This window comes from Malus domestica, chromosome 09 (genome assembly GCF_042453785.1).
Source record: "Malus domestica chromosome 09, GDT2T_hap1".
Classification (NCBI taxonomy): domain Eukaryota; kingdom Viridiplantae; phylum Streptophyta; class Magnoliopsida; order Rosales; family Rosaceae; genus Malus; species Malus domestica.
The window spans coordinates 3,057,202-3,127,521 of NC_091669.1; the positions used below are offsets into that span (position 1 = coordinate 3,057,202).

Consider the following 70,320-nt stretch of genomic DNA (forward strand, 5'->3'; position numbering starts at 1 on the left):
AATTTCTCCCCCTCGCTTTTGCAGTCAATCTCCCATTTTAAAGACTTAGGGTGACAAGAAGAGTGGGGTGAGAAAGTGGGTAGTTTTTCACCAACTCCCTTTTGCACGTTGGAGGAAATGGGCAACTCCTCACATGTTCCAGCATCATGGTTCTTTAATTTTTCTGATTTAATTCATTTTTTTATTTGTTTAAAAAAAATGAATGGTATAGATTTTCTTGGTTAATCTTCACCGTGGATTTTAATTGCCACCGTCATCTCCACTTTCCTTGAATTGAGGAACCATTTTTTTTTGGGTGTGATATCCACACACCCAATTTTACTTCTCACACACTCTTCTAATTTTCGACCGTCGGATCGGATGAATTGAAGAAGATCAACGGACATAAATTAACAAGGGGTGTGTGAGAAATAATTTGGGGTGTGTGGATAGCACACCCTTTTTTTTTTTACCCCAACAACAGCTGAAACCCCTTTTCCCTCCCAATCTCAGAAATTTCATGTGGAAGAGTTAAGTGATGCTTTTTGAAAATTTGAGATGTCTTTAAAGTTGTCCTCCGACTACTCTGAATTGCGTAGGGTAGATGCTACTCATGCTTTTGATGCGTTACTATAGGCATATGTAGATAGACTTACTTGACATATGTCGGCATCCGCATGCATGCTCGCTCAAAACTATTGACATCAGTAGACATGCTTTATCGAAAGTTGTTGACATCTGTCGACAAGCGTGTAATATGATTTGGTAAATGATCTCAGGGCACCAAAAATCAACGAAATTTGCATGTTATTCTATTAAAAAATGTTTGTCCGTTGCATTTTATTCTTACTAACCCTGCAATAATATTTTGTGAACCCGCCACCACAAACACAGTACATTACCACCATGTATGAGACTAACTCTCTCTCTCTCTCTCTCTCTCTCTCTCTCTCTCGTAAAGAAGTAATTAAACAACATGGTGACGATTAGTTTATGCAAATAATTTTCACATCTCAGACTTGGCAACGAAGGCACAAAAATCCCCCAATCATTGCGTTTGGTGTGACTAATTAAAATATGTGAATTTTAACGAAAAATTATATTTTACATTAAAAAGTAAATCTTTGTATTATTTACTTTATATTTTATTTTGTTATTTTCGTTAAAATTCAAAGTTTTCAAACATTTTTCATTAGTTTTCTTTTAAAATATATCTCGAATGGTTGTACAAATCGAATTCAAATCTCGAGTTTAAGGTAATTAATTATATTTTAATCATAACAAAGCTTGTTTAGTGCTGTCAAGCATCTTCTTAAAACAAGTGCACAATATCAGATCGGATATCATATTAAAAAGGGCACACTACTTAGCTGTTGCAGCTCTTACATTTATCAATTACACATGAACACGTATTTTAATAATTAGAATTATAAATACAAATTAAACTCATGGCCATTTATGATTACGTAAAAGCACGAGATACTGCTAAATTTGCAGCAGTCAGGTAGTAGTGTTCTTAAAAATGCCAAAGCAAATATATATAGTGGTGGTCTCTCCCCGGTTTGATCTCAAAACCTTTGTTTTTCTTCTTCTTTGGCTGTGTGCCACGTAATACCAAACATATAGTTTTGGCTGTGTGCCACGTAAAACCAAACGTATAGACCACGTGACCTGCGAGGTTTTCCATGTGGAAGTCATCCGCCAGATTTTTTTGCCACGTGACCAGTGCGCGCCATTATTCAAAGCCGTTTGCCATATTATTTGGTAGGTGTGGCCACATGACATCCATACGGACCATGTATGCCCTCACTTTTTTGTATAACAAATAAAGGGATACATGCGAAAAGGGGTGTGATATTCACACATCTCATTTTACTTCTCACACATATTTTTAATTTTCGGCCGTCAGATCGGATGAATTGAAGAAGATCAACAGACAGAAATTATCAAGGGGTGTGTGAGAAGTAAAATGGGATGTGTGGATAACACACCCCATGCGAAAATTGCTACGGAGATCATATTTTTTAATTAAATTATTAATGTCATTTTTACTCTAATATTACTATTATGGAAAAAAAAACATTAATGTGAATTTATTGAAGAATAATAAAATAAAGATACGATAAGTTATAGGGGATATAAAGCTATACCCTAACAAGAAGTAGAAAAATATTAGAAACAAAAATCGATTAAGACAACTCGTAGCATAAATGAAAATTCGGAAGTCCTAAAAGATTATGAGCAAAAACCGCAACTGCACACTATGGAAAAAAATTCCCACCAATGAACACCAACATATGGTCAACAATATAGTTTATAAACAATGTACCACATGATTTTCTTCACAATAAGTGTGTGAAACCAGATATGCAAGAAAGAGAGAATGGTACAACAATTTACCCCATCAACCAATAAACACCAAGTCAACTGAGAAAATTCATTATAAAGAAAATGCACTGCCCACGAAGAATTCCACTCAATCCAAAAAGAATGTTAACCCAAACGAAAAGTTTGATGAAGAGCTTGAAAATTCCTCACTCCAAAAACCCTCTTCATTTAAGGAGGCACAACATGTCATATCAATTAATGAGTTTATTCATAAAATTTTAGTTACATGTATCATTTATCATGTTCTGTGATACACCAATGTGATCTCTCTAACATTACTTGATACATAATAAAAATTGGAGCTTCATTCGCACCCCAAGCCAATACAATAAAAGTTAAAAGCATTTTGAGTCGTAGAAGGAACTGTATGATCCCATAAGTAAGTCCCTTCGACTGGATTTACGATGGTAATTGTGGCATCTGTCATAACGCTAGCTTCCCTATACACATGATTTCAAGAGATTGATGTCAAAACTGATTAGATCGGCCTTGGTCGCCTTGACCTTAGGGACGATCGACGAGCCGAGTACATCTCAAACAAGAACCGTATGGAACAAGAAAACGAAATGAAACTAGAAATGGGCAATTACTTGTATGACGTTAGAGTCTCAGATATTGTGATAGCGATGAATGAGGAGGCATGGAGTTACATATCGGATGCTGTGGTCATTGCTTACACCATAAACTGATATAACTGCCGCCCAACTACGTACGTCGCTGGTGGTGCTTATCAGTTATTCCTTCCGTCAACGGTCTCATTTCTTACAGGGTCCAACAGCGCCATGCCCATGCAGCTCTGCAAAGGCTTTATGTTTAGAATATTTTACATGCAAAATTAGGAATTGATTTTATATATATATGAAACATGATGCAGTGCATAATAATTAAATTATCTAAGAAGAGACTGATTTTCCCTTTAAAAAACAAGCATTTGGCTTGGTCGTGTTTAATGAATTCATGATTAGCAATGTCAAGCGAGCTTTGTTTCCCTTGATTGAGTGATTCCCAAGAGTTCTATCCCTCATCTTTTTGAGACCTCCGGATTTTTCTCTACATCCAAATAATATACATATATAACACTTGATGCGTGTTGCGCGTATACATTTCATTTTTCTTCATAGCTTAAGAATGCACAATAACATGCTTCAAAAGTTTTGTTTTCCTATACACAAGCAAACCAATATAAGATATGTAGTTTACTACTTTCCTTAATTTCTCTTTTTAATTAATTTCTCATTCCATACTTCATGCTTACGTTTAGTAAGAAATTGTAATGTGATATTGTGAGAATGTCAAGCATATGACAACCCTTGTATTTTTCTTCAAATATAAACTCGTTGTCTATTCATATTGTATTACATGCACTGAAATAAAGGCATGAATAAACAGGAAGTCGAAAATTCCTCCCACGTTAATCCCTTAATCGGCCTCTTGAGTGTGATCACTTAGTCAACCCTTGCTTAACAAGCAAAGCCTGAAATTAGTCAAGACCCCCTTCAATTATGGTTAGAATTTCGTCAATAATTAAAGGTGTGCTTAAAGGGATTAAACATGATGCATCCTTAATCAATACATCGATAATTTAAGGAAGAAATATAGACTTTTATCCAGGGAAAGTATCCATCCATATACATTCCAAATCCAAGCATGTATAGAGAAGATGCCAAAAGAAAAAAAATAGGGAAAATATAAAATGACAGAAGGAACGTACAATACAAAGGCAGAACAAAACACTAAAAAGTTAATTAAGGTTTTGTGGTCCTAATCGAGAACTTCTTGTTGTGTATCTTCATGCATATCTGTTAATTTTTGTAGGCCTCCTAGAAATTTTTTAATGCGCTAGAATACCGGCAAATATGCCATATGTTATTATATAAATGGAGGTAAGGTGTTTTTTTTTTTAAGTGTACCTCTACTTGTATGATGAGACATCTACACCCATATTTTGAGCACACTAAAAAATCTTCCTAGGCCTACAAGGTTTTGTTGTGGTCCTAATCAAGAACATCTTGTTGTGTACCTTCGCATTCTACGGTGTACCATTATTTGGTACATGGTAGGCATCCAAAAATGAAAAGAAAACTATAATTTTTGAAAAAGATAACAGTATGTACACATCGAAAAAATTTCAGTGTGTTGCCCACACCAATGATACACCAATTATAATAATACAATTGATTGAATTTTTTTTTAAATGTTTAACTAATTATATTATTACACATGGTGTATCGAATATTGCTTATTAAACTTAATTGTGTACTTAGAGTTTCCTTTTCAATCTTGTTATAATCAACAAAATATAATGCAAGAGGAGAGACTGTTTTGTTTAGATGTGATAGACTGATATACATAGCTTTTGGAGTAGGTAATAGATATTTATAATTATATAAATGATGACCAGAAAATATCATTTCGGATGTAATATTTTTGGGTGGTAATTGTTTTGCTTTTGGAAAAGATATAGCTTTTGGGGAGGTTTTAAGTTATTATTAGCATTTGCCTACACACTTCGTGTGTATGAACACATTTTTTAGAAAATGAGAAGGAGAGAGGGAAGAGAGAGAGAGAGAACGTGGGAGGAATGAGAAGTTTTTTTTTTAATTTTTTTTAATATGAGAGGTATTTTAACACCACCTGTAGGTGATGCTTCAATAAAAAACAGTAAATTTTGGACATATGAAATTACATTATTGCCCATCATTTTTTGTGTGATAGAAGACTAATTTGTCTTTTCACCATCTTTTGGTTGACAAAGAAGATTTCATTAATTAGTATAGATTTTCACTATAATATTTTAGGAAAAGGGATCTTCACCGAATCCCTTCCACCAAGTCCACCAAGGTCACAAATCCGGATCTTTGAAATTTGATCAAATGACTAAAGTTATTATAACTTTTAAAATGAACCCTTGTTTGTAGTCGTTAGATCAAATTTCAAATATTCAGATTCATGTCCTTGATGGATTTGGTGGAAGCTATTCGGAGAGAATCCCTTCCCATATTTATGGCCTTGATGGACTTGTCAAATACATTAGTAACTTCCACGTAGCTAATTCATGTGCTCAATTGAAATTACATCATCACCCTTGGATATAATAATAATAATTATTATTTTTAACTCATTTAATATAAAATGGACATAATACATTTATTTATTTATTTAATATTTTAGGTTGTAAGTTGTTTGAATTTAATAATGTTTCAAAATTATTTTTAAAAACTAGCTAAAATAATGTGCTCTACTTTTTACATTCAAGTTTGAAATCATTTCCTTGTAATTTTGATGAGTTTAGAGCAATTATCTTATTGCTTGTCAGAATAAAAAGTTCTAAGAATTCAGGTATAACTAGTTACATGCATATATTTAATATTGAGTATCTTTCATATATTTGTTAAAAAAAATTGTAATATTTGATAAGTAGATTATATATTTATTGCACAGTTTATATTAGATGAATGTTAATCTTATTCTCAATTCAAATCCTATAATTTTTGTCTTCCTTGAAAGGTAAAAGTACGTTAAAAAAAAAAGAATTATGTGGCGTATTAACACAGTGAATGGACTAGTGAATCCGTTACTATTAAATTTGACAATATGTAATAATCTTTATTATAATTTGACCCAAAAAAGTTGTCCGCACGTAGAAAGTTTTACTAAAATTTTGCCTAATATTGTAAATACAAAAAAATTTCCAAAATTTTAAATATTGACAAAATGCGCATGAAATTTTGAAGATGTTGTGGAAAGATATTGCTTTACCTTACTTTCGAATATCGGCAACCCCACTTTACGGATATTTCAATAGGATCGAAAATATTAAAAACCTTGCTTATACATGATTTATCAATATTTACAAGTTGTGTTCATTTAATTTATATCCATATTTACAAGTGTTTAAACTATAAAAGACATACGAACAAAATCGTATCTTTATTATGCACCTTTTTATTTATTGAAAGTGATAACTGTAAAGTACAGCTGACACGTTGTGTTAATACTTTGAAAAAAATTAATGAATCGGTTTCTATGTCAGTGATTTCGCGCACAATAATTACAAAATCCAGCACAACGGGTCTGTGTTTGGTGGCTTATACAAAGTCAGCTCTCTTAAGAAGAGGTGAAAAAAATAAAGTAGATTTGGCGTTCACCAAATCCAAAGGTAGTTTTCTCCCCTTCGACAATGCAAACCAGAAACCACAACCAGATTTCCAGTATCAAAATCTACGTTACATAGTGGAAAGAAACTTGAAAATTGTGTCTTTATTACAAAATTAGAGACGATAATATGTGTGTAGCGACTTATATAAAGTTTGATTTCTCATAAACATGTGTAAAAATACAGACAAATTATGGATTACCCAAATACAGAGGTAAGTATTCTCTCTCCACAATGTAGACCAGAAAACCACAACAATATAAAAAAGGGAACTTTAACGAAAAACACCTGGTACTGTTCACTTTAACGAAAAACCACATTTTTACACTAAAAAGTCAACCTTGGTACTATTCACTTTACCCTTTATTTTGTCCTTATCATTAAAACTCAAAGTTTTCAAGCCCTTTTCATTAGTTTTCCTTATAAAAAACTAGGTTGGATGGTAGAAAGAAAAGTTGAAAATTAAAAAAAATAAAAAGAAAAGAAAAAGAAAGAAGAAAAATCAAATAGAAATATTAGTGTAAAATTCATATGTAGTGGTGGAGATGTGAAAAATGGGGAAAGAAGGGGCAACATGGGAAGAACAAAGAAAGATAGAGAGGAGGGAAGTGGATAAAAATCCGCTGTTGGAATAGCCCACCGGAATGCCAAACCATGGCCCCTGGTTTTCCCTCCCTCTTTCCAAAACCAACTGTCTTTCTCTTTCAGCTAACCCTAAGTCCCTTTGTCCCCTTCTTTTATACCCATTCAACCCTCTGCCTCTTTCTCCAGGAGTTCTCCTCCTTCAACAGAGCTGCCAGATTTCACATCGATGTCCTCCTTTTACCATCCATCATTCTCCAGTACAAACTAACTTTTATCATCACTCCCCACTCTCTCTCTCTATCTCTCTCCTCCCTTGTTCCCCTGCTTTGTTTTTTTGTAGTTCTAATCCAGTTTCTTACGTTTTTCTTAATTGGGTATGTACCCAGATTGAAAGTGTGAATTTTTTTTGAGTTTTTTGAAATACCCAGATCGAAAATTTCATTTATTTCAAATGGGTTTTTGTGTTTTCATTAAAGGGGGAATTTTGGGTGTGAATGGGGATTGAGATGGTGGCGCCCAATCGCAAAGGCAATAAGGAGTTTCTGGAATTGGCGGAGGTGACGAATTCGAAAAGCAAGACCAGAAAGTGCCGGCGGCGTCAGCGGAAGATGTCGCCGGTTCAGAAGCTGTACGAGACTTGCAAGGAAGTCTTTTCGTCTGGTGGGGCCGGGGTTATACCCCCCGCTGATGATATCCAACGGCTATCCTCTGTTTTGGGTATATACTTTTTCTCTGCTTTTGGATGATTGCCTGGATTCAAATTTGTTCTTGCTCTAATTAATGCTTTGTTCACGTGGGGTGTCTCAGAATTTCATAATTTGATTGGATTAAAGCTCAATTTTGGTTCTTTTTTAATGAATTTTGAAAATTGGGATTGAGTTAATCATTCTGCTGTGTGGAATTTGCATGATCTTGTAGGTTGTCTGTTATCGGCCAGTGCCTTCTCTTTTTAAATTTTGAAATTGAATTTTGAAATTTTTTTAATCATATCTCTGTCCTTGCACCTGATACATTCAGTTTTGTGGCTGTATGCATGCAGATATATGTGTGTGTCTGTATATCTCCTCGGGGTTGGGGATACAATATACTGTATAAAAAAAATGTTTGTGACAGAGCATGTGTGTTTTCATGCCGGAGGAGGTCATCCATATTTGCATGGTTTCATTTCTTCACATCTGGATTCTGTTTTTGTTGCACAAATGGTATATTGTTTGCATTTAACCTTTGCAACTCAAGATTTTGATAGAAAAAACTTGTCTTCCGATGTTGTTTGCAATCGGTGTTCTTTCCTTTTCGAATTTATTCCCCAATGTGGCTTATAGGATTTGGTTGTTTTGATGCAGGTGCCATTAAGCCTGCTGATGTCGGCCTGACTCCTGATTTGCCGTACTTCAGGATGACAGTAGCTAGACGAACCCCGGCAATAACCTACCTGCACCTTTACGAGTGCGAAAAATATTCGGTAAGTTTCTTCCTGGTTCATTTTCGCTATCTACGAAGCGAAATCAGTCAGCGTGGCTTTTGTTCTTATAATGTGTTACCTATATGCAGATGGGGATATTTTGCTTGCCGCCTTCCGGTATCCTACCGCTTCATAATCACCCTGGAATGACTGTATTCAGTAAGCTTCTGTTTGGGACAATGCACATCAAATCCTATGATTGGGTGGCTGATGCCTCGGAGAGGACATTGGCACGTGCCCCGGAGAAGACGTTGGCAAGTGCCCCGGAGAGTGCCCCGGAGAAGACATTGGCAAGTGCCCCGGAGGAAACGTTGGCAAGTACGCCGGGGAAAACATTGGCAAGTGCGAATCCTTCATTAGGTAAATTCCTCCTTTGAAATTTGTATTATTCTTAACTTGTATGTAGAAAGTGCGGAATTGATTAGTTGATAATACGTTTTTTTATTGGTATTTGCTATAAAAGCTAGGTAACCTTAAAGATAGAGAGAGATACTAAAAGAGAAAAACTTGTGGAAGGATGCCTGATCAGGGCAGTTCTTACACTGGGTTTGGGTGGGACCAACGTGAGGTCGGATGAGACCAAAATACAGGACACGTGCTTTTGCGAGCTTCCCTACGGATGATGTGGTCCGGTGCCCCTACACAAGTTTTTCTCTATATTAAAGACACAATATGAGTTATTGCGTTGTATTGCATCTTCCTTGAGATAACCTGTGGGACCTGATGAGAAATCTACCGGCGTATTTGATCTTTTGAAGAGTATATTGCTTGTGGCATCTTGAACTTTTAGACTTTATGTCCATGATTATGACCTTTGACTGCTTAACATTTTGTTATAAAATGATGTCACGACTCACGAGGACCTTCAGTTGTGAAACTATTTTATTCGTACAAAAAATATGCAGTTGGATGTTCTCTCGTTCAAGCACCGCCTGGTGTTCGTCTGGCTAAAGTTAAGGCTGACGCTGATTTCACTGCTGCTTGCGACCCTTCCATCCTCTATCCAGCTGATGGAGGCAACATGCATTGCTTCACAGCAGTGACAGCATGCGCAGTGCTCGATGTGCTTGGCCCTCCATATTCTGATCCTGACGGTCGGCACTGCCAATACTACATTGATCACCCATTCCCTCGTTTCCCAGGTATCAGTGTGGTTAGATTTTCCTTTCCAACTCAAAAGTGAGAGCCCATCTCGTTAGAACTTTGAGAAATCTCGACGACGGTTCTGTTTTTGAATTTCAGATGGGGGAGTATCTGTGCCAGAAGATGAGAAGGACGGCTATGCTTGGCTTGAAGAGAGAGAGAAACCTGATGACTTAGCTGTAGTTGGAGCCATCTACAGAGGCCCCAGAATACAGGAGAATTGATGATCTCACCAATCTATATCTCCTTCGTCATTCCATTTCACTTGTCTGCATCTCCATTCCATTTTCCCCATTCATCCATCCGCAGCCGCCTCCGCACCACAGTTCCGTCGCTTCCATCGATGCCATCAGTGGCTGCTGCTCAATTCAGTACAGCAGCAGTAGTGCTTTTGTCTCGTTATGTTCTTTTTTTTTGGCTCTATGTTTTGTTGTTTTTTCTTTTTGGTGGAACATGAGGAGGCACTTGGTGCCTTATTTTTTCTTCTTTCTACAGTTAATGTACATACCCAAAAAAAGAAAAGCAACAAAATGAAGAGAAGGTCTCTTTGTTCTAAGCGCGCTTGAAATTAGAGGAAGAAAGTGCATTAGCACTCTTTTCATGATTGGCCTTTTAAATTTTACACTCTCTCCCCCAAATATTTACTTGGTTAGTTTATACTTTACGATGATGTTATTGTTCATTTTTCATTCAGAGATGATGCAATTTTCAGTTGCAGTCCAAATCTGAAGATCTGTAGTTTGTCTTGTTTTCATGAAAGGGGAATTGTGGTTTGGATTGTTTTGTTGTCACTTGTCAGAGGAAAAGAGTGCGTGCCATCCGCCCAGGCCATTGAGAGAGGATCTTCCCGGATCCTCCAATCATAGTATATCTTGCAGTTAATTTTTGTTAGGTACTATTTATATTCAATTTTAAATAAAAAAATTTATAATGATTTCTGACATGTACAATGAATAGATGTGATTGGAGGATCTTCATGATCCTGACAAGAAGGATCCCCATGATCCTCACAAAGAGGATCTGGCGTGGATCCTCCTGGCTAGCCATTAGCTTGTAGGGAGTCCTTCCGATGTAGGTAGGCTTATAGGGGGTGTAGTTGGAGAGATACCGACATGTATCCTAGACCCTAGACGCCACAGTAGCAGTATTTCAAAGTATTACTGTAGTGGTATTTCAAAGTGCTAATGTAGGTAGTTCATAGTAATAAGACACAACTATGTGTCTTAGGCTTCTCGGCGTGTTATTAGTTTGAGAAATTACCAGTGATAGTTAACTAGGTAAGCCTACAGAACAGCAGTCATGGATGTAGTCGATTTTCGATGACTTTGTGATAGTAGTTTGAGAGGCTGTCATAACGGCATATCTTGCATGTAAGTTTTCTTCGTGTACGTGTAGTATTTGGTGCACGTAAGTCTCTAATGTGTATTTAAAGTACTCGGTGTAGGTAAGTGATCTCGCTCCAATACTTGGGCTAGACAACGTGACGTGTGGATGGCATATGTGGTAAACGATAATTAAAGTCAAAAGTGAAGTTGTTGGTGTAGCGTGGGTCATACGTCATATATATATATGAATATGCATGATCTTAGGTTATATATCAACGGGAAAACGACATGATGATGTTGAGAGTGATTTGTCGGACCTGCCCTTAGAAGATTGGGATACGTCTATGCCTTTGGAGACAGCTTCAAGGAAAACAAGTACAAAGCAAGCAGCTGTGACGTGTTTCCATGGGGAAGCACCAGCACCAGCACCAGAGAGAGCTGCATCTGCATGCATGTGTAGAGAAATATGAAGAACGGATAAGATACAAAGGGTTTCTTGAAATCGAAAAGCTAGCGAACATGTTTTGCATATAAATTACCCTTTCTTCTGCTACTAATTACCAGGAGTAGTAAAGTAATTTAAACAGGTTAAATTACTAATTAGCTAGTAATTACAAAGCTGTTTCCAGAAAGATGATATTTCTAATTTTGTTGAGCTGTTGGAAAAGCCCGTACATATCATATTCTCTCTCTCTCTCTCTCTCTCTGCTAAACCTATAATAGGGTTTGTAAGTTTGCGCGTGTGTCACATAGACTCGTGACGATATCATTCAGAAGTAGGATATCTGCATGTCTGCAATGACTCGGAAGTTTCTTTGAGAATATTATTTTTATCAAGGTACAAGATTCCTGCACTTAACAGTATTTATCTGCTATATATATATATATATATTATGTAATTTATAGACATCGATTGCTTAAGCTTGGCAGTACTACAAGAAAAGTTAAGAAGAAACACTGTAATCAGCAAGTGGTACGACTGTAGAATATCCTGATCATCAGGCATTCTTCTTCAACTCACTGTATATTGCATTCAAACTCTATCTTGTCAACGTTTTACGTGTCTTGACTTTTTAGGCATGCTGCATGCATTTGGGTCCAATGGGTTCACACTTCGCAGATCAGTAACCAAGCTACTGTGTTTGAGAGTGAAACAAGAGTTACCAACTTGCCAAGGTGATAGCCCCACTTCTTGACCGGCTAAGCCCACAACTCTAGACCAGATACAAAATCTATTAACTCTGCTAATTTAGCTTACTTGCAAGAGGAAAAACTACAGAGTTCAAATATCTATAATAGCAATAGCATGTTTAGTAATTCGTAATCGAAAATAAAATAAGGAGTTTGTTTGGACTACAGGTTACTCCTGTGTTTACCGACTGTGTAGAAATAAATGATAAGTAGTACCATAAGAAGTGGAGGAAGACCTAGCTAGGAAGATTTTGAAAGATACTTTAAGAAAAAAAACATGAAGTATTTGGAGTTAACGAAAAACTTGACTTAAAACTGAGCGCAATGACGTGCTAGGATTCATATAGCTGAATCCACTTAATAAGATAAGACTTTATTGTTGTATTACTTTTCATAATCTATAGCATCATCAACGTTTCAATATAACACGTTCACCAATTCCAAACCAGATAATACGCAATGAAAGCTACTTTTTAATAAAATTAGTCATATATTAGCGATAAAGTTAAACGCCTCCAGTTGCTTAGGCAATGCATGTGGAATACAAAAATGCAGATTAATGTTAAATCAGAAGTTGATTGATTAATTCAAGATGGCTAGCTAATTGAGAGCATTAGTTGATTATAATAAGCTCTCCATGTAGTAAGACTTAAAAAATCTTATGTCTTGACAACCTAGTGCAATTAAATTAATGTGACCTCTCTCTCTCACTCCCTCTCTCAGTCTTCAGTCTTCAGTCCATGATTTACAGAGTCAATTTGTATGCAAGTACCAGTAAACTTCATGTTTCCCTTACGTGCAAGACTATCAGTCTATATATATATATATATATATATATATGAAGTAGCACCACTAACTTTTATATATTTTTAATACACATTTTTTGTAGGGCTCATTTAGTAATTTAGTTTAACGACCTAAACTATCTTTTAGAAAACTATTCATATAGATCATCCTTGAAAAAATTAGAGAAATCCAAAACTATTAGGACATTCATTTATACTGAAGAAAATGAACTAATACGGTTTTACAAATAACCCCTAAACCATTAATCGAATGGTAACATGGTTTCATATTTGGACGATTTTTTGTAAACATGATATTTGAGGAAAAAATCTAAAAAATAGACGGTTTGAATTGTTAAATACATTACGAAGTGAGTTTAGTATATATACATGTTGGCGCATGCGTTTTTACATCTTTCAAGGCCGTACGATTGAAACTTTTAACGAGGCGGAGCAAACTGACAAACTGACTTTTATGTTGTTTCAAGACCCAATTAATCCACGACAAACCTATAGACCTTGAAGAGTTGCCTCCATTATATTCCTTTCCCTTTCCTTATCAAAGTAAATTGTTTAAAGTTAATTAAGGGGGTTGAATGGCTCCTTACGTTATATAAGTTGGTGACTCCATCAACCCTATTCGAAATTTAAAAAAAAAGAAAAAAAAAGAAGAAGTTGGAGACATCATGCCTTGCATGCTACCACGACTTTTTTTTTTTTGAACAAATGATATTCTCTACACTAAAAAGAAAGAAGTGAGCTTAGCCTCACAATGAGCTAGTAATAAATTGTTTCAATTTCGTCTTTGGCGATAATCAAACCTAAGACCTCTCACTTACAAGCGAAGAGGAATACCACTAGACTGTAGTACTATGTGACGCTACCACGACTTGTTAGAAAGCTGTTCTTGTAAGGTCTTTATTTTGAGAACTTGTGAGAAGAAGGTTTCATGTCATATCGAATCCTTTTCTTTGCAAAATTTAGTCTTCTCATTGAATATCTAAAACCAGCAAATCTAATTGCATAACACCCTAATTTTATTAATAATATTCAAACCCAGTTAGTTACAAAGCACCAAAACAATTGAGATTGTGTGGTTTCAAAATATGGGATCCCCTTCTTCTTGAATGCTTGAAACATTTTCTCATATGAAATTTTCAGATGACGGTAAAAAAGTTGAAAGGGGTCCCTCTCCATTTTTCATACATTAAAGGGAAAAACAAAAAACTCGGGTGGAGAGAAGGGGAGTGAATGATCGAGAGGGAGAAAAGGAGAGAGGAAGGAGATGTGTGGATCCGAGGAGAGAGATGGTAGGGGAAGAAGACAGAAGGTTTTGCGTGAGAATTTTTATTTATTTTTAATTTAATCTCTTCGCAGAATTATTGTCCTTCAATGTAACATAGATTATTTAAGTTGATAATTTAATTTACCATAAAATTAATTTGAAGACTCACATAAAAATGATCTCACACGTCCTTATTTTGAGGACCTTATTAGGAGAGCAGTTCTACGACTTGTTATATCAAAACCAATCACAAATTTGTACTGCATTAAACTATAAGAGGAATGTTAGCAACTTCTTATTTGACGTTTTTCATTTTACCTTCTTGACTCTCATTCTCATAATAACCTAAACCGTTCATTTTTATGTCAATATTTAAAAATTTATCTTGGCAAATAATTTCTAAATTTGAAATGTTATCCAATAAATATATAAATCATGTTTCTGACTTAAACACTGAAATTTTGGACAACATTAATTGAATGGTTAAGTGATTTTTATTTAGTTGGTTTTTTTGTAGAGTTAATCTTTGACTACAAATTACACGTTCCAATCATCAAACAAAATTTCAAGATAAAAAGAAGAGTTGAGAAAATAAAACAAGAAGTTAGTAAGAAGGTTGTTAACATGCTAAAATAATGATTAGAAGGTAAATTTTAGGAGGTAAGAACCTTCCAATAATGAGGTTTTGCCTTTGGGTAGTTCAAATTTCAAATCATTGAGATTAACCTTGAGATGAAAAGCTCACACAAATGATTGATTTGTTCCATTCTGAATTTCTGAAATTGCTTGCCCTGCTGATTACCCAGATGACCTAAAAACTCCATCCTCAATTATAAGCAATTCTTAAATATTTAGAATCCTCTCATAGTCATATAAATTCAGCTGATCAATAGTGGTGATAGGATCTGATGGTTTTATATAAAATGATTTTAGGTAACCCCATACCGTTAGGGCGTGCAATAAATACAAAGCCTCAAAGTCACGCATGTGTACAAACACAATTAAAATTAAATTGTTCACACACACAAAATGTGTGCTCATTTGCTAGTATATATAAATGGAAACTGTTATTAATACTTTAAAAATCTCATTCTATACTCTTTACATGCACATTTTTCTTTCTAATTATAAAAAAAATGTAATGCTAAATGAGTTTTTTAAAATGCTAATAACAATTTTGATATAAATTATCTGTAGTACAACCGGTGCCCGCAAATTCAGCTCTTTCTAAGCACATTAATTTGTTCATCTACTGTGGAAAATGTTGAAACTTATTAAAATCTTATTGTTCATATATTTGTTAGTATAATCTAGACAAAGTAATATAAAAAAGGGGTTGCAGAGAGTTGACATTTTGTGTGTGCGTTGGGGCAAACAGATGATCACTGGAATTCAAATTTGCTTTCATACCAAGTCTGAAAGTTATGGCTTAACCCCATCTACTAAAATAAAAAGCAATTGAGAATGCTGAACTCCAATAGCAGATCATCATCTGCAGAAAAGAAAGTTGATCAATCTGTTGGATATCAGGAGGTTCACAGTCGGGATTTAAGAAAGGTAAGTAAATATTCAGTTATACCTTCTTCTTTTTGTCGCAAATTAATTTTGGTTTTGATTAATTTCTGTATGTTTTCTCATAAGATCAGTTGATCTAGCTAGCTAGGATTATGGTTGAGGTTGTTGAATATGATCATCATTTTCTATGAAAATTCTAGTTTTTAGAATAGAATCTTTTTTTTTTATCAGTTTTCTTAATTATGTATTTTTGTGTAGAGTTTCTGATCATATCATAAAATGTTCATATTGTTGTCACTAATTTCTGATTAAATTTTGGGAACTATGCTTTAGTCTTAGGGCTCATTTGGAAATACTTTTAAAATGATTGAAAACGCTTTTAGAGAATATGTTTTTGGATTCCAAAAGAACTTGCATTTTTATTAAGAATTTGTTCCAAAAACATTTTCATCAAAAGCGCTTTCAGTCATTTTAAAAGCATTTCCAAACGAGTCATTAATTTCTTCAAATATCAAGTTGTATATATCCATTTAATTTTGATTTTCAGTCAAGTGATTATTTCCATCGGTTTTATATATGACCAATATAGGAGAGTGAACTTGATAATGACAAGGCTGAATTGGGAGAGGTGATGGAAGAAAATGCTAGGTTAAAAATGACGTTAAATCATATGGAGAAGGATTACCATTCTCTCCAGCTGCGGTTTTTCGACATCCTCAAGCAACAGGCTTCCAAAAAAGCTGTAAATGTCTCGGGTCACCGAATAATTGAAGAACCGGAGGAGCTCTTGTCTCTTTGTCTTGGAAGAAGTCCAAGGGAGCCTAAAAGTGATCGTGAAACTACTGCCAGCAGCAACTTCCCAAAACTTGCACAAGTTGATGATGGTGAAGAGAACTTGAAGGCCAATCTTACTCCTGAATTAGGTTCTGATGAGACTAGTTTGGAAGAACCTAATAAGAATCATGCAGAAATTTCAAGGTAAATTACACGTTCCAATCATCCAACAAAATTTCAAGATAAAAAGAAGAGCTGAGATAGTAAAACAAGAAGGTTGTTAACATCCTAAAATAATGATTAGAAGGTAAATTTTAGGAGGTAATTAAAACCTTCCAATAATGAGTTTTTGCCTTTGGGTAGTTCAAATTTCAAATCATTGAGATTAACCTTGTGATGAAAAGCTCACACGCACGATTGATTTGTTCCATTCTGAATTTCTGAAATGGCTTGCCCTGCTGGTTACCCAGATGACCCAAAAACTCCATCCTCAATTATAAGCACTTCTTAAATATTTAGAATCCTCTCATAGTCATATAAATTCAGCTGATCAATAGTGGTGATAGGATCTGATGGTTTTATATAAAATGATTTTAGGTAACCATACCGCTAGGGTGTGCAATAAATACAAAGCCTCAAAGTCATGTGTGTGTACAAACACAATTTCGTTTTAGATAAGTTTAATTATTTGATTATTTAAGATCAACCATAACAATTGGTTTAGTTTTTAATACAACAGTCATCTTATAGTTTCAATTTTCAAAAGATGAATATATATATTTTTAGGGTTACAGTTTCAAAAGATCACACACATATAATATTCAGTTATCTGTCAATCTTCAATGGATGAGATTTGTATGCGTAGACCCAAACCAATTATTAGAAGTACTCCTGGTACTCAGATCCCGAGATAATTAATTAAATTTCGGCCAGAAGAGCTGAAACAGGTAGGTTTTAAGCTTAGTTTAGCATAATCATAATGCAATAGAAAATTTTAATTTCAACTCATATAAACTTTTTCTACACTCAATTTAAACCTTAAATCTGAATTGTTTTTCTTACCATATTGCATAATTACCATCAAGTACATGAAAAGATCAACGATTAAACTAAAATTTATCCATAAACCCACACTCAATAATTAAACCCTAGCTTCACACAATGTTTATCTTATATTCATTCTGGCTAAATCATAAGAGCTCTTATAGAGAAAACAAGTTTTTTTTTTTTATTGATGAATGATGGTTTTAAAGTTTTAAATCTTCCAATTAAGGTATGAATTGATTTATGCAATTTTTTTCGTTTGATTTCATTTTTTATTTATTTTAAAGTTGAGAAGATGGGATTAAAGAGATATTTAATTAAAAATAATATGGGTATAAAAAGTAAGTTGGGTGTAGAAAGAGGTTATAAGAATTTATAAGAATTCAAATAAAATTTCCCTATGCAATATTAGCAGCTACATGAAAATTAAACCATTTCTCTCCTCATAGGAAATTGGTCATATATAGGATGCTTGCAATTAATATATAAGTGTTTGTTAGATCAAAATTATGAATATATATATATATATATATATATATATATATATATATCTCAAAAACCAATGAAATAGATGTTGTAAGATTGCAAATCTTATAGAACATGCTATCAAAATTCTGAATAACTTTGTACAAGGCGTCTATTTTTTTGTTAAAGGAGAATTTTGTATGGATAGTGTATCAATATTATTACTTCAAAATGCTTTACTATGATACATTATATACCGACGATTTATCAACCTTCCGTTCAACGAAGAAAATGGACTGGTGGTAACATTGTCATCCACGACGACATATCAACCTTTAGTTTGATTTCTCTAACGTATATACAACCCAAATAGGTCAATTCAATGGAAATTTATAGATGAGTGAATTCTCAAGTCTCTCACCGTGTATGACAATTGATTGCAGACAACGAATATTTATTATATTAGGTTATAATATACAGTCTTTAAATATAGAGGCTACAGTCTGCACTGCAGCATCAATATATGCTAGAAGTCTAGAAGGTCACACGACTGACGATTCACACTCAAATACTTAAAGGGGTGTGATATCCACACACCCCTGTTTACTTCTCTCACACTCTTTTAATTTTCGCTGTCGGATCGGATGAATTAAAGAATATCAAATGATAGAAATTAACAAGAGGTGTGAGAGAAGTAAAAAGGGGTGTGTGGATAGCACACCCCCACTTAAAATTCGTATACCTTGACTCTTTGCCATGTAACGTCTCCCTTGTACGTTTCAAAGACGAACTGCACTACTCATGCCATGTGACGACTCACACTCAAATAAATGGAAACTGTTAATAGCACTTTAAAAATCTTATTCTATACTCTTTACATGTGCATTTTTCTTTCTAATTATAAAAAAATTGTAATGCCAAATGAGTTTTTTTAAATGCTAATAACAATCCTGATATAAATTATCTGTAGTACAATCAGTGCCTGCAAATTCAGCTCTCTCTAAGCACATTAATTTGTTCATCTACTGTGGAAAATGTTGAAACTTATTAAAATCTTATTGTTAATTTATTTGTTAGTTTAATCTAGAAAAAGTAAAATAAAAAAGGGGTTGCAGAGAGTTGACATTTTGTGTGTGCCTACGCAATGGGGCAAACAGATGATCACCGGATTTCAAATTTGCTTTTATACCAAGTCTGAAAGTTATGGCTTAACCCCATCTATTAGAATATAAAGCAATTGAAAATGCTGAACCCCATCTATTAAAATAAAAAGCAATTGAGAATGCTGAACTCCAATAGCAGATCATCATCTGCAGAAAAGAAAGTTGATCAATCTGTTGGATATCAAGAGGTTCACAGCCGGGATTTAAGAAAGGTAAGTAAATATACAGTTATATCTTCTTCTCTTTGTTGCAAATTAATTTTGGTTTTGATTAATTTCTGTATGTTTTCTCATAAGATCAGTTGATCTAGCTAGCTAGGATTATGGTTGAGGTTGTTGAATATGATCATCATTTTCTATGAAAATTCTAGTTTTCAGAATAGAATCTTTCTTTTATTTTCAGTTTTCTTAATTATGTATTTTTATTTAGAGTTTCTGATCATATCATAAAATGTTCATATTGTTGTCACTAATTTCTGATTAAATTTTGGGAACTATGCCTTAGTCTTAGGGCTCATTTGAAAATATTTTTAAAATGATTGAAAACACTTTTAGAGAACATGTTTTTGGGTTCCAAATAAAGAACTTGCATTTTTATTAAGAATTTGTTCCAAAAGCATTTTCATCAAAAGCGCTTTCAGTCATTTTAAAAATATTTCCAAACGAGCCATTAATTTCTTCAAATATCAAGTTGTATATATCCATTTAATTTTGATTTTCATTCAAGTGATTATTTCCTTCGGTTTTATATATGACCAATATAGGAGAGTGAACTTGATAATGCCAAAGCTGAATTGGGAGAGGTGATGGAAGAAAATGCTAGGTTAAAAATAACGTTAAATCATATGAAGAAGGATTACCATTCTCTCCAGCTGCGGTTTTTCGAAATCCTCAAGCAACAGGCTTCCAAAAAAGCTGTAAATGTCGCGGGTCATCGAATAATCGAAGAACCGGAGGAGCTCTTGTCTCTTTGTCTTGGAAGAAGTCCAAGGGAGCCTAAAAGTGATCGTGAAACTACTGCCAGTAGCAACTTCACAAAACTTGCACAAGTTGATGATGGTGAAGAGAACTTGATGGCCAATGTTACTCTTGGATTAGGTTCTGATGAGACTAGTTTGGAAGAACCTAATAAGAATCATGCAGAAGCTGGAGGTGGAGAAGCATCGTCGCCACCATCGAGTAAAACGCGGAAGACGATGAGGAATGAAGACGGTGAACCTCCACCGCAGGTCAATGCAAAACGAGCTAGGGTTTCTGTGAGAACTAGATGTGATGCCCCAACGGTATATAATTTCTTCAATTCTTCTTACTTAACTACATCCATTTTGTTACAATGATTTTGGCTTTTACGTTTAGACGTAGGGTAGGTTAGTTGATTAGAGTAGTGTACCCACCTCTTACACTCAATTCCGAATCACCCTCCCATATAATTGTTAGCATACAGACTGTTATCTAGTATGTAATTCTTTCAATATCAACAAACAATGAAGCTTGAACAAGAGAGATAAAAGATATCTGAAGAGAGAATACAAGAGCTCGAAGAAGAAGCAAGATGAGCAGATTTCAGATGTGTAATTCACACGCACACACTGTGCACTTACTACACTGTTAGGAAAAAAATATTCCTTTCATTACATCATTTAAAATCTGACCTTTCATTCATCTACCCTATGAGGTGATGACACATGTCTTAATCTCTTGCTTGCTCTAAGATTACATCTTAGCTACACACTTGGACTGTGATCCAAAGGCTAACATTTAAGCTTAACTCTTATTACATTTCAGCATATACACTTATACACTAACACTCCCTTCTAAGTGATTTGCTGAAATTACTCCCAAAGATGTCCTCAGAAATTCAAACCGATCCCTTGCCAAAGCTTTAGTGAATATATCTGCAACCTGTTCTTCAGTCTTGCAGTATATCAGATCAATCTCACCATCTTGAAGTGCATCTCGGATGAAATGGAACTTTCGATTAATGTGTCTGGTTTTGTGATGATGAACCGGATTCTTTGATATGGCTATTGCTGAAGTATTATCACACAATAACTGAGTTGGTTCTGCTTGTTCTTCCCCAAAATCAGAGAGTACAAATCTTAGCCAGATGGTTTGTGCAGTGGCTTCTGCTGCACTAATGTATTCTGCCTCAGCAGTTGAAAGAGCAACACTGCTTTGTTTGATTGAAGCCCAAGAAAACACACCTGAACCAAGATTAAATGCATAACCAGATGTACTCCGCATATCATCTTCACTTCCACTCCAATCACTATCACAGTAACCAACCAACACTGCTCCTTTTCCTTTCTTATAAACAATGCCATAGTCCACAGTACCTTGTATGTATCGCAAGACTCTCTTGGCTGTCCCCATATGCTTCTTGGTAGGATTGTGCATGAACCTAGCTAATAAGCTTGCTGCAAACATGATATCCGGCCTTGTTGCTGTCAAGTATAGCAAACTTCCCACCATTTGCCTGTACAGAGTTTCATCTGCCAGATCACTTCCATCCTCTTTTGAAAGCTTTTCATTCACAGCTAATGGTGTTGCAACAGGCTTGCAATCCCGAAGTCCGAACTTCTCAAGTAAAGTCTTTGCATACTTCTTTTGATGCAAAAAAATGTAATTGTCTGTCTGCAATACTCCAAGACCAAGAAAATGATGAAGTATTCCTAGATCAGTCATCTCATATTGTTTCATCATCTCACATTTGAACTTTGTCATCATCTCCTTTGAACTTCCTGTGTAGATAATATCATCTACGTAAAGTGACACAATGATAATACCACTGTGAGATGTCTTGATGTATAGTGTAGCTTCACTCGGGCTTCTGTGAAATCCAGCCTTTGTAAAATAAGAGTTTATTTCTTCATACCAAGCTCTTGGAGCTTGCTTCAAACCATATAAAGCTTTCCTAAGTCTGTACACTTTGTCTTCCTTGCCTTGTATGACATATCCAGATGGTTGATCTACATATACCTCTTCATTCAACACTCCATTTAGAAATGCGGACTTTACATCTAACTGAAATAGTATCCAACCTTTCTGTGCAGCAAGGGCCACCAAAGTTCTCACAGTGTCAAGCCTTGCCACTGGTGCAAAAGTCTCATTAAAATCGACTCCAGGCTTCTGGGAATAACCCTTTGCAACCAACCTTGCTTTGTTTTTCTGCACAGAACCATCCAGATTTAATTTTGTTTTATAAACCCATTTGACTCCAATGATTGGTTTATCAAAAGGTCTATCAACAAGATCCCATGTATTGTTCTTCTCAATCATAGAAATTTCATCTTCCATAGCTTTCTGCCAGGATTCATCCTTGACAGCTTCTTCAAAGCACTCTGGTTCTATAATACACAGATTACACTTCTCATATATTTCTGCAACACTTATGTACTTGAGAGGTGTGTGATCAACATCCTGTGAGTCAATCACTCCTCTTTGATCACAAATTTCAGGACCTGAGCTTGACACAACATGCTCTTCACTAATTTCACAGTGTGTGTCATCATCACAAACATTCTCTTCATGCCTTTGTTCTTCTTCTGACAGTTCAGTAAACTGAACACTCACACTGCTTTCCTTCTGTGCATTCCAATCCCAACATGCTTCTTCATCAAATATAACATCTCTGGAAACAATTACCTTCCCAGATTCAATATTATAAAGCCTATAACCTTTTTCACAACTCCCATACCCCAAGAAGATACATCTCTTGCTTGCCAAATCTAACTTTTGTCTCTGTTGACTTGGTACATGAGCATAACACAGTGAACCAAACACCTTTAGATGCTTAATTCCTGGTTTTCTCCCACTGTAAGCTTCAAAAGGTGTTGTCTTATTTAAAACTTTGGTTGGGCATCGATTCAGAATGTACACAGAGGTATTGACTGCCTCAGCCCAGAATTCAAGTGGAACCTTCTTCTCCAACATAAGACACTTAGCCATTTCCACGATGGTTATGTTCTTTCTTTCTGCCATACCATTTTGCTGTGGTGTGTATGGAGTGGTAAGTTGTCTTTCCAGGCCTACATCTTCAACAAATCTGTTAAATTCCATTGAGGTGTATTCACCTCCTCGATCACTCCTAAGCTTCTTCAGTTTATATCCACTCTGCAACTCTACAGTAGCTTTGAACCTTTTAAACACATTGAGAACTTCAGATTTATGCCTTAGAAAATAAATCCAACACATCCTGGTGCAGTCATCTATAAAAGTGAGAAAGTATCGATTTCCAGCTGTTGTAGTTGTCTGCATTGGTCCGCAAATGTCACTGTGTATAAGCTCAAGAGGAAGTGATGCTCTAGTAGTGGCTTCTCTTGGAAATGCTTCTCTGCATTGTTTGCCAAGAACACAGCCTTCACACACTCCTTTAATTACTTTGATCTCCGGTAACCCGACCACCAATTCTTGTTCCTGCATCAATTTCAAACTGCTCATGTTCAGATGACCCAATCTTCTGTGCCACATAGCAGTAGAAGGACATACACTTGCCCTGTAGGCAATATGTATTCCAGACTGTAACTTCATTGGAAAACTTCGATTTCCCTTCATTGGTACTCTGGCAATCAAGTTGGAATATGAGCTATCATCATAGATCTCTACTTTATGACCTCCAAACACCAAGTAATAACCGTGCTCCATCATTTGACCTACACTGAGCAAATTTTCTTTCAATCCAGGCACAAGCATAACCTCCTTGATATATCTATTGCCTATTTTAGTTTCAACCATAAGACTTCCTTTACCAGTTACATCAACAAGCTGTCCAGTACCCATTTCAACCTTTGCAGTCACATACTTGTCAATATCAACCAGTAGATCCTCCCTTCCAGTCATATGATTACTACACCCACTATCTACATACCATACATCTTCACATCCTTTTACACTAGTATTAGTTTGATTACTAGCATAAAACATGATTGGTGTAGAGTCTGCCTGAGTGGCATAATTAAGCTGTTGCACTGCCTTCTTGCTATTACAGTCCCTTGCTAGATGACCAAACTTATCACAGTTATAACATTTTGGTTTGCCTTTGAATCGACACTCACCAAAATGTAGCTTGCCACAATGCTTACAAGAATTTCTAGCCCCATCTGTGGGTTTGTTATCCCACTTCTTGCCTTTGTCCTTCCAATTCTTATGGTACTTGGCATTTTGATTTCCAGTAAACTTAACTGGTTTGGGATTCACACTAAGGCTAGCAAATGCTCTCTCAGTTTTATTTTCAGAATGCCTATCAATCCTTAACTCAAAACTCTTCAAAGAAGCCACCACCTCTTGTACCTCAATCACATCCAAATCTTTCGAATGCTCAATAACAGAACAAATAGAGTCATAAGCTGATGGCAAACTGATTAATAATTTCTGAACAACTCTCTCTCGAGATAATTCCTCTCCATAGCTCCGCATTTGATTTATCAGATCAAATAGTTTTGTAAGATAAACAGAAAGTGATTCATCATCTCGCATTCGGGTATATTCAAATTCCCTACGAAGACCTTGCAATTTAACACTTCTAACCTGTTTATCACCATGGTATTCTTGCTGCAGAATGTCCCATGCGCCTTTTGAAGTTTCTTCATGAGAGATTATGGGAAATATCTCATCTGAAACAGCGCCCTGAATCAGACCCAGAGCTTTAGCATCCTTCATGAGCACCTCAACAAGCGTCATCCTCCCAGCACCACTAGACTCTTCTTTGTCTTTCTTCTTCGCCTCAGATTCATCAATCTTCTTCAGATCTGATTCATCGAAACCCTTTTCAACCAGATTCCACAATCCGTAGGACTTGAAAATGGTCTTCATCTTAATACTCCAGAACTCATAATTTTCACCATTGAAAATTGGTGCTCTCACCTCACCACTACCTGATCCCGCCATGTTAGACTCAGATCGCAATCAACTCGATCGCAGCTTTGAGTTGCTGGGTAGCTCTCTTCACAGATCCAAACGCCCAGTATCAATTGATCGAACACAGCTCTGAGGCCATGTTAGCATACAGACTGTTATCTAGTATGTAATTCTTTCAATATCAACAAACAATGAAGCTTGAACAAGAGAGATAAAAGATATCTGAAGAGAGAATACAAGAGCTCGAAGAAGAAGCAAGATGAGCAGATTTTAGATGTGTAATTCACACGCACACACTGTGCACTTACTACACTGTTAGGAAAAAAATATTCCTTTCATTACATCATTTAAAATCTGACCTTTCATTCATCTACCCTATGAGGTGATGACACATGTCTTAATCTCTTGCTTGCTCTAAGATTACATCTTAGCTACACACTTGGACTGTGATCCAAAGGCTAACATTTAAGCTTAACTCTTATTACATTTCAGCATATACACTTATACACTAACAATAATATAGTATTGTAAGAAAAAAATAAATCTAATTAATAAATCTACTTGATTTCCTATATATAGATGAATGATGGATGCCAATGGAGAAAATATGGACAGAAGACTGCAAAAGGAAATCCATGCCCGCGAGCATACTATCGCTGCACAGTTGCACCAGCGTGCCCTGTGAGAAAGCAGGTGTGCATATATAGTTATCTTCGTTATGAAAGTAAAGCATTGCAAACATGAGTTGTCCAAACAGGTCCTTAGTTCATAGATTCGGTTTATTTTTTTTATTTTTTTATACAAGCGATATTGGGAGAAAGATTTGAACACATGGTCTTAGATGTAGAATGCTAAACGCTCTTAATCACTTGAGCTACATGCCCTTTATACGTAGCCTTTATGAGTGGTACCAAACTGTTTTTGAAATATTAACTAATATGTTACTCCTGTAAATGATGTCAGGTGCAAAGATGTTATGAGGATATGTCCATCTTAATCACCACCTATGAAGGAACTCACAACCACCCACTTCCATTCACAGCCACTTCCATGGCTTCCACCACCTCTGCCGCAGCTTCCATGCTGTTGTCCGGCTCTTCCACATCTCACCCGGGTTTCGGTTCCACAGCCACCCTAATCAATGGATCAGAATTTGGTGCCTTCGATAACTCAAGAACACAACTCTACATGCCCAAATCTTCACACCCTTTGCTCCCCACAATCACTCTCGACCTCACTGCCTCTACATCCTCTTCTAGTACGTTTCCTTCAAGTCTAAGCTTTTGCTCCCCGTCAGATTCCAACAGTTTGCCCATAAGTTGGGGCAATGGATACCTTAAATATGGCTTGCCACTGTCCGACAAAACTCAAGTTGGATCCTACAATCTTGGAAAAGCATCCCAAGAGTATTTCCATCAAACTTACGCAGAAAAGATCCATCAAGCTTCTTCCCAGGTGTCTTTGACAGAATCACTAACCAATGCAATCACGTCTGACCCGAATTTCAAGTCGGTAATTGCAGTAGCACTTTCATCTATGGTCGGAGGTGGTGGTGGCGCCACCCATAGGAACCAAGGCGAAGGCTGCGAAAGAATGGGAAAACAGTTGAAGTGGGATGAAGCTACTCATCAGTTTACTTCTCAAAAGTGACACTTGAAGCTTCCGCACGTTAAACTACCTCTGCTATCTCTGCTATCAGCGATAGAAAATTTATAAATTACGATATGAACCCCTCGGAATTCTCTTTTACAGCCGGAAAGTCGCAGATGTTGTGTTGCCAAACTATCAATCTTGACCATTGATCAAGTAAACTCTTGTTCAATGGCGTGGTTCAGATTGACAGTCTAGCAACACAATATGCCTCGCAAAGACATTATCCGCAGTTATTGCAATGAATATTTGACTGTAGCAAAACACAAGTTTGCATATAATATTCCTGTAGGCGTAGGATTACAGAGAGCAAACAACGGCTCACAATCTCTGGAATAAAAGGCATCTTATGTATATATCGCAAGATCAGAACTGAACTTCGAAAATTCAGAAATTTCCATTCCAAGAGGGTTCTTTTCCAATACAAGCTTTCAATTCCCACCAAATAACCACAAAGTGTTGTTATTTATCAGCACCTATAACATTAACGTATTACAATTCAGTTCTGCGTGAACCGTAACGACGACAAAGCTATCATTGACGACCGCACAAGTGGTTTTTCCCCACATTGAACCTTTCATAAATCATGAGACGAACCTGTTCCCTAGTTATTTCCTCACCCTGGAGATTAGCAAAACAATCTTTCATCTGACGACCATAAAACAAGGAGTGGATTAGCCGCTGAGCTGCTGAAGTGCCGCTGCTACAATATGCTAGTCCCGTAAAACACCAAAATCTTATAATGCTTGTGGAGCATGAAAGGAGAAACGGTAATTACCAATTTGGCGGTCACAGACGTACGCTATTATTTTGGATTTCTTTCTATGAACTCTTTAGTAGATCATGAAATGCCTCCTGAGGTATATCAACAGAACCGACACGCTTCATTCGTTTCTTTCCTTCCTTTTGCTTTTCTAACAGCTTCTTCTTTCGAGAGACATCTCCACCATAACACTTGGCCAGAACATTTTTCCTCATGGCAGATATCCTAAAAACACACATAGAAGTTCAGGTGAATGGTAAATGTTTCAAGAGCTATAACATGACAAACAAAAATTTAACAAGTACTTACGTCTCTCTTGCAATAATCTTTGAGCCAATTGCAGCTTGTACTATTATCTCAAACATTTGCCTGCTCCGAATCAAAACTTTGAGTTGCTTAAGAAAGAATCGAACAAAAAATTATTCAGAATTTACCATTTAGTATAGCCTATAGATAAACAGACCTGTCTATGTGTTTCTTCAACTTCTCCACCAGTTCTCGACCAACACGTTGCGCCTTCAAGTTATGAACTATTGTTGCCATTGCATCAACCGGTTGTCCATTCAAAAGGATATCAAGTTTGACCATATCAGATTGTTGGTATCTATATTACATTCAACGAAAAATTTGCATCAGGACATATCAAATAAAAAACAACAACAGTCGTCACTTGTCTATTACACCTAATGAATCATGAATTGCAATCAAGCATAAGGCTTAAAATAAATTACAACAATATAATGCAACATCGCTGTGGTTTCTTCTTTGAGTTTAAATCATCAAGATCAGGACTTGATCCTACCAAGCTTTTACACTAGGAGGATCAACCAAATAGAGAAAGAGAGGCGTGGGCTGAAAGCCTGAAACTTACTCTGCATCCTCGTAATCAAATGATGCATATCCTGATGTAATACTCTTCAATTCATTGTAAAAGTCGACAACAATTTCCCTCAGAGGCAAGCGATATTTCATAAAGACTCGTAGACTGCATGCATCAAACTACACAGAATCAGAATCAGCATCACAAATAGAGATGAGTTCACAATATCATTTGGAAAACACTAATCCACTATAACAAAATATGAGTGGCAAAGTAAACGTGATGAAGGTGAAACCCCTCCAAAACAAAGGGCCAATTTGGCCCAATGATTATTGAAGAATTACCTGTCTATGAATGAATACTCCAACTGCTCCCCTCTCCGCTCAGAGCAAAGGGTGATGACAGGCCCCACATACCTTCAATTGGAGAACAAATTACTTCTGGAGTATGGATGAAGAAATGCCTCAATGTTGAGAGGGGAAAAAAAACATGCTAAGGGTGAGCGAGAGCTTACTCACTAGGAATAATGATGGTAGCTAGAACTGTGGGTTCCCAACAAGCTGTTACTCGTTGCTTGGGGTTCGAGGGCAATGTGGCAGGATTCTGAACTTCAAGTTTGCTAGACCAGAATCAACATTATTTAAAAACCATACAAGAAGACAATCTTACAAGAATAACATTAAATACATACCTTCCATCAGAATACTCAAAAATGTAAGGAACAGTTGGAATGGTAGAAATAACATGAGCTCCATGCTCCTATTATCCATAAGAGAGACATGAATTCTTATTTTGTCAATCACTACAAGAAAGTTGTGAAACAAGCAAATCACAAAGTTCTTAATGATGATTCCTTTTTTCTAAACAAAATTTTTCTGATAAAAAATATCTTATAGTTTTCTTTTTTCTCACAAATAAAGGGAAGAAATCATTTCTATTGTTCTCGCACACAGACTAATACCTCCATTAAGAAAAAAATTCTTTTAACATATCCCAGAAACTACAACCGTTACCTGTTCAAGCCGTTGGTGAAAAACATCCATGTGGAGTAATCCTAAGAAACCACACCTGTAGTTGGACACAGTAAGCATAACATGTCCACTTCATATGAAGCTTATTGAATATAAAGCGTGGACCTGTGGTAGAAGCCAAATCCTTTATTTTGAAGTTAAAAAGAAGAGCTATTAGTAGTAAATGCCATACCTAAAACCCATACCTAGTGCCGTGCTACTCTCCTTGACAACAGCTACACTGGCATCATTGCAGGTCAGTCTCTCAATCGCATGGTTGAGTGCTTCAAAATCAGATCCTTCAGCAGGGTAAAGACCAGAGAATACCATATGTTTTGCAGCCTTGAACCCTACAGGTTGATCACTATCAGTGACAATAAAAGTGAGCTAGGTTTTGACATTCCTTCTGGAGCTTCTATTACTTCCGTTAAAGGAGATTCGGGAAATAAAACTATCTACAGGTGAAGAAAAAGAACGTGATGCATATACCTGGAAGGGGCTCAACAGTGGTTCGATTATGATAAAGTGTGTCTCCAATTCGCGCCTCTTTGGTCGAGCGCATACCAGTAACAACATACCCCACTTGTCCAGTATGAAGAACTCCAGTAGGAGTTAGCTCAGGATGCATGAACCCGACATCCAAAATTTCATAACCTTGGCCAGTTGCAGCAGATAAAATTTTGTCCCCCTTGCGCAGCATGCCATCAACAACTGCAACATGGCATATAACTCCTTTATATTCATCGTAGTATGAATCCAGTAAAAGCATACGTAAGGGTGAACCACTCTTCCCAGGAGGCGGTGGAATGCGTTCTATGACTGCGGGAAGGACATGCTCAAGACCCTGGCCTGTTTTGGCTGATGTTAAAAGAGCATCACTGGCGTCAAGGTCAAACATTGATTTTAGTTGAGCTTTAACACGATCAGGATCAGCAGTTGGCTGGTCAATCTTGTTAATAACGGGTATTATTGTCAGGTTGGATTCAAAGGCAAGATAGAAGTTTGCAACAGTTTGTGCTTGAACACCCTGTGCAGCATCAACAACCAAAAGGGCACCTTGGCAAGCAGCTAGAGATCTTGATACTTCATAGCTAAAATCCACATGACCAGGCGTGTCAATCAGATTTAATAAAAAGCCCTGTTCTTTTTGGTCACCATCGTTGTCTTTCGTACTGTTAAGACTCTGCTTGTAGTTGTAGAACATGGTAGCTGTCTGCGCCTTAACAGTAATTCCCCTTTCTCTCTCCACCTAATAAACCCCAAATCAAAATGACTAGCAGATAAACTAGAACCAACAATATAAACAATTTTCCACAACAAAAATCGACAAGCTGAGATACAAAGCAAAATTAATTGTAAATGCACCTCGTTTCTGAACTACGAAAAGTATGAGAAGAGCTTCAAATGCAAGCAAACAACATTAACAAGTTCATACATTCATAGAAGCAGAAAATACACCAAAAAACATTCCAAAGAATACCCAATTCTCTCTTTCTCTCTCTCTCTCTCTCTCTCTCTCTCTCTCTCTCAAGTTCTCATTTCTGAACTATGAAAAGAATGCAAGAGCTTCAAATGCAACCAAAAAGGTGAACTTTAAGCACAAAAATTGTAAGCAAACCAAATTATCTTGCTCATTGAGCAAAAAAAGCCAATCCCATATACCAAACAACATTCCAAAGAAAACCCATCTCTCATTTTCTCTCTCCTGACACACTCTCTCTCTCTCTAAAAAGATTGGTATTACACCTGCAATTTGTCGAGGTACTGGGGCTGGCCATGGCCTCTCTTGATAGTCCCAGTGAGCTCCAGAAGCCTGTCGGCAAGAGTAGACTTGCCGTGATCGACATGCGCGATTATCGAGAAGTTCCGAATCCTCTCCGTCGGATACTGGCTCAAATCTACAGCGTTCTCTTTGCTGTTTTGGCGAGAGTAGGAGCAAAACGCATGGCTCAGCCCTAAACGGCAGTAATCGAAGTCGTTTCGAAGTGGGTTGCGTCTGGAAATGCTAGAGAGCGAGTTGTTCTGCAGCAAAGACGAGTACTTGGAGGGTTTCAGGGTTTTGGAAGCTCTTCTGAGAAAACCCATTTGGGGGGTTTAAGGAGCTCTGTGGAGGAGGAGCAGAGACGACGAGTGCCCTCTGCGGCGGAGGTAAAATTCTGAAATTTCGGTTGGCGAATGTGTTAATAGGAGAACGACGCCGTTTTGGTTAGGATTGAGTGGGTTGGGCCAGTTACGTTCAATTGGGTTGACTGGGCTGGTGTAGCCAACTTTTTTTTTTTTTTTACTTGGTTCCTGTACATGTTACGTTTTGATAGTAGTGATTTTCACACTCTCAGTTTTTTTTAGTTTCTCTTAATTTGGGCAGCTAACAAATAATGAGAAGAGTTAGATGAGGAGAAAATGGAAGTGCGAAAATCACTCATCTTGGCCAAGGTCGATTGTAAGGGAAGATCTCTAGGAAAGTGGATAAAAGCTGCTCTCTTTCTTACGCAGTCTGGTAAGTTTTGAAGGGTGCCCTAATTAGTTTCTTCAAGCCACAGGTCTTTGGTTTCAAATTTGAAGAAATTTGAGTCATTTGACCAACATAATTACTATATGTGGATTAGATCAGTTAGTTAGGGCAATATCTTCGCTCTCTTGCATTCAAGCTCGAATATAGTTTTTCATGTCAGTTAGAGCAATATGTTCGTTCTCTGGCACTCAAATTTGAATATAGTTCTTCATAAATTTGAATATAGGCCTCCGGATGAGAAGGCATTGTCTGATTGTTTTCCTTCTCCTGGCATTCAGTTATCCGCGGAGGAGCTGAGTAAGGGTTTGACGTGGCGACGAAGACAAGGTTCCGAGGGACATCAATGGAAGGGCTGCTTCCCCTATTGTTGCTCCTGCATCCTCGTTAAACTTGCCGAAATTGTCAGGCAGCATGAAGGTCTCTCACAGGATTTTGCCTGTTCGGACATCTAATTTCGATATGCTCCCACGAAACGTGCAACATTGTTCAATTGTGAGTCCTTCTTCTAGTGATGAAGTTCCAACATAGCAACCCCTACAATTTGAAATTTGGTGCCATAAAATTTAACACAACAATTTGTGATTTAAAGATTATTGATTACCATTTCATTAGTTCTAGCAAAGTACATGTGATGAGGACTAAAACAAAATTAATGTTGTGTTGAAAGGATTAAAACATTGCCATGAAACTAATAACAAACTCGGATGCCAAGTTGCCAACAGAAGAACATATTTGTATTGTTTATTAACATATGCAGAAACTACAGTGTGAATAGATAAAGACTTGGATTATTAGAAATTGACATATTACTTAAAGTACCAAGTAGGTATAAAAAATTTCATGTTTCTATCATTGCAGAACACAAATTGCCCAGAATCACATGGTGTTGCTTATCTTGTTCCTAACTTCTTATTTTCAAGTAACACCATTGACTGACTCATAAGTTATTAATATTAGAAAAGGAAATCCATGACTTCAGTGGGAACGCTTATGCTCATACGTATTTTTATTGGAGACACTTTTGTTAGAAACACACTAAAAAGGTAAAAAGTCATTTTTATTGGAGACACTTTTGTTAGAAACACACTAAAAAGGTAAAAAGTCAAGTTATTTTCTAATCTGAAGCTTTTGTTAGAAACACACTAAAAAGGTAAGAAGTCAAGTTATTTTCTAATCTTAGTGCGTTTATAGTTCATAAGCAGTTTTAATTACTAGCTAGCAATTAAAAAGAAATTAACAACCAAACAGAAATTGGTAAAAAATGGAAAGAAAAAAAAACACATAGCATTTATTTTAAACAACAGAAACCATTCCAAAACTTTTAAAAATTTATACTCTTATGAAAAGAAATTCCTAAAAAGTTGAAAATAAAAAAACACATAACATTTTGAACCCAGGACCTCCTTGTTATACTCTTATGAAAAGAAATTCCTAAAAAATTGAAAATAAAAAAACACACATAACATTTTGAACCCATGACCTCCTTATTAATTTTAAATAGCATGAACCACCACTTCTAGTTAAACTTCTTATTCATTTGACCAAATTTTATAAATTTATACCTTTATAAAAAGAAATTCGTAAAAATTAGAAAGTAAATAAACATATAGTGATTTGAATCTGGGACCTCCTTGCTGTTAATTTTAAACAACATAAACCACTAGTTCTAATTAAACTTTTAAATTTCTCTATCATTTAACCAAATTTTATAAATTTATACTCTTATGAAATTATATATGAATATAACACCCGAAATAATTTTGGTGCCCCCGAATTTTTTGGGCTGAAGAGTCGCCCAGCTCGCACTATAAGTATCTTAAGGAATAATTTGTCTTATTAAAATATCGGTTTATCAATTTGTAGCAGAGTTTATAAGCTACTAATTAAAAGTTTTGTGTATTATTGAGAGACAGAAAAAAATTAAAGTCAACTCTCCAAACTAGCTAGCTAGTGTGCTATGAAGGGCATTGACAGAAAATATTATTACAGAATATGGGGACCTGATTTCTTAATTTTTTTTCAGCAAGTATTATACTTAAATTAGGTTATAACTAGAATTAATATGAATAGACCGCTTTTGCACCTCAGCAGTATATACAGAACACATGGCCTTTAACATTAATCTTATTTCCCAACATGATTAGTAAGTAGGAATGTTCATACGTCTGTACATAAATATATATTCTATATTCCAAAATAGTAGACAAAGCTGATTTGGTTTTACATTTACATCGATCACAGTTACCATTATGGTTTGATTACCTTATGTTTAAATAATGCTATTTAATGGAGAGGTTCATGTAATACAAAAGGCATAGAGTGAGGTTCCAGGGTTAAATGGGGAAAAGGATCCAATATTAACTGCATATCCATTGCCAACGTAAATGCACCCATTACTTATTGATAAGCCACCGTACACGGTTGCTCCGGTGTCATATGACCACAAAGTTTCTCCATTTTCGGTGTCAATCGCGTATATTGGTCCTGTTTGATTTGTGGATCCAGTAAATAAAACACCATTAGCCACACTAACTGGCCCAGAAGAAGTTGCATTGCTAGGATCAGCAGTTGACCATAGAGTTCTACCGGTGCGAGGATCTATTGCCACCCATCCACCCGCAGTTGTTATGTTGTTAGATGGCTTAAGAGTGAAGTTTTTGCCATCAGAATTTGCAATGTTAGTGTAGACTATTTTATTGTCAGTAGCTGCTCCCCAAGTTCCTCCTCCGCGAATGCCACCCGGCCCGGCTTCCTACGTAATATCATAGCAATTTCCGTTTAGTTACTTCATGTAATTAACAGATCGTTGAATGCAAAACAGATAGTTTTGTCATCAAAGTATAAGTAGAACCCTAACGGGGTAGCTCTAACACAGGTGGAGATAGGGAAATATAAGGAGAAAATGAATGAAGAAGAAGGGGCTTGGGAGAGAGGAACAAATCAGATGAATACACAATCTTAAACGTGAAAACAACTTAAAATAGTTTTTTTTTTGTTTTAATTGTGTTTGCCTTTTATTACATTTCTTCTACATATCTCTCCCATCATTATTCACCCACTCTTCTTCATCTTTTATTTTTCTTATAATATTTCCCTCTATCACTAACAGATAAAGTAAGAATGAAAAAACAAAAGACAAATTTGTTATCAAACAATCTTTTAGAATTTTGCTCAACAAGTGTACTAGGTCTCAAGTTCACCATTAAGGGTTATGGTCTAAAATTTTTGCCCTAGTAAGTATTATCATTGAGGATATATATGTCAAGTAATGCATCCTAGTTCCTCCATTGGAATGAAGCCGTTATAAAATAAAAAGAGAGTTCAAGGCCAATTAGCATACCGTAGACCACACAAGGCTGCCATTATTCCGATCCAAAGCCCATGCAAACCCACTTTTCTGCACAGCAACAACTATATCACGCTTGGTTCCATTCACATAAGTTCTGAGCATCTCTCCAAAATCAGCATCAATATTTGGTCCAGTGGGGCAGGTTGAAGGATCAAGTAAACAGGCAACAAACCATACATCGTAACCGCCCAGCTGGTGGTACCACTTGATATCGCCACCATCCAAATCAAGGGCTAGGATTGAGTTGCCGTGATTTTCGGGCTCGACGCACGCATCTGGACGAGTGGGTACTGTTGAATTGTTCTGATTTTCTTGGCATTGGCTTACATTTTCAGGGACTGAGTACACATTCCCATTAGCAATGTACACATGTCTCCTATGAACATCGATGGATGGACTACTGCCCCAAATAGCTGCCCCGGAATATAGTCCGGTGGTTTCATGATTATCGGGCAGTGCCATAGGACGGCACCGGATTTTGCATCTAATTTAACAAAGCTGCCACGGAAGGTACAACATTCCCCAACGCTGGCACTTTCTTCTAGCGACGACGTTCCAACGTAATAACTCCTGTAAAAAGTAAAAGCATTTCATAAATATTACAAATGATCACTAGCTACATGTACCATTTTTCGACATTTTTCCTGCAGTACTAGCTAGATTATTTTCAAATTTATAGTTCACAGTTTCAGGAACCTCAAATTCATGATGAACAAAATCTTGTTCAAAAATTATGGATTCGTTGACTCTCCCTGCGAAACTCTGGCCTCCAGAGAAAACCTATTGCAAAAGTCGTCGGAGGAGGAAGGAGAAGCACTTCTGCTTTTCCTTCTTCCCTCCACTCTCCTCTGCTCCATCTTTTTATTTTTTTAATCTTTTGTGGTGAATACTAGTCCCCTTTGTGGTGACTAAGTCTTCCTCTTGAATTTGCGTTCTCCATGTTTTTGTCCCTTTTCAATCCAATTCTTTTCCACAACTCCTCTCACTTTGGTTTTTCGGGTAGTGGGTTCGGCAAGAGATGGGGGCTAAATTTTTGTGATGTGGGTTTTCTATATTATAGTGCGATTTTTCCCGTGCTATATATATATATTTAGACTTGTGTCTTTTGTTCATGTCTATGTGGTTTATCATGATACAACTGGTAGCTTAGTTGGTTGTTTTGTGCCCAAAATCCTTATTGCAGGGCCACTATTTATTTCTTTTGCAGTTATTGGAGCTGACTCTGCTTGTACTCAAAGAGTGTTTCCTTACTGGTTGTTTTGATGATTTTGTGTGCAAAATCTCTCTTGTGGTAGCTTATGAAATGATTGAATTTCTAATTGCCGGAATTGAAGTTTGTTTAACTTTGTAGTGCTATTAGTATTCTTGTGCTTGTCATGCTAAGATCTGTTCGATGGTGGTTATTAAATTGGCCAAGTTGACATTTTATTTATTTATTTCAGAGTTATTCTTTTTGAGAAGTCTTCGAATTTAACTAGAATATTTTATTCAAAATTTATACATATCTTAGGATGCTAATAAAACAAGCATCGTTGTGCTAAAAAAAACATTTTCGTTGAGTTTAAAATACGCATCGAAATGAGACATAAAATATCAAGATTTATCTATATACACAAAGTACACCGTGATCCAGATCTTGGCAAGTTATTAATTAGTTTGACTTTCTTGATTTTTATACTTTGGCAAAGCAAGAACCAGATAACTTACTAATAAAATAGAGCAAATATACCTTTTGCCAACTAATTGCTTTAAAGAAAACCACCGACCCTGCGTTCTACAATGACTTAGGGCCTGTTTAGAAGAACTTTAAATAATAGAAAACCTTCTGGTGAAATTAATTTTGAATTTCAAAAGTGTCTTTTGGATGAAACACCATATATGTGGTAATGTGCTTTTTCCAGGAAGCATATAAAGTGTCTTTCCAAAATCCACTTAGATTTTTACTAAACATTGGTGTCAAATTTTTTTTTACCAAAAGCACTTTCAAATGAGTTCTTAGTTCAAGATCATGTTCAACACCAATATAAGGCTACTCTAATAAGAAAATAGACATCGTTAAAATGAGAGATGTCAGTCAACTAGTTCAAAATTTTCGCCTTCTTATATTGAAAAGAGAATGTTATTTACATTCTGAAAAGGTTAATTTGAACTCCTTATATCTTTGCACATGAAGTGCATAATGACTTTTTAGTGTCAACAACGGTCCTAAAAATAATGAGTTTGACGAATTTTAGAGCTGTAATGTTTTATCAATATTTCATACGCAATAGTGATACACATCACCTGAGTATGGGAATACATATTATAGCCGATTATTATGATTTAAATTGATGCAAAGAAGTATAATAGAAAAAAGTGTTTTGAGTTATTCTAAACGTTAGAGGATTGTAACACGGCTTCCATCCTAGTTTTTGCACTCATTGTTGGACAAGGATTTCTTGTCAGTGTTCTACTTGGATTCCAATATATAGGAGAAATGTGGATTGAACATGTAAGAATGATGGCTTCATAAGGATTGTAACAAAGGCTTATTGTTGATTTGAGCATTAAGGTTTTATAAGGAAAAAGATTGATATAGAAGATTGATGGCTTCATCATCATCGACCTCTACATGGAAGAATGCATTATAGCTCCAACTGTTTCTCCACGTCAGTTTGATTCTTGTGTTTATCAAATTGTAGTTTTGATACTTATATACTTTGTGGTTCATGAGCTTAACATGTTAACTTATGTTTTTGATAAGTTAATTCACCTAAAAACATATACACACACACACATACACATAACTAATGATAATTCTAATGGCCTAATAGTGTGTTAGTTACAAACACCGATGAATTAACGATATATATGACTCACCCGTTGTAGTATGTTCCGGACATGGTTACGACACTTGCAGAATGGCGATCAAGCAACGTCGACCATACGAGCTTACCGGTCCACCGTTCCACAGCGATGACAAGAGCCGGTCCATAGATTCCGACAATTAACAGGTCACCAGAAATTGTTGGAGTTGATCTTGAGACTGTTGTATTGACATTAGTAACCCGACCAGTGGTATTAACCCCAGTTAACGTTTCCAAATTCTTTTCCCAAACAAGAGACCCATCGGAAGCTTTAACGGCATAGATGAATCCGTTCCAGCACGGAAAATAAAGAGTACCATCGTAAATTGCCGGTGTTGCAGTTATGTCTCTGCCGGCATAGAACTCCCACTTCAAGCTTAGGTTGGAAACTGTTTTAGGGTTGATCTTGGTCTCCTTGTTGGCATATCTTCTATTGTACAGATCTCCGCCGTGGTTTAACCAATTTTGTGTGGCCTGCACATGTGGATTTGCACTGGCTGTGGTGGTAAGTAGACAAATGGTGAAGAGAGAAAGGGCTGAAAGATGGTTGTGGGATTTAAAAGCTGCCATATATGTAAGTGTCTGGTATGCATCAGTACTGTATATGAGATAACTATGTATCAGTACTGTCTATGAGATAACTAAGCTAGATAGCCATAGTACTATATATATGCTCTTACAGACGCAAGGGTATAGATTACGATATCTAATTATGAGTCTGTTTAGGCTCAAATTTACACCATCGGCTCGTGCAATCGAGGCCGTTGAGTGAGCATAGCTCCCAACCGTTGGATGGAAAAGTGAAGATAATGTTGTTATTATTAAAAGATAATATTATGATTTTTATCATAATAATTATTTTTTTAATATAAATTATCTTGACATATTCTTGAATAGGATAAATAGGGTGCAGATTATATCCCCGTAGAGACAGGCAGAACAGTTCAACTTAACTTGGATTTGTTAACAGTGTACCGTGTGGGTTAGAGCAACTTGGCTTGGATTCTTATCATGACGCATAGCATGGGATTTGCAAGGCTTGGATAATGGTGAGTTAGGAGACCTAAGTAGGCTAAGGTGTTGTCAGATGATGGACTTGGCCTGCATGCCGTGTGAAACGCTACCATATAGCCTGCATGCCTATGCCTAATTATATATATATATATATATATATATATATATATATATATATATAATGGTGGTTATTTTGATGGGCATTATCTGAACCAATCCAAGCGTGCAGGTTATCTTGGGATGTGATAACTGATAAGACTAAGCATAAGGATCAGATTTGGTTGCATTTTTTGCTAAGTTCAGAGTCATAGGAGTATAAGGATTATCTGACGCAATTTGTGGAAGAGTCCTAATACATGGCAGAAGCATATATCAGTGAAGGAAATATTTGTAAAAACATATTCATTTAAGCAACATCTATAGCATGCTATTAACAATTAAAAGGCGGAATCATGCTTGCATGCACTTAAAAAACAAAACATTAACCATGAAATTCAAAGCCTAGTAGATTGGTGAACCAAGACTCAACTCAAATCAAAGTGAGTTGAGAAATTATACCTTTGTAGATTCCTCTTTGCATAAGCAAAGGCTAATCACCCAAAGAGAAGGCCTTCATTCCTTGCATCTTAGATCTATGGATTTGGATGGATGAAATAGGTTTCTCCAAGTTCCCAAAATTGAGAACCTCTAAGTCTCCACAACAAGGATGGATTGATGAAGAAATGAGTGACCTAGAGGAAGCAAGATTGCTAGTTAATTTCCTCTAGGGTGGCCGGCCTCTTTAGAGAGAAAAGAGAGCTTTGTGTTCTCATCATTTCTCCAAAAGAAACCCTAAATGAATTTTGGCTATAAAGTCATATTTATACCTTAATTCATTGGAGTGGCAAACTTGTAAATAAGTCCAAAACCCACTCCATCTCTAAATGGCCGGCCATAGGGATTCATTGGACTATTTGGGCCTTTGTGAATCATTATTCATTAAGTTGTCATACAACTTAAGTCAATGGACTTGACGTTCGAAGCCCATTGGGCCTTAAGGTCCAAAACTATCCCGAGGTCTTTAACGAACTTATTCGTTTGATTAATTAACATATTAATTAATCCTTGCCATAAATAATTAAACCATTTAATTATTCTTACTCATCTCCGTTGTTTCTTCAATCTTTACCTTACACGGTGTACGATCCATTAGGTTCCTTTTAGCGAGGCAGTGGGCGATTAGAACTCTTTCAAACCGATTGTGAATTGAAACTTACTTTCAATTCTCCCTTTAGTGATTATACACGTTTAGGGCTTCCACAAACCATGAGTGACACCTAGCAGCATATCATGGTTACCCAAGCTAATCAGAAGAGGTGGAGAACCTATTCAGTTTAGGATTACAAATGCAATACGGTCTTTCTCTAATACAATACTCTTGACCACATTGTTTGGTTTGATAGTTTATTCATGTCTATTATCCAATGTGATTCGTGTGCTTATATGATTACCTTGAATGTGATTTGGAACGACTTCCTAAATCTCATTCATACTCTGATCAGAGATTCTTAATCATATCATAGAGTATTTTCCCTCAAAAGGGTTTGAAGGTTAGAGATCCCTTGTTGCGCATTCACTTGCCTCCATAGCTAAGTGGCTTAACCCCAACTATGTCGTGGACACCCTCCTGATGGAGTGACTTTGACATAATCAAAGATCAAGGACTTAACCATAAGACAACTATGATGCCTCAGGTCAAAGGACTATTTTTTATTATCCCAACCATGAGTTCTCATGTGACATGAATATGAGAACTCTTCGTTGATCGTGTTCAGTGAACTCATTCTCTATTGAGCACCTACGTACTTGTCTTGATGTCACACACACCAATGACTCGAAACTAGTCACTATCCCTGAGAGAAGACACAGCACGTACTGATCTTAACGGACTGTCAATGCCCAATTGGCAATCCTATGATCAGGAACGTTTAGGATGTGTTTACGAAAGAATGGTCTCATGAATCTAACTTCTTTAGATTGCATTCTCTCAATCACATATTCCTTGGACTTATCGTTTAAGCATATAACATTTATATGAGACGGCTCAAACAATAATATTTGCCCTTTATATTTAAACTACATTAGTTTAACTTTGTGAAATGTCCGTAAAGTATCATCATATGATTGGTTTTAGGGCACATTTCCAACAATCAGCTTATCAACCAACGTGTATATGTCCCTATAAATACAGAGGCAGTGCATCATTTAGGGGTTTCCAATTCAACATACAACTGCCTTGCGCAAATTCTCTCAACAACTTTGAGATTTTTATTTTCTCTTTTTGCTGACACATCTTCCGTTGGCATCAACATCACTGTGAAAGCAACCGGTGATATCTTAAGTCGGCATAGATAACCCTGTCATCGTAGAATCAGCCGGTCTCGCAGTATCTTCCGTTAGCATCAACAGCATTGCGGCGAGGACGGTTGGTTATCTATCCAAGTCTCGGTCGAGAAGGATTTTCGAATCCTTATTGATTGAGGTCATCTCATTAGCCTTCTCGGCGAAGTGAGGTGTTACGGTTTATTGAGCTCGGCGCATTGCACGCCGAGTTATTTTATGATTGGATACTCCCAAGTGGGATTTAGAGTTCGACATTCAGACGGTCGAACCACGTTCACTATTAAGACTTATATTTGCTTTGAGTATTTGTGCCCTTACACTTTGGTGTCGATTCGGCGAAAGTTTACTCTGACGAATAACATCACGGTGACCGAATCCGACGACGGCGACTCGTGAACTTCGTAAGAATAGCAACCTTGTCTTCAGGTTCGAGAGCCCAAGAGGCCGAGACGTGTTCCTTTCTCGGCCGCAATCGCAAGACGCAGAAGTCAGCCGCGCACCCAACGCAACATCAACAAATTTACTCCTCGGCCGAGCTCGGCCGACGAGTTGGCACGCCCCGCATTCATCGAAGGACATAGTTAGCTTATAGATTACTCGACCTGCACGCCACGTAGGCTTGGTAGTTTTTAGGGCCAACAGAGTCACGTACCCTAATATGTACGTATGATGTGTGGAGACACGAAAGATTTCCCAAAAGGCACAGATGTGTACGCAATAATTTTCAGCTTTATTTTTGTTGTTGTTAGAATATGAGTGATATCTTTTTCTTTTATTTTTTTATTATTTATTTTAAACAAACAATATTCTCTACACTAAGGGGAAATGGATGGGCTTAGCCTCACAATGGGCTAGCAATAATGTGGTTCAAATTTGTCTTTAATGAGAATCGAACCTAAGACCTCTCATTTACAAGTAAAGAGAAATACTATTAAACCGTAATACTAAGTGGTAGAATATGAGTGGTATCTTTGAGATCGAGATGGTAGTGGAAAAATTAAGAATTTAGGCGTTAATAAGGAGTAGGGAGTTAATGGGGCTACATCTACCTCTTGGCATATCTCCACCTTGTACTATACTTAAAAGTTGGCTTGCAATTTTCATGACATTTCCTTGAGTCACATTGTTGGTCTCAAAATGGGTATCGGCCAACAAGCCGAGAATTTTGGGATCTCTTGGTCCTTCTATTTTGTTGCGGGTGTGCCAACTCGTGGCCTGGTGGTTGAGCCAGTAAAGATGTGAGTTGCACCTTTGTCTAACTACTTTCAAATGATTGGGAACGAACACATCTCGGTCGAGGTTTCTCTGTGTTTTGGGTGCAAGGACTTTAGAATGAGTGTTATTCGTGAAAGTGCAGTTAAATGAATTTAGTGGTTGATGTGGTAAGATGGCATGTATGGAAAGGGGAATTGCATCAACCTAAAAGAACTAGTTGAATGGATTGAATTGATAAGTAATTATGTTACAATACTCCTATTGCGATAAAATAAAATGCGAGAAAGTAAATTATAAGAAAATAAATTCGTGCAAAAATAAAATGCGACAAAATAAATTGCAAGAAAATAAATGGCATTTTAACCAAAATGGTATAACTCCTTACTTTAGTCCTGAGATTTGAAATCGATAGAAGTGGTTCCTAAGTTTGTCCACTATCAATCATTTTAGTCATTTCATGATAAATTTCTATTTAATAAAAATGAAAATGACAAAAACACCCTCAATTTAATAAAAAAAAAGGTGGGGGATAAATTCATTTGACAAAATTTGAGGTACTTTTGTCATTTTGGTAGTATTTAACAGAGATTTTTCATGAAATGACCAAAATGATTGACGGTGGACAAACTCAGGAACCAGTTCTATCGATTTTAAATCTCAGGTGACCAAAGTGAAGAGTTATGCAAATCTCAAAAACCATTTTGGCTAAAAAGCCCAAATAAATTGCGATCAAATAAAACTACTATAAGGGCGCAAAAATAATTTTCACGCTAAATGCGCGAAAATAAAATTAGGCTAGGTGCGAGAAAATAAAAACTACACTGCGAGCGAGAAAATAATTTACGGGAATTAAAAACTAATTTGAAACAGAAAGCTATGTAGGGCTACATTGTGAATGGAAAAATATGAAAAAAACACGCGGGATGCAAAGAAACTAAAACGATAAGTTGAATGTGTTCGTCCGTGACCTCTAACAATGACCTAGAAGGTCATATATTTAGTAGTCGAAGATATTCATGATCAAACAGTTACGTCCGTCACTAAATATTCTCAGCCTTGATCGTCACCAATTTAATGCAGGTTTGACTTTTATCTGATCTCATATTTAATGCTGAAAATTTGAAATTTGAAACTCAATTTTCCTTTGGTATCTTTATCATGTGCACTAACACTAATTTTGCGCTGATTACCGCGACCGCGACTTGCACTCGTCCGACCTCGGCTGAGAGTGAGCTCCTCCGACTTGGCTGAAAGTGCATTCGGGGTGTTTGACCTCGAATAGGCCGACTTGGAAGTGAGCTACGCCGGCTGGAAGTGCGTTCGGGGTCTTCAACCTCAAATGGGAGGGTGTATTCGGGGTGTTCGACCTCGAACGGGCCGACTTGGAAGTGCGCCCCTCGACTTGAACGAGGGATGACAAATCTAGGTCCAACAATCATTTACTGTGAAACATTTTTTTTGGCGGATGCTCATGCTTGTGTGGGTTGGTCTTCCTCTTCTAATGTGATTTGGTGGTAGATTCTTCCTTTAGAGGTGAAATATGCTAGGTTTTGTGATTTTTGTAATTTTAGCTGCCTAGGGCCTTCTTTTTGTAATTTGATTTTTTTTCCTATAAAAAAAAGAGTTGCACTATTGTCAATTGGTTTCATATATAGTGAAACCTCAACTTGTTATCCTATCAAAGCAAGTTGGCTCATGTATAAAAATCAAACAGTTACATGTGTTTCATGTCATTTAATATGTGGCGTCTACGTGTTTGGTTTGAGTGTCGTCACACATCAAGAACAGCATGAGAATGCGTCTACAAAAGGTTGAGCTACTTTCTATATTTTCAATTATTTTTATAATCAAACCCTCCACTTTTTTTAATCTTACAGTGTTACAATATCTGGAGAGAAACTATATATCCCAGAAAAGGAAGGACAGTAGTTATTAGTTATATAAATAGAACAAGCTTGAAAAATAGAGAGTAATATTATCGTAGATTATAGAATACGCCTTAGAAATTTTGCTTTAACTAACAAAAAGACTATGGATTTGATGACAGAGGAAATATATAGTTGAAGGCGATGTGGATGGTGATGTTTGATAAAATAAGACTTTATATTACCTATTACATCCGTCTACGAAATTCATCACATGGTGTTTATTCCTTTCATATATATATATAATTGTTTGTGGATTATTATAACGCAGTTGTCGTCATGCATGATTGTATATCAGCTCTTTGTTACTTAATTTTTAGCAGACTTAACTCATATTGGAAGAATTCAAAGATATATAACATATTTATTGGTTTATTGAGTCAATAAAACTGCTATATTATACTATTTGGAATAAAACTGCTATATTATACTATTTGGAATATCTTGATTCTGTCTGTTTTCCCTAAAATGTACGTAACTATTTACGTCCTTATGTCGTTTTTGCTATCTCAATAATATACATTATTATTAGGGGTGGATTTTTTTTGCCAAATTGCCGTGCCAACAGAATTGCCAACCGTGCCATACCGATTTTGTGCCAAATTTTTTGTACCAATTGGTAATGGTACGGTATTGTACCGTACCGAAATTTCATGGTACGGTATTGGTAATGGATACCATTACCACGGTATTACCGTACCATACCGAAAATACAATATAATTTATAATTTATATAATACATAATTATATAACACATATTTATAATATTCCAATAATTTGAAAATAAAACCCTATTTATATTAGCATTGTTGTTGGTGACTTTGATCTCTTAAAATTGTGGAAATCAAACACAAAATACTTCCTAATTCTTTCACAAATAGCCAAAATATCTTTGTAACCCCCACTTATACTGTTGCTAGTGAAAATGCATTTAGTCTAGGGAGGAGGGTTGTGAACCCTTTTAGGGTATCCTTGACTCCTAAAATAATTGAGGCACTAGTGTGTACTAGTGGTTGGCTTAGGGCATGTGAAGTAAACTTCTATAAGGACCAACGGAAGATATGCTTCAATTTTACAAGGAAATAGAAGAAGAGAAAACAAGAAAGATATGCTTTAATTTTTTTAGTAAATTTGTTATTAAATGGTTTTCAACTTTAATTCTTCTTGCTACTAATTAATATGTTTTATTTGTTTGTAATGTAAGCTTGACACAAACTCAATCTTCTACAGGTTCAATGCCTCCTCCAAAAGCTTCGACATCTCAAGCTTGAATAACTGATCAATGAATTATCCTTTTTGAAGTTTACTTCCAATTTTCATTTGGTTTGAAACTTTAATTTCTATCTGGATTGTTAACTTCTATTTGTTTTCGTTCGTAACTTTTATTTGGATTGTAAGCTTAATTTTCATGATGAATCTTGATGCTTCATTTGAATTATTATGTGTGTGAATTGTGAATGATGAATAATAGATGAATTTAATCTATAATGTATGAGATAAAGGTACAAAAAAAAAGTTTTGCCCTTGAATTGGGTTAAAAAAACAAAAACATATTTTGTCCCAAAACAAAATGGCAATTACCATTGCCATACCATGCCAACCAAACTTTTGGCAATACCGAACTTTGGTATACCGAAAGTTTGGTACGGTAATGGTAATAGATTTTACTAAACCGAAAGTTTAGTACGGTAATTGGTACAAGGGTTTTGGTACAGTAACCGTACCGAACCCACCCCTAGTTATTATAGGGAAATCATCATGTAGACTTGAACAAAATGAGCAATTTAATTCTCGGGGTATCATGCAGCGGTATCGTCTCACTCAAATTATAATATATAAAGTTGTTTTTTTATAAATATATTCTAAAAATGAGATATATATTTTTAATAATCATTATTATTTCCATTAAGATAGATTAATTTTTCAAATCATTTTTATTATTTTATAAACATCATGACATGACAATTGATGGTTGGACTCCATAAAATCATTAAAAAAAATTAATGAAAAAGATCTTTAAAACTTTAAATTTTAATTAAAAATCATCTTATAACTTTATTTAATGATAATTATAAGAGAAAGAAAAAATAAATAAACAAAAAAAACCGCGCGTGCAAGGAACTTCAGGCCTGGAAGACTTCTTTCACGCTGCTGTTTAGTTTTGTTCTTGTTGGCATCTTCATTTTGGAATTGGATATTTGTCTTCTCTGATTTGTTTGCAGGTTGAGAGAACTTGGTGTTCTCTTCATTAATAACAATACCAAAAACCAACTGGGAAGGCTTTTGAACTTCTGATGGATATTTTTGTATTCAATTTAATTGATTTAGTTTGCATTATTTTTCGATTTTGCATATGGAGAAGGTGAGATTGTAGGTGAGGAGAAGAGGAAGTCGTACATGTGCAGATAATGGAAGAAAATTAAGTAATTGGTGTAGAAAGCTAAGAAATTGAAGAGATTCATAAAAAATTTGATGAGAATCGAAGAAAATTAGAAGAAGAAAAGGTCTTTGGAAGGTGAGAAAGTGCCAAGAAAATTCAAGAAGAGGAGAGAGAAGAATGGTCGTTAGACTTCTTGGAAAGATACAATATTAAGTTTAATAAATAACCAGTGCACAACAACCTTGTTTAGTTCCAGAAATAGTGTCAGTGTTCAGTTTCAGAAATATTGTAGTACCTTGTTCAATTTCAGAAATAATGTAGTATTCGTGTTTAGTTTCAAAAATAGTGTAGTACCGTTTAGTTTTAGAAATAGTGTAGTTCTGTCAGTTTAAAAAATAGTGTGTGTTACTTACGCGCAGTCCTGCGCGTCAGTTTTTTATTACTTCTTTTATTTTTATTATATTAAGCTTTTGTCATTTTCATTAAAATTTAAGCATTTTTCATTAAATAAAGTTATGGAATGATTTTTTTTGTTAAAATAAACTTAGTCCAAGCTCTTTTCATTAAAACTCCCTTAAAAATAAAAATAAAAAGTTCAACCATCAAACGCCATCATGTGGTCTACAAAATTTGATAAAAAAATGTGATCTTCCTTGCATTTTACTATTAATTATATTGTCTATATCCTTATTATAACATGTAAAATAATACACGACGTAGTTTATTATAAAAGTTTCTCTAATGATTGTACTACAAAATATTTCTATCCAAGTATGTAGATAATTTACTTAAAGTTGATTCTGTTGTACATCTATATAGACACTACATTTCCATGGGGTTATAAGTAACGCAAACATGATTCGCACCTTACAACGTTGTACAGACATAAATTGAGACATCTTTTACTAATATTGGGGTGAAAAACATCCCATGACGAAGATTTATTTAATATTTATTCAATAGAAAAGTCATTACATATATAGCATTATTCAATCAAAACTACATTATTTCATGTGACACAGAAGGCGAAGAGTGAAGTTCCGGCCGTATACTGACGTTTATATCCACTGCCAACGTAAATGCAACCATCACTAATTGACATGCCACCGAACACGGATGCTCCAGTGTCATAGGACCACAAAAATTTTCCGTTTTCAGTGTTCATTGCGTAGATGGAGCCACGCGGATTTGTAGATCCAGCAAATAAAATACCATTAGCGACACTAACTGGACCAGAAGAAGTTGAATTGCTGGGATTGGCAGTTGACCATAAGATTTTGCCATTTTCAGGAGCCATTGCAACCCATCCACCCCAAGTTGTTATGTTACTAGATGGTTTTAGAGTAAAGTTTCTGGACTCAGAGTTAGCAATGTTGGTGTACACCTTTTTCTTGTCTGTAGCTGCTCCCCATGTTCCTCCTCCGGCAACGCCACCAGGTCCGGCTTCCTACATATTATCATACAGGTATGTACTATTCAGTAAACCATACCGTTATTAACCGCATTATACACAAGTGCAATCCCTTTAAGTAAGAAAATATCGAGTAGATATCAACATTAGATCGAAAAACAATAAAACTATTCATTTGTACCGTATTTATTGATTATTTTGTTGACCATTTGCTAATAGAAGTGAACCTCAACCACACAAAATATGTGTATGTGCATATCTCTATTAGAAATGTGGTCAATAATAAAATTCAAGCTCATGCATTGTAGAATAAACAACAATTAAAAGTGTAAGATAAAATGATCAGTGTGTCCAAAGTCAAAATTTACCGTTGACCAAATAAGGGTGCCATTATTCCGATCTAGAGCCCAAGCAAAGCCACTTTTTTGGACAGCAACAACTAAATCTCGCTTGGTTCCATTGACACAGGTCTTGAGCATCATCGGTGCCTCCCCAAAGTCAGCATCCACGTTTGGTCCGGTTGGGCAGGTTGAAGTATTAAGGAAACACTCAAGAAACCAAACATCGTAGCCGCCCAAATGGTGGTTCCACTTGATATCGCCGCTGTCCAGATCAAGGGCTAGGATTGAGTTGCCGCGGTTATCAGGCTCAACACATGCATCTGGATGAGTGGGTAGAGTTGAATTGTTCTGATTTTCTTGGCATTGACTTACATTTTCTGGGACTGAGTACACATTGCCAGTAGCAATATAAACATGTTTTCTATGGACGTCGATGGATGGACTGCTGCCCCAGATAGCTGCACCGGAATAACTCCCTAGCTGTCCATGATTATCAGGCAGCATGAAGGTCTTCCACAATACGGTGCCGGATTTGGCATCCAACTTGGCAAGGCTGCCACGGAAGGTACAACATTCCTCAGGGCTCAGGGTTTCTTCTAGTGATGACGTCCCAATGTATATGCTCCTGTAATTATAATGAAGTTAATTAAGAACATATATATACGTGAGAATTGAATTTTTATTGCTAAATATAAACGTCTATTGAAGTCGAACTTAATATTTCTCACTTATAAGTGAAAATAAATATCACTTTACCATAATACTAAGTGATCTAAAAACTCGACATCTACTAGACTTTTTTCTTATAAATTTTATCCAACTTGTAACTCAAAATTAGTCAGACTAAATCGGGTAGAGGTTAGATTGATTGGCACAAATAAATAAACGAAAGTCAATTATATCTTGCAAAATCTCATAAAAATTCAAAATATGTATATAAACTTTCATTTGTGGCTGACAAGCTTGATATTCGGAGATCTTTTTAGGGTTTCTACCTCAGAGCAGTTAGTAGTAATTCCTCTTATATAGTGAAATAATAAAATTAAAAAAAAAAAACAGGTGAAATTAATGGAAACTATGGACCTATGAAGCATGGATACGGATACGGATACGGCGATACGATACGACACGACACGGCGATACGGAAAATCTCTAAAAATTAAGATACGATACGCTATGGATACGGCAAATAAAAATGTATATAGCAACAAAAATATACATTTTAAAACATAATTCATCATTCAAATTCAAGTACATTTGAGTTGTTAGAGAAGGAAAGTTCGAAATCTAATCCTCTTTATACAGTAGAAGAAGTGTCAGAGTCGTATTCATGGTTTTAGTTAGAGGGAAGCTCTTTGTATTTAGCAACTTTCAATTATAGATGTCTCCTATTAATTTTCTCCTCCTCATTACCTTTTCTTGAAAGTGTAAATGTATTTTAAAAGTAGGATACATGTATCCTAAATGTAGGATACACATATCCATTATGTCAAATTCGTGTCCATCAACCAGGATACGTGTCGGACGAGTATCCGAGAGTATCGGACAAGTATCGTATCCGATCAAGTATCGGATACGGGATACGGGACCAAATAGAAGTATCCGTGCATCATAGCTATGGACTAACCCATTGTAGTAGGTTCCGGACATGGTGATAACACCTGCGGCATGAGTATCAAGTAGGGTTGACCATATGAGATTCCCCGTTGATCGTTCAAGTGCAATAACAACAGCAGGTCCATAGATTCCAACAATAAGAAGGTCTTGATCATCAACGACTGTTGGGGTTGATCTTGCTACCGTCCAGTTGAAACCAGAAAAACCGGTTGCATTAAGCCCAGTCAGTTCATGCAAGTTCTTCTTCCAAACCAGAGACCCATTGGAAGCTTGAACAGCATAGATTTCCCCATTCCAGCTCGGAAAATAAAGGGTGCCGTCGTAAATTGATGGCGTTGCAGATATATCGTCGCCGGCGTAGAACTCCCAATTCAAGCTCAGTTTGGAAACCGTTCTACGGTTGATCTTGATCTCTCTGTTGGCGTATCTTCTGTTTGACAAATCTCCGCCGTGGTTTAACCAGTTTTGTATTGCTGGGTTCTCATCATGTGAATGGCCTCCTGCACTGGTCGTGCTACTACATGTGTATAGAGAAAAGACTAAAATTAGATTGTGGCATATCGATATTAAAGCTGCCATATGCGAAATATATAGATAGGTATATGTGTGATCAGATTTTGGTATTACCTAAACTACATATATATAAGATGCAAGGGCTTGAATACTTTTCATTGATTCACATTCATACTTTAATGATCTCTTAGTCTTATGTTACGTAATCCAAATATAAAACTGTTGCTTGAATGAGATTATATATATTTCCCACACGGTATGAAAGTTGAAACCGTTTTTGTTTATTTGTTTTTATTATTTTATTTTTGAAACTCGTAATAGCTGAGATCTGTGAGATTCTTGGCAGTTCAGTGTTACATATCCATGGGTATTCATTTTCAACCCATTAAGAGCACGGTTCTTTTAATAATCTTACATGCCTCCCCCTGTTAAGGAGAGATTTTTCAATATGACCGGTACACAGGGTGCTACACCACGTGTAATTATACAAATGGTGAGATATGTGTGTTAAAAAGTTAATAACTTAAAAAATAAGATTTCTCACCACTTCTATAAAAACACGTGATATATCACTCGTATTCTTGTCACAATGGAAAATTTCTCCCTTCAAACTCATTCAGACAATCTCCAACATTGACTTGTAAATCTCGAGAAGACAAATGTTTTTATAGTGAATGATTATAAGATTATAGCTAGATCTTCTGGTCTTTTGTTCATTAATGTTAGGCGTTGCCCCTTTAAAATGAAGTTTCAAGTTCCATTTTCGCTAACCAAAATGTTTCTTAACAGGTGACACAATAGTCGGATTCTTAACAAATGACACAATAGTTGAGTTCTTAATAAGTGATACAATAATCTTGTACTTTGCACTTTATTATTTCTTCTTGTATTATGAGGGGTAAGTTTTACATCCTCCGACTAAGTAGTGTAACTTCACTCTGATTCAATAAAATTTCGCTTGTACCATTAGGTTTCCCTAAAAAAAAAAAAACACTAAGTCGGGTTTGTGTTTGAATTTTATAACCCATTAACTTACAAGATGATATGACACGACTTATTGAGATAATAGGTTAACACACGTACACAGCCCTTTTATCAAGTCGAACTAAAAGGCTAGTTTCATCATGTATATCTGTGTGTGTGTATCTCTTATATCTATATTGTTGCAGTTTATATTAATTATGAATGTAATTGTATAAATCCTAAGTAGATTAGGAATTCTATAAAATCTAGAAGATCTCCTGTTAGTGTTTGTATTATTTGGAGAGAAAAATTTTATTTTTCTTACTAGTATAAATAAAGACATAAGGCATAAGGAATATTATCACATAAATTTCTCAACCCTCTGTTTTCTCTCTCTCTCCCTTTGTGTGCCGCACTCTCTCTCTCATCTTCCCTCACTAAAATAGGCCTACAAAATATATAAATAAAGGCATGATGAATTTTATCACAAAAATTTCTTTGCTTTTTTTTTCTCTCTCTTTCCCTATGCCGCACCTTCTCCGCTTCCCTACAATATATAATACTTTTTTTTTCTCTCTCCATGTGCCACGCTAGACCCGACAGTTTCTGACACGACACGAAAATAACGGGTTTCAGGTCAACACGATAACTTATCGGGTCATTATCGGGTGACCCGTTAAGAACCCGTTAATAATGGGTTCTTAACGGGTATACATGGGGGTAACACATGGGTAACCCGTTTCGACCCGTTAAGAAAAATTTATTTTGATAATTTTAAAGTTTAATTACTAAAAGATTTATTATAAAATACAATAGCCATATTAATATATACAATATATTCTATATTAAATATATAGTTTTGTATTATATATTATTTTATATAAGTTTAAAAAAAAAGTTTTACTCATTATTTATTTTTATTATGAGAGTTTCTTATTATCATTACTAGGATAAATTTTACTTAACATGTTGTTGTCCAAAATTAAAATAAACTAATATAGTATTTGTATAGGCAAGAACTAAGAAGACATACATACATGTATGAAAAATGTGAAAGAATATATAAACACTTGTGAATCGTTATTCATCATTATTCCTCCACAAGTAGATAATGGTTACACTTACATTATCGTTTAGATTTTTAAAATCCTCCAAACCTTCATGAATAATGTTTTTTATTTGAGGGAAAATTAATAAAATTAATAATAATTATTGTAGAAGTGTAAAAAATGTAAAAAAAATAATAATATTAATCACTCATAGTGACAAACTTTACAACTTTCATGAAAGGGTCAGTTTCGAAATCCAACATTATAATTCATAAGCCTTAAATTTATATTTAACCGTCGGTTGTCATTTATGTTTTATTCTTCTTACTGAATTCCATTTTTTAAATTTTCTTTTTTGAAAACATGATCATATGGCAGATGTAAGAAGATGAACGGTTTAGATCTTTAAGATCACGTTTCGATATTTACGGTTAATTGAAATATGAGTTGATGTCATATAATTTGTAGAAACTTTATAAACATCAAGCAATATTTTCACTAACTGTAAAACTCTGAATATAATATCAAAGATCCAAACCGTTCATCTTCCTGCATCCTCTAATAGATCAAGTTTTCAAAAAAGAAAATCTGAAAAAACAAAATTTGACGAGAACAATGAAGCGTAAATGTAAACAACAATCAACGGTTAAATTTTGATCTAGGATTTATATAATTATAGTGGTGAATTTTGAAGTTAAGCTCTTCATGAAAGTTGTAAAGCTTGTCATTACGAGCGTTTATATATTTTTTCTATATTTGTTTACACTTCTACATTAATTAAAAAACTATTAAACACTTTAGGTAAGTGAAAATATACTTAAAAGAAAAATGTGTTTTATGTTTTGGATGTGACAATATGGTATGTATATACTTATTTAGTATTATGTTTTTCATTTGATTATTTATTGGTTTAAAATATATTTTCCTTAACGAGTAACGGGTCGGGTCATATTACCTGTTAATATTATCGGGTCTATTTCGGGTCGGGTCATTTTACCCGTTTATTTTAACGGGTGTTACACGACACGACCCGTTAAGATATCGGGTATGACACAAAAATGACACGAACACGGAAAACACGACACGAATGCCAGGCCACACCTTCTCCGCTTCCCTACAATATATAATATATTGCAAAACAAACTAATTAGGCAAGAAATTTTGGCTTATCTAGTTAACATGATATAAGACTTTCTGCCTTGCTAATTAGATATATTCCGAGACTTCCAATATAAAGTAGTAAGAGATGTGGATGGTGTTTGGTCTTCAATATATATCATTTTTTTTATTGGTTGATGTATATAACCGTAACTATATCCCTTGATTTGGACGATTATACTGCAAAACTGTGCACGCATTGGTCGGCATCATGATTAAAAATTAAGTTGAATCATTCTGTATGGTACTATTCTATTATGTTGAAAAAGTAAAACGTGAACTGGATTATTAGATTAATATGTATTGTTACTGGCTTAAGCGGGAAGTCTTTGCCCTCAAAAAACAAGAAATGTGCATATTTTGGACTCAAATCGAAGAACCCGAATACAATATCAGCACAGAAACCTTCATATGTTCTACTAAGTGCTTCTCTAGAAGGGGGAAGTTGCTTTTATTTCACTACTAAGCTGTGCTTCTCTAGATGGGGGAAGTTGTTTTTATTTCATTACTAAGCCTTTAATGTAATTGTGAAAAGGTTGGAAGATCTGGCCAAAGAAGGTGATAGCCCTGTAGATTTGCTCCCATGGTTCAATCCTTCTCAGTAAAACGCCACGTGTTCGAATTCGATCGCTTTTACGCAAGAAAGGGGGACCACCCTCTAAGCCTAAGTATTCCTGAATGACTGATAGCATGCAAGTACCGGGAGGATTCGAATAACTTAGATGCATGTATAAGATTGAATAAAAAGAAATTTAAGTGTGGGATATAAAACCTTACCATATAGTCTTATCTGTGTGACTCTTACTCTTCAAATTAAATTTTACTTGGTACATTTCCCTTCATGGGTTAACATCAAATATCATACAAGTGATGCTTTCTTATTCCATGGACTACAGAGATGCCTTATGAATTAACATTCTTCAATGAAAGTGTTCGATCATTTGACACAGAAGGCGAAAAGTGAGGTTCCGGCAGTAAACGTTGGATTTATAAATCTGAGATTAACTTTATACCCACTTCCGACGTAAATGCATCCATTGCTTATTGACATGCCATCATACACGGTTGCTCCGGTGTCATAAGACCACAGGATTTTTCCACTTCCTGTGTCCATTGCGTATATAGAATCTTGTGGATTTGGAGATCCAGCAAATAGAACGCCGTTGGCGACACTGACTGGGCTAGGAGAAGCTGCACCAATAGGGCTGGCAGTTGACCATATGATTTTTCCACTGAGGATTCATTGCCACCCATCCGCCACCAGTTGTTATGTTATTTGATGGTTTCAGAGTAAAGTTTTTACCATCAGCGTTACCGATGTTGGTGTACACCATTTTCTTGTCAGTAGCTGCTCCCCAAGGTCCTCCTTCTTGAATGCTTCCAGGCCCAGCCTCCTACATAGCACATAGATATCATTTAAAGATGACACACATAAGTGGAATTCATGTAGTGATTGATTTGAACCGAGTACTAATCTATCGTACCTGCTACACAACAATTTTGATATTTGATCGATATTTACATCAAACAAAATATCAATGAAGTATCAACATAATTGAACAACGTGTAAAGTAGGTATATTGCAAATTGATACCTTATACCAAACAATCTTTTACTATGTAAGTTGTGGTGGTTTTCATGCATGAGAGAATGATGAGTGAGTCCAAGTCAACTTACCGTTGACCACAAAAGGCTGCCATTATTCCGATCTAGAGCTCAAGCAAACCCACTTTTCTGAACGGCCACAACTATATCTCTATTGGTTCTATTGACACGAATACCGAGCATCATTGGTGCTTCTCCAAAGTCAGCATCCACGTTTGGTCCAGTAGGGCAAGTTGAAACGTTTAAGAAACAAGCAAGAAACCATACATCGTAGCCACCGAGCTGACGGCAGAGGGGGCGCTGCGAGGAGCGAAAGGTGCAATTGCACAGGATTCCGAATTTGAAGGGACTTCCAAAATTTTTGTCATCTAATCTAATATTTATATGTAATAATGTTCTATATTTAAAAATTACTTTTGTTATGTAATAACGTTCTATATTTAAAATTTATTTTTGTTAGCACTTTAAAATTTCATTGTACACCCCTTATAAGCGTCTTTTTTTCCTTTCTAACACCTTAAAAATGGTACTCTTTTTTTTCAATTTTGTTATATAATAATGTTATATATTCAAGTGAAACTTTAAAGTTAGAAATTTTTAAATTTTTTTCCTTGTTTGGTTGTTTAAGATTAAACTGCTTTTTATTATTTAGTGAACGTTATATTGGTAGCCCTTTTTACTTATTATTAATGACATTTTTAAACTTGCAATCAATGAGTACTAAACTTTATTTTGATTAAGTGATTCTTTTCTAGCGTCAATACATTGTCCTACTTTTTTTTAAAACTATCTTAAGAGGGGCTCTTTCATAAATTTCGTACAGAGCCTCCAAAATCTCAGAGATGGTCATGGCTGATGGTACCACTTGATATCGCCGTTGTCCAAATCAAGGGCCAGAATTGAGTTGCCATGATTTTCCGGCTCAACACACGCATCTAGATGAGTGGGCATAGTTGAATTATTCTGATTGTCTTGGCATTGGCTTACATGTTCAGGAACTGAGTAGACATTTCCGGTAGCAATATACACGTGTTTTCTATGGACGTCAATGGACGGACCGCTTCCCCATATAGCTGCCCCGGCATACTGTCCTAGCTCTCCATGGTTATCGAGCAGCATGAAGGTCTGCCATAACACGCAGTGGCGGAGCTAGGAATTTAAGACAATGGGGTCAAAAGTTGAACTTCCATTACTAGACAGGGCATGCCGAAAACGCGGGTCTGACGATCTGGAGGCTGCCAGGCCTTAAATTCACGGTGGTGGGAAGATTTAGCAGGGGGCTGGAGAAGAGGTGCTGATGGAGTGATGGCTAACAAATGGAGCAGCAGCTCCTATTGGACCTTAAACTGCTTCTAGTTCCAAGGATCGACGACAGCAAGTGGAGCTCCAATGGATGAGTTGCTGCTGCATCGAAGAAGAAAGAAGAAAAAAAGGGTTTAGTCCCAACGACTTGTTTTCAGTTTAAATGCTTTGTATGTGTGTGTGAGAGTGACAAGTGTGCACTCCAGATTAGATCGCTTAAAACCCCAATGAAGCGCTAGGATCAAATCTGGAGGAGAATGGGTGTAATATTTGTTTAAGTTCTCTTGTCCCCCAGACTCTTAAAAAATGTTTTGGGAGTTGGCAATGCACCAAACCTTACAAACATTCCTTATTAAATGAAGTGATGGCAGATGCAATTTGCACAGCCTTGTAGTCGTCCAACATCTCTGCATTCTTTGTTCCATTTTTCTGTCAAGTTCTAAACCCCAAGAAACTAATCAAACAAACACAAACAAACTTTATCAGCTCCTTCTTCTTCTTCTTGTTTGGCCACAAGGTTATTGGGGTCAAGGAATCCCATTGCCCCCACCTTGGCTCCGCTACTGATAACACGGCACCGGATTTTACATCTAATTTCGCAAGGCTGCCGCCAAAGGTACACATGGCCGGCCCAGTTCCAGTGCGGGTAGGACAACCGTCCAAGGTCAAAAAAAATTGGGGCATCAAAATTATTAGGTTAGTATAATAATATATGTTTTAATAAGAGTATAAATTTATAAAATTTGATTTAGTGACAAAGAAATTTTACTAGAACTAGTGGTTTTGTTGTTTGAAATTAATGAGGAGGTCTTGGGTTTGCTTTCCAATTTTTACAAATTTCTTTGCATAAGAGTATAAATTTATAAAATTTGGCTAAATGATTAAGAAGTTTAATAAGAAGCAATGGTTTTTGTTGTTTAAAATTAACGAGAGGTTCTAACTTCGAAATGTTATGTGCATGCTTATTCTTTTCAATTTTTACGAATTTTTGTTTGTTTGTTAATTTATTTTTAATTACTAACTAGTAGCTATATGGGTTGCTATTTTTAAACATTCGCATTCGCTCCAATTCAAGTCTAATCTTCAACAAAGAGTAATGCGTTGACCAAATTTGCAAATCATATGACGTGTCATCAAAAGATTTAATTTAGTGCCTATTCATTACTTATACATATCAATTAAAGACTTGAAAGCATCATTATTTTTTTAGTCCTATATTGACAAGGTTAGTAAATAAGAAAAAACACCTCACGATTTATACAAAAACACAAAACTCATCATCTATCTACTTGTAAGCCCGGAGTTTTTTGGTTTCTTTCTCTCGATATAAAATAAAATAGTTTTTCTGTGTTTCTAAATTATTAATTTTGAAGTGCTTTTCTAAGTATAATTTTATTAATATCTTAGTGTGAAAACAAATAATTTTCCTATATGAAGTGAGGGCACATTTTTTGGCTTTGTCCCAAACCTCAAAAATCTCTAGACCGACCCTGAAGGTACAACATTCCTCAGGGCTAGACCCTTCTGCAAGTGATGTTGTTCCAATGTAGATGCTCCTGTAATAATTGGACTAGATTAATATGTGATATATATATGTGTGTGTGTGTGTGTGTACATTAAGAGGTGGATTTTATTTATAAATGAAAAAAAATATCACTAAATCTTTCGTGGCTTCCCAATTTTCGTTTCTCTTAGGAGTTTTCTTAATTGTTATTTGTTTTTAATAGCTTTCTACTTCTTATTAAAGTTTGGCTTCATGTCCCCTTTAACTTATTGTATTTTTATTTTTCTTCTTCTTTAATATATTCACAATATTGTCTTTTTTCATGACAGCAATGCTAGAGTGATGACATTGTTGTTTTCACTAATGTCTAACAAGTTAGCCACCTCATTCCCACCGGCAAAATAGCTTTCGTAAAAGGAACCCCGTACAACTTCCTCAAGCCTGATGCTGGGGGAAGCAGGATCAACAACTGCCTCAACAGCTGCGCAGGCAACAAACCGAAGCCCGCCACGGTGGTGCACGACAAGAAGTCCGGGAGGGTTTTAGAGCTGTCGACGAATGCACCCGGTTTGCAGTCCTACACGAGAGAACCTTCTCAAGGATGTGAAGGGGAAAGGAGCCTTTGTGTATGAACCGCATGCAGCGTTGTGTTTGGAGACTCGAGGGTTTCCGGATTCTGTCAATCACCCTAATTTCCCTTCCACAATTGTGACTCCTAAAAAGTCTTACAAGCCTTGTATGCATTTTAAGTTTTGAATTAAAGCTAAAGCTTCATTTGTCTTATCGGTTGTAGTAAACGCAGGAAAAGTCGAATTACTCATGTAACAGTAAATATGTTAAGAATTGAGAATGAAAAGAATTTAAATTCTCATTTCAAGTACGTAAACATGTTCTCGAATGATGTACACTAAAATTGTCATAATCTTAAGATTGTACAATGGACGGCTTATTAAAAACCTCTTAAAACAACCCCTACCCCAAAATTTGGAAAGATTTTTTAGTGTGCCAAGAAGACAACATGTTACATTAAGTGTCATGATGCAAGTTGTTGAAATTTTTTTTATTTTAAATATCCATCTATTTATATTATGACACTTATTATACAATGTTCGGAACCATGTTTCTAGTACATGAAAAATTGCTCCAAAGTTTGATCAACCGAAGGGCTCGTTTTGACGATCCATAAGCTGAACCGTGACTCGTTCTGGGTCGACCCTCAACTTTCCGGTTCAATTCGGGTCGTTATTAGAAGTTAGAAAACGTTAGTTTGTTGTGATTTCCTGTCGATACAAAAACGCCGTTAAAACGATGGCAGTTGAGGTCCTTGGCGCGCACCGGATTATATCTCCAAGACTCCATAGACGAAAAAGAAAGATGGCTGCTGGTGTGCTGCATTCTGCTTCCTTGGCCGGAATCTGCTCCTTCACTCCCACCACAGGTTGCTGTGCATCCTCGCCTCCCATGCCACCAAAATATCAGAAAGCGAATATTTTCAGTCAATTTAATTATTAATTTTCATTATATTTTTTGTTTGCTGATTAATGTTTGCAGATAAATGGAACATTTGCAGATTGATTTCATCGCACAGACACTCAATGGTTTCCCAGAACTCTTCCTCCGCCGCCGCTATTGGGTTTTCCACGACGTCGTCTTCGGGGACGTACGGCGAGTCGAAGAGGGTGTGGGTGTGGACGGAGAGCAAGCAGGTCATGACGGCCGCCGTCGAGAGAGGCTGGAACACCTTCGTCTTCCCCTCTCAAAGCCGTGAACTTGCCGATGAGTGGTCCTGTAAGCTCATTCAAACTTTTTAAGTTTTGGGTTTTGCTGTAATTAATTGAAGGTAAAGGGGAAAACTTTACAATTTTAGGGTTGCCATTTGGGAATTTTTGTGGAATTCCATATAATTTCACCTTAGAATTTGTTTTTTTTTCTCACTTTTGATGATTTGGGTGTGGAATGCGAGCAGCAATTGCATTGATAGATACTCTCTTTATCGAAGAGGGAGCGATTTTGGATGGTGAGAACAGAAGAGTTGCCACAATGCTTGAGGTCGCCAACCCCAAGGAGTTGGAGCTGCTTCAACCCGAAAAAGCGCTTGGCGAAAATTTAGTTGTTGATTTGCTAGATTGGCAGGTATGTTGTTTATTGATTACGAAAATGTAGTTTGTTGCTTTTTATTTCGGTTTCTAAACCTTCCCAGGTATTTTTTTTACGTTGTTTTTGTTTCTTAGGTCATACCTGCAGAGAATATAGTTGCTGCATTTCAAGGGAGTGGGAAAACAGTGTTTGCTGTTTCGAAAACCGCATTGGAAGCTCAAGTCTTCTTTGAGGTATATATCAAACTTTTCAAGATTGAACTTCGGACTATCGCCTAGATTCTATGCATCCTTAACTACTGTTCGTGTTCATTATTTTGCGCTTGTAGGCCCTCGAGCATGGTTTGGGTGGAGTTATCTTAAAAATTGAAGAAGTAAAAGCTCTTCTCGACCTAAAGGTAATTAGTTACTGGCTAAGGGCTTGTTGGGCTTATGGAAAGCATTTTTTCTTCTTCTTATATTGGTTATTATTATCAGGACTATTTTGACAGAAGAGATGAAGTGAGCAACATATTGAGCCTGACAAAAGCCGTTGTAAATCGAGTCCAAGTAGCTGGAATGGGGGATCGAGTTTGCATTGATCTCTGTAGTCTCATGAGGCCCGGGGAAGGACTACTTGTATGCTGTCACTCTACTTTCTGTTATCATGCTGCTCTTTTTATTCAGATTGAGTTGGTTATCGATGATTGTCGTTCTTATAGTCTAATGTTTTATTATCGTCAAGGTTGGCTCCTTTGCCAGAGGATTATTCCTCGTTCATTCGGAGTGCTTGGAATCAAATTACATTGCAAGCAGGCCTTTTCGTGTGAATGCGGTGAGTTTGGTTTTGAGTTTCCTGGAAATGTTATAAAGAACTGTGATCATGTAAATTGGTGCTTGCTGCAACAGTCATCATGTCCCATTACACAGCATATTTACAGAGGATTGATTGCATTAAGTTACTTATCCGGAGCATTTAGGGTTAAAGGGTTTTCATTTATAAATGATATAATTATAAAAGCTTTACCATATTCCATATCATATCTATCAGGCCTGCTCACTTTCGCTTCAATAACTATTGAGATGATTCCTTCGTAAGTAAAAACTATTAAAATGCAATGGAAGTCGAGAATAAATCCTTTCAGTTTCATGCAATTTCCACTTACCTTCTATATATTTGGTACCATAAGGCTATGAGATCACCTGCTTTTGTTATTTAGACAAATCGAGACGAAAATGAATAAGGATGTTAACATTATTTCTTTATGTTCTGTTTTTCCTTACTCGTCAATCTTATTATTGCTTGCATCTCTGCAAGTAAAGTTGATAATGTGTGCGGCTTATTCCTAGACAAACAAATAAACTTTCTTATCAGAAGAGTCATTGGATTATTTTGGAGCTACTTTTTGGGTGGCTTTAAAATTTTACTTTCCATTGCCTATTTTACCAAATGTATGTGCGAAATGTGCAGGGACCTGTGCATGCTTATGTTGCTGTTCCAGGCGGAAAAACGAGCTACCTCTCAGAATTGAAAGCAGGTAAGGAGGTGATCCTGGTTGATCAGAAAGGCCATCAACGAACAGCAATTGTTGGGCGTGTAAAGATAGAGACTAGACCGCTAATCCTTGTAGAGGCAAAGGTCTGTAACAGCTACGTTCGCAAAATTTGATTAATCTTTTAATTAGAGTTGGGTACTTTTGCTGGTTAGTAAACTTTATTGTTGATACTGGTAATATTTTTGCCTTCAGAGAGATTCGGATGATCAAACTTTCTACAGCATCCTTGTACAGAATGCGGAAACAGTTGCCTTGGTTTGTCCCTCCAAAGGTCTTCCTCAACTCTCGTAACCGGTTTCTTAAGTTGAATTATATTGTTTTTCCTATTCTCCGTTCATCTTACAGTCGCTGAACCTTCACTTACACTTGCTGCAGAACGCGAACTGCAAAAAACTGCAATCCCTGTGACTTCGCTTAAAGTTGGAGATGAAATTTTAGTTCGATTACAGGGAGGGGCTCGGCATACGGGAATTGAAATTCAAGAATTCATTGTGGAGAAATAAGAAATGGAAGATGATGTGAACATGAAATTTGTCGAGAATTCTTACAGCTATGTAAATTTGTAACTGACATAACTGATATAACTAGATCATTTTTTGGCCGTGAAATTGCTTGTGTACTACTTTAGTCCTGTTTCTTCCTCAGCAGAATATACAACCCAAGTGCAAATGCAAGGAACAATTAACCACGTGCGCGTGCACAATTTTCCGCCGTGGATGTGTTTGCTGCTTTGAAACTTCTGGCAGTTTCATGCACATCCACGGTTGGCAATTGCTCAGGCAGTTCACGTATGACGCAAATAAATCGATGAGACACAGATTGCAGATTACCGACAAAGACAGTTACCAAGGAAGAAACAACCACCTATAGATTCTTTTCTTTGGCTAGTTTAAATGTTCCTTTGGTAAATTTCTATGCTCAATATCTATGTCTAGCCATACAAGTTAAGCTTGATGGCAAAACCCTATAAACTCGACTCTACGAAGAACACATTGACATTTAACTCAATACAACAACTGAGGTCTTTTCTTTTCCCACTATCTGTCATATCCCTTAAACGATAACTTCTGACGCAAGGAAACGAAATGGATATCAAAGAGGAGCTCAATCTTACGATTGTGCAGATTGCGAAATAGGTCTGGGTGATCGGTTAAGATGGTATAGGTGAAATGGTGAGGCATGCGGACCATTTGGCATGGATCGGGTTCTCGTTGGTTGTCCGTTCCTTGAAACCCTGACCAGCCCTCTACCGCCATTTCGAGAATTTGGATTAGACCCAGGAGCTTGCAAGGCTTGGTAGTAATATGAGGATCTGGCCATGTCATTGAGGTCAGGAAGAGGCTTCAGCACTTCAACAACTTCACTCATCAGAGGTCTAGCCTTGGGGTCACGGCTAAGACAACGGGCAGCCAAATGAAACGCCTTCTGAGCACCTTTGATAGAGAAGTGGCCTTCAAGTCTAGGATCTATTAGACGGTAGAACCTTTGCCTGTCTCCCAGATGCGGGCGTGCCCACTCAACCAAGTTATGCTCCCCATTGGGTCGGTTTTTGTCCATAGATCTTTTACCAACCAACATTTCAAGCAAAACCACCCCGAAGCTATAGACATCGCTTTTTGAAGTGAGGTGTCCTGATAGAAGATGGCTCACATTATATAAATTACTTTACATTCCATGAAAGCAAAAGAGCATAAATGACGAGATGCAGTCAGGACTGTTGAGAACAAGGCAAAAAAAGAGATTCATATGGTTTATGATACCAACCTGTCATTACGTACTCAGGGGCTGCATAACCGTAAGTGCCCATAACTCGGGTGGAGACGTGAGTTTTGTCTCCCTCTGGAGCATCTTTTGCGAGCCCAAAATCAGAAAGCTTAGCGGTGTAGTCCTGGAAGAGTAAATCATTGATTAGAACAATAGGTATCAGGTAAAAACAATGACATTCAAACCCGAGCTCATTAACGCACCGCATCCAGCAGTATATTAGATGTTTTGAAATCTCGATAAATCACTGGCCTTTTGGCTTCCTCATGAAGAAAGGTAAGACCCTGTGCAGCACCAAGAGCTATTTTCATCCGGATAGGCCAAGGGAGCGGCAAGGTCCCTGAAATGGGGGGAAAAATTATTACTGAAGCATGTGACAAATCAAACTACCAGAACTTGTACTGCACACTCTCATACACATTTTACTTCCCCTTTTTTGTTTTTCTAAGGAAACATCTCATGGAAAATTTTCAAGGTGTGGCGATTTGAACTCTAGCTTTTTTACCACCTCACCGTATTTAATTGTGATGTGCCCCCAACTTTGGTAAGTTTTAACCCCTTTCTTTATTTAGATGTAAACAGGAAATAAATCGTAATCTACAACCTCCAAACATAAATTTAAGATTGTCGTATCACATTTTGCATATGAATGGCATCTAAAACATAGAAACTTTTCTTTCCTAAGAGAAACACTTTCAAACACACTATTAACAAGCAAAAAACCTCTAGGACCTGTGCTAAAACAGTATCCACACGTCAACACTAATACTAATAGAAAACCGGTTAAATTCAGTAGGAGTCACAATAGTTCAAATCACTCGCAAGCATTAAAAAGTGAGCATAAATCTTCGAGCCAAAAGAAAAAACATGTTTAATCACTTGTCACAAGGAAAGACCATATTCAAATTTCGAGGAGATATAGTTTTGAGCACATACTTCTAAAGAGGTGATTCTCCAAGCTTCCTCGAGGCATAAACTCATAGACAAGTAACCTTTGATCATCCTCAATGCAATAACCATATAGCTTGACTAAATTTGGATGAAGTAGGTTGCCAAGATAATTAACTTCAGCCTACAACACGGAAAAGACACAATGTTATCTTTCATCCACAAAAGTGAATAACAAACACGCCATAATTCTAATTAGTGGTAACGGACAAAAAGTGGTAATGAGGTTCCATACCAGCCATTCTTTATGACCTTGAAGTCCCTCATGGTTCAGAGTCTTTACGGCAACTGCAAGCCCAGCTCCAGGTTTTACTGGAGTAGTTCCATGTTCGTCAATCCAGCCCTTATATACACAACCAAATCCACCCTCGCCTAGAAGATTCACAGGTCTAAAATTCCTTGTTACAGACTTAAGCTCATCAAAGGTGAATTTTCGTAGCTGAGAAGCAACTTTCAGTTCCTCAGCTTCCTTGGGAGTAGACACAGTACTTCCTGTGTTACTGGTGGATGAAGACGAAGCAACCGGAGCAGCTGGCTGGTCTTTGATCGAGTCATTTGCACCTTTACTTTCCCCTGGTTTACAAATGGCACCACGTCAAATCATCAGGTATAATTTAAGACAATCAGCTTAGCTTTATATAAAGAGTAGGCACAGATTCTAAATTTGGCACAACTAGGATATGTAGATGCATTGATAGAGAAGTCTGCATAATTATCAACCATTGATGAGGTATTTTATGCACCAGAACACGTAATAAGAAAATGCTCTGCCAATGTGAGTATCCCGTTAAATGTTTGCCTTGTCTAATTTTGTTTTTTATTATGGGAAGCATACTTTGTGGATATGTGGAATTGTTTACAGATTAACATCTAGATGATCATAAAAAATTGGACAAGGCTATTTGAAGGAGTAGGTGACCATGATAAGAGCCCTCCCTACTAAAGATAAGCTTGCTAAACAGTTAAACGGACACAGGTAACACAGAGTCACACCTACGTTACTTTCATGAAAGAGTTTTGTTTCAGTCAGTTGCCCACGCGCACATGGAGAGTAATTGACACTAGCATTGTCGTTACAAAATGTACATATAGAGAGACACGTCTCATCACATTAGAGATGCATTAATTGTCAAGACAACTCTAAAATCTTCCACTAAATGCGGAAACATAATCATTGCACATAGCGCACGTCCAAATTAACACGTGCACAGAATTTATACATAACGATGAAAGGGTACTACCTGCGCATCCCTCTTATCCCGCACTCAGTGACACGAGTCAAAAAAATCTACCCATATTTCATATAGAACAGAGCGAATCAAACACATGCACAGCATATATCCAAAACCACAAAAGAATGATCTAGCTCTATATCCTTATGTTTGGGAGCATCCAGAAAACACAAGTCAAAGTCGAATCTAGATAACAGAACATACTTAAAAGTCAAAATCAAACATGCTGGAAATACTTATGCACGTTGGAATGTTCGGTAGAATTAGTACAATTCTAATTAGAACACCTCATGGTTGAACTTTCGAAAGCTCTTAGCCATTCTTGATTAAGAAGCAACAAAACTACCAACGAAAGAAACCTTATCACTGGATAAAACCAAAACCTGGAAACAATGCACCAACAGATACGATCACAGAATAATCGATTTATCCAACCAGAATAACAAATGCAGAACCGAATGAAGATTTGATGAGCCTAATAAGCTATTTTAAACCAAACATCTATATCTATATGCACGGCGCACCGACGTGCTAAATAACATGATCACACTAGTACATTGTCAAGGAATCAATCCATATCTAATCTGAAAGTAAAACCGCAACAATTGAGACAAATTGTATGAGGAAAACATCGTAAAACAAAACGAAATTTTAAGGAATGAATTGAATTATACCAGCTGGTGAGGTAGTTCCACTTGTAGGCGTATTCAGTTTGGTCTTTGGAGACATGCACATCCCCATGAACCTTAACTTCATCCAACATCCTGCCACTTCATCTTGATCATCTTTCCTTTTCTTTCCCTTCGATTTTCCGACATTCTTAGATACAACAGAAGCACCACGTCCCAATCCCATGCTGTCAAAACCCTAAATTAAGCAACCAACCTTTCAATCCCCTTTGAAGACAAACAAATATGGAATTCAGAGAACAACTCCGAAAAAACAACTTCGAAAGAGAAAAACTGCCCAAAAAATCAAAATTCTAGGAAACGCATTGGACCCCTTTCAGATATGAGAATCCTGGATTCAAAAAAAACCCCAAAAACACAGAAACCAACTTGAAAAACCGAGCTTTTTTGCTTGAAATCACTCCACCGGACAGAACCCTCGCAAGAAAAACGACATGCAAGCCAAAACGACGACCGCCTAGTAAAATTTGCAGCTAAAACATAAGAGAAAGCCGGACTCAAAACGAGCAAAAAAACCCAGAAACAGAATCTCAGAGGGCGACGAGTTCGAAGAGAAAGAACACATTTTGCACTAAAAAATCATCACTTCGTCTCTCCCGGCAAAACAGAAAAAACACACGCATTCACTAACACAAAAAAAAAGACATAGAGACACAGTGACAGAGCGAAAACAACTGCGAAATCGTGTCGAGGTTAAGCTAACCAGAAACCTAAGAACAATGCGGTTTGGTTTGGTGGGAGAGAGACACAGAGAGAGAGGAGGTAAACGTGCGTTAAGCATGAAAAGGAGTGAAGGACAAGGGTGAGGACTGAGGAGGATGTTTGAGAGGCGTTTTAAGAGAGAGAGAGAGAAAGAGAGAGAAAGAGAGGGGAGGGGAAAGTGTAAAACAACAGGCATTGAGTGAGCCCCAAAAAAAAAAAAAAACAGTTGCTGGGCATCCTCCAACTTGTGACTCTGAAGCGTTACCATGCCAGTGCTCGTTTGCCACAATTCATGTGTTCTTTGGTTAAAAACGAAATAAATTTGAAAATTTAAAAAGATACTTACATATTTTGATGATGATGTGGAGCTCATGCAGATGCTCAACATGTCGTTTGATTGCATAATTATGGTGTTATTGGGACTTAATTTGTCCTATTATTGCTTATTGAGATAGGATTCTGCTATCCACACACCATTCTCAATTTTCGATCATCGAGTCGAATAGACTAAAGAAAATTAATGATAAAAAAATTAACAAGGTGCGAGAGAGGTAAAATGGGTGTGTGAATACCACTTTCGATTGAGATAAGGGTTTTTCTTTGCAAATTTGGATTAGGCCAATGTTAACTGAGTTCAAATTTCTCTTATTGTAAATTAGAGTAACTTAAACAGGCTAACAATAATGTTGTTTACATACATAAAATTAACAGACTTGTTGACACACTCTCTAATCTAGGTATTTTTTCTATTATATGTCTAGATTAGTTGTGTATCAATTAGAAACATAAAACTGATATCATTGTTCACACACTGTGGAGATCTCATATCGTTCTAATGCTATTTAGACAGGACTTGGATTCTCTGCCCTCCCATTTCCATGCCCTCCCCGTGCCCTCCGGTTTTGTGTGGTCACGGTTAATCCATGCTAACATTTTATATTATTTTTTATAAAAATAATAAGACAAAAAAAAAATAGTAATATAAAATATTGACGTGGCTTAACCGTGACCACACAAACAGGAGGGCACGGGAAGGGCACCGAATTGGGAGGGCAGAGAATCCAAGTCCATTTAGACACACTTGATGACACACTGGTAAATTTCACATCATCGTAATGCTATTTAGACATAGATAGTGTTATTCTCACAGCTAATTGTACTTCCTACACACCCTTACTAATTTTTGTTCATTAATCTTCTTAAATTCATCCGATCTGACAACCGAAAATTGAGAAGGGTGTGTGAGAGTTAAAAATGAATGTGTAGATAACACCACTCTTTAGACACACTCAATGACACATTAAATGTAGTTAGATAAGTCCCATCTCATTAAATAGTGTGTCAGCAATGTAAAACGTTTTGTGTGTCTAAATTGCTTTTTAAAAAATTAGAAGAAAAAAGGCAGAGGTTTTTTCTTTTTACTTTATCTTTTAGTGGTGTGGTTTTATGGTATTAACTTTCTGCTATCTTTTTTTTTTTATGGATAACTTTCTGCTATCTTTTTTAATTTTCTGTCGAGGACCCTTTTAATGCATTTTTGTCGGATTTTTTAAACTTTTGTTCTTGTTTTTGTGATGCAATCCCATTTGCCACTCACCACGCGCGCGTAACGGGTTCTCTTCAGATTTTCCCTCCTTCCTTTTATATTTGGGCCCTTTTCAAAGAAGCCCATATTTTCTTTCTTGGGTTTACTTGTTTGTTGGCCCACTCAACAACTCGAATTATATATTTTGTTTTTAATGGACTCAAATTAAAATTGGAAATAATGGTAATAGTTTTGTAGATAAGGAGGCTATGAACAAAATAATAGTGCCATACATCATTTGTTAATTTGATTGCATGACTTTTAAGGTCGTGAAATAAATGCGGGTATAGTTATATTAGTTAGAATTGATATCTTGCTTTTTATGTATTCTAATTTAATTTTTATTTTCGTGGAATTTAGATTAAATTATTTCGGATTTTAGTTTCCCTTTGGAGCTATGGCTTGCTTAGACTCTTAGATATATAAACAACTTTTAGGGTTGTATTCCTCAATACATTCATACTATTGTCAATTAACCTTAGAGTTTTCTCTATTTTTTTAGTGGATTCTGGATCGCTGATGGACTTCAGCTTATGTTCTAAGATTTAATGATGATCGATCCTACCTATCCCCTTTTTCGCTATGTCAACTATTGTCATGAATGATTTTTTCTTTTCATCTTTTAAGAAGAACCAATAGTAGACATGAATAATTTTTTTTTTCTTAATGCCGTTAATAAAAACTACATTGTCAATTTCATCAACATGTTCGTTTCTTGTTCTCATAAAAAGTAATACTTTGGCGTATCTTTTGGTAGTTACTCTGTTTTTGATGTCCCTCCATAAAATCACTTATAAAAACGAGAATGCTACTCTTTCCAAATGAGCCCTAAAATCATTATCACATGCCTCCCCATGAAGTTGGGCTTACACTAAACGAGGCCACATCTCCATCTATGGATCTGGGCTACAAAATTATGAAAGTATATAATTTTTGGGTTTTTTCCACTTTACCCAAAAAGAAAAGAAAAAAAAACTAATGAAAATGAGTTGAAAACTTTGAGTTTTAAATATAAGAATAAAATAAATGGTAAAGTGAATAGTACCATGATTGACTTTTTAGTGTAAAAATGTGATTTTTTTGTTGAAATAAACAATACCTGAAGCTTTTCTAAAAAAAATTGAGAAAAAAGAAAAACTCTGGTGGATTGTACAGCCAATGGCGGGAGTGGAGGGAGAGAGTTGCACACCACCGTTCATTAGTCCGACTCCGACATGCATCAAGAAAGTACAATGCCCAATGCATCAAACCGCTGCGATACAGACTTTAGAAACATGCTCCTTCAGAATTTATATTGTTATATATAATACATATTATAGAGAGAG

General features: G+C 36.3%; 7 protein-coding genes across 12 annotated transcripts; 3 read left to right on the forward strand and 4 right to left on the reverse strand.

Annotated features, from left to right (window-relative positions):
* Positions 1-7,164: 7,164 nt before the first annotated feature.
* On the forward strand, positions 7,165-10,314 carry LOC103442330 (plant cysteine oxidase 2-like). 2 transcript variants are annotated; one of them, XM_029107803.2, is made up of 6 exons: positions 7,165-7,482; positions 7,585-7,825; positions 8,452-8,570; positions 8,660-8,930; positions 9,476-9,712; positions 9,813-10,314. In XM_029107803.2, the coding sequence occupies exons 2-6, from the start codon at positions 7,603-7,605 to the stop codon at positions 9,935-9,937; spliced, it is 975 nt and encodes a 324-aa protein (XP_028963636.1). In that variant the 5' UTR covers positions 7,165-7,482; positions 7,585-7,602; the 3' UTR covers positions 9,938-10,314. The 2 variants fall into 2 exon arrangements, with proteins under 2 accessions (XP_028963636.1, XP_008379331.2); XM_008381109.4 differs by having other exon boundaries at positions 7,165-7,825.
* A 5,337-nt stretch (positions 10,315-15,651) lies between these two features.
* LOC103411361 (probable WRKY transcription factor 72) lies at positions 15,652-26,906 on the forward strand. Its single transcript, XM_029107805.2, has 6 exons — positions 15,652-15,856; positions 16,404-16,792; positions 19,400-19,472; positions 20,024-20,542; positions 25,695-25,808; positions 26,079-26,906. Exons 1-6 carry the CDS (start codon positions 15,764-15,766, stop codon positions 26,763-26,765), a joined length of 1,875 nt encoding a protein of 624 aa, XP_028963638.2. The 5' UTR covers positions 15,652-15,763; the 3' UTR covers positions 26,766-26,906.
* Positions 26,907-27,138: 232 nt separating this feature from the next.
* On the reverse strand, positions 27,139-31,532 carry LOC103411191 (translation factor GUF1 homolog, mitochondrial-like). 4 transcript variants are annotated; one of them, XM_008349841.3, is made up of 12 exons: positions 31,105-31,532; positions 29,848-30,607; positions 29,552-29,708; positions 29,362-29,416; positions 29,040-29,107; positions 28,863-28,967; positions 28,693-28,764; positions 28,400-28,513; positions 27,992-28,132; positions 27,838-27,897; positions 27,544-27,753; positions 27,139-27,413 (listed from the first exon to the last, which is right to left on the reverse strand). In XM_008349841.3, the coding sequence occupies exons 1-11, from the start codon at positions 31,441-31,443 to the stop codon at positions 27,588-27,590; spliced, it is 2,037 nt and encodes a 678-aa protein (XP_008348063.2). In that variant the 5' UTR covers positions 31,444-31,532; the 3' UTR covers positions 27,139-27,413; positions 27,544-27,587. The 4 variants fall into 4 exon arrangements, with proteins under 4 accessions (XP_008348063.2, XP_008348066.2, XP_008348064.2 ...); XM_008349844.3 differs by having other exon boundaries at positions 27,139-27,454; XM_008349842.3 differs by having other exon boundaries at positions 27,139-27,465.
* A 2,506-nt stretch (positions 31,533-34,038) lies between these two features.
* On the reverse strand, positions 34,039-38,682 carry LOC103442801 (uncharacterized). The gene is made up of 3 exons (XM_017334464.3): positions 38,079-38,682; positions 35,211-35,789; positions 34,039-34,622 (listed from the first exon to the last, which is right to left on the reverse strand). Exons 2-3 carry the CDS (start codon positions 35,679-35,681, stop codon positions 34,167-34,169), a joined length of 927 nt encoding a protein of 308 aa, XP_017189953.1. The 5' UTR covers positions 35,682-35,789; positions 38,079-38,682; the 3' UTR covers positions 34,039-34,166.
* Positions 38,683-47,881: 9,199 nt separating this feature from the next.
* LOC103442334 (uncharacterized) lies at positions 47,882-51,021 on the reverse strand. Its single transcript, XM_008381115.3, has 3 exons — positions 50,361-51,021; positions 48,761-49,358; positions 47,882-48,428 (listed from the first exon to the last, which is right to left on the reverse strand). Exons 1-3 carry the CDS (start codon positions 50,927-50,929, stop codon positions 47,991-47,993), a joined length of 1,605 nt encoding a protein of 534 aa, XP_008379337.2. The 5' UTR covers positions 50,930-51,021; the 3' UTR covers positions 47,882-47,990.
* Positions 51,022-59,722: 8,701 nt separating this feature from the next.
* Positions 59,723-62,683, forward strand: LOC103421496 (uncharacterized). Of its 2 annotated transcripts, none has more exons than XM_008359537.4 (10): positions 59,723-59,882; positions 59,996-60,232; positions 60,411-60,577; positions 60,676-60,774; positions 60,870-60,938; positions 61,018-61,158; positions 61,265-61,354; positions 61,991-62,158; positions 62,268-62,346; positions 62,451-62,683. In XM_008359537.4, the coding sequence occupies exons 1-10, from the start codon at positions 59,753-59,755 to the stop codon at positions 62,576-62,578; spliced, it is 1,308 nt and encodes a 435-aa protein (XP_008357759.3). In that variant the 5' UTR covers positions 59,723-59,752; the 3' UTR covers positions 62,579-62,683. The 2 variants fall into 2 exon arrangements, with proteins under 2 accessions (XP_008357759.3, XP_008357760.2); XM_008359538.4 differs by having other exon boundaries at positions 59,730-59,882; positions 60,015-60,232.
* Positions 62,684-62,879: 196 nt separating this feature from the next.
* Positions 62,880-67,702, reverse strand: LOC103442335 (serine/threonine-protein kinase PBL34). Its single transcript, XM_008381116.4, has 6 exons — positions 66,694-67,702; positions 65,023-65,360; positions 64,776-64,911; positions 64,043-64,179; positions 63,840-63,963; positions 62,880-63,706 (listed from the first exon to the last, which is right to left on the reverse strand). Exons 1-6 carry the CDS (start codon positions 66,872-66,874, stop codon positions 63,186-63,188), a joined length of 1,437 nt encoding a protein of 478 aa, XP_008379338.2. The 5' UTR covers positions 66,875-67,702; the 3' UTR covers positions 62,880-63,185.
* Between the last annotated feature and the right edge of the window lie 2,618 nt (positions 67,703-70,320).

What these genes read in the sequence shown, in the direction of transcription:
- LOC103442330 (XM_008381109.4), top strand. Translation starts at nt 7,603, where the DNA reads ATGGGGATTGAGATGGTGGCGCCCAATCGCAAAGGCAATAAGGAGTTT. An exon ending in ACGGCTATCCTCTGTTTTGG is followed by an intron (nt 7,826 to 8,451) that starts GTATATACTTTT and finishes GTTTTGATGCAG; the next exon opens with GTGCCATTAAGCCTGCTGAT. An exon ending in AAGTGCGAATCCTTCATTAG is followed by an intron (nt 8,931 to 9,475) that starts GTAAATTCCTCC and finishes AAAAATATGCAG; the next exon opens with TTGGATGTTCTCTCGTTCAA.
- LOC103411361 (XM_029107805.2), top strand. Translation starts at nt 15,764, where the DNA reads ATGCTGAACTCCAATAGCAGATCATCATCTGCAGAAAAGAAAGTTGAT. An exon ending in ACAGTCGGGATTTAAGAAAG is followed by an intron (nt 15,857 to 16,403) that starts GTAAGTAAATAT and finishes TGACCAATATAG; the next exon opens with GAGAGTGAACTTGATAATGA. An exon ending in ACAGCCGGGATTTAAGAAAG is followed by an intron (nt 19,473 to 20,023) that starts GTAAGTAAATAT and finishes TGACCAATATAG; the next exon opens with GAGAGTGAACTTGATAATGC.
- LOC103411191 (XM_008349841.3), bottom strand. Translation starts at nt 31,443, where the DNA reads ATGGGTTTTCTCAGAAGAGCTTCCAAAACCCTGAAACCCTCCAAGTAC. An exon ending in TTCACCAACGGCTTGAACAG is followed by an intron (nt 29,108 to 29,361) that starts GTAACGGTTGTA and finishes TATGGATAATAG; the next exon opens with GAGCATGGAGCTCATGTTAT. An exon ending in TTGAAGAAACACATAGACAG is followed by an intron (nt 27,898 to 27,991) that starts GTCTGTTTATCT and finishes GATTCGGAGCAG; the next exon opens with GCAAATGTTTGAGATAATAG.
- LOC103442801 (XM_017334464.3), bottom strand. Translation starts at nt 35,681, where the DNA reads ATGGCACTGCCCGATAATCATGAAACCACCGGACTATATTCCGGGGCA. An exon ending in GCAGCCTTGTGTGGTCTACG is followed by an intron (nt 34,623 to 35,210) that starts GTATGCTAATTG and finishes GATATTACGTAG; the next exon opens with GAAGCCGGGCCGGGTGGCAT.
- LOC103442334 (XM_008381115.3), bottom strand. Translation starts at nt 50,929, where the DNA reads ATGGCAGCTTTAATATCGATATGCCACAATCTAATTTTAGTCTTTTCT. An exon ending in TCCGGAACCTACTACAATGG is followed by an intron (nt 49,359 to 50,360) that starts GTTAGTCCATAG and finishes TTATAATTACAG; the next exon opens with GAGCATATACATTGGGACGT. An exon ending in GCACCCTTATTTGGTCAACG is followed by an intron (nt 48,429 to 48,760) that starts GTAAATTTTGAC and finishes GATAATATGTAG; the next exon opens with GAAGCCGGACCTGGTGGCGT.
- LOC103421496 (XM_008359537.4), top strand. Translation starts at nt 59,753, where the DNA reads ATGGCAGTTGAGGTCCTTGGCGCGCACCGGATTATATCTCCAAGACTC. An exon ending in AAGCTCAAGTCTTCTTTGAG is followed by an intron (nt 60,775 to 60,869) that starts GTATATATCAAA and finishes TTGCGCTTGTAG; the next exon opens with GCCCTCGAGCATGGTTTGGG. An exon ending in TAATCCTTGTAGAGGCAAAG is followed by an intron (nt 62,159 to 62,267) that starts GTCTGTAACAGC and finishes TTTTGCCTTCAG; the next exon opens with AGAGATTCGGATGATCAAAC.
- LOC103442335 (XM_008381116.4), bottom strand. Translation starts at nt 66,874, where the DNA reads ATGGGATTGGGACGTGGTGCTTCTGTTGTATCTAAGAATGTCGGAAAA. An exon ending in CTAATATACTGCTGGATGCG is followed by an intron (nt 63,964 to 64,042) that starts GTGCGTTAATGA and finishes TTACTCTTCCAG; the next exon opens with GACTACACCGCTAAGCTTTC. An exon ending in CCCTGAGTACGTAATGACAG is followed by an intron (nt 63,707 to 63,839) that starts GTTGGTATCATA and finishes ATCTTCTATCAG; the next exon opens with GACACCTCACTTCAAAAAGC.